Source organism: Papaver somniferum, chromosome 5 (genome assembly GCF_003573695.1).
Source record: "Papaver somniferum cultivar HN1 chromosome 5, ASM357369v1, whole genome shotgun sequence".
Lineage (NCBI taxonomy): Eukaryota > Viridiplantae > Streptophyta > Magnoliopsida > Ranunculales > Papaveraceae > Papaver > Papaver somniferum.
This window is the reverse complement of record NC_039362.1, coordinates 176693654-176764171: the sequence shown is the minus strand read 5'-3', so window position 1 is coordinate 176764171 and position 70518 is coordinate 176693654. Positions and strand designations below refer to the sequence as shown.

The 70518-nt window shown below is 36.5% G+C and overlaps 8 protein-coding genes across 15 annotated transcripts; 5 read left to right on the top strand and 3 right to left on the bottom strand.

Annotated features, from left to right (window-relative positions):
* The first annotated feature begins 15430 nt into the window (after positions 1–15430).
* On the top strand, positions 15431–16071 carry LOC113280148 (F-box/LRR-repeat protein 12-like). The gene is made up of 2 exons (XM_026528806.1): positions 15431–15631; positions 15775–16071. Exons 1-2 carry the CDS (start codon positions 15431–15433, stop codon positions 16069–16071), a joined length of 498 nt encoding a protein of 165 aa, XP_026384591.1.
* A 987-nt stretch (positions 16072–17058) lies between these two features.
* LOC113283769 (pentatricopeptide repeat-containing protein At3g22470, mitochondrial-like) lies at positions 17059–21290 on the bottom strand. Of its 6 annotated transcripts, none has more exons than XM_026533130.1 (4): positions 19358–21290; positions 18174–18305; positions 17497–17628; positions 17059–17341 (listed from the first exon to the last, which is right to left on the bottom strand). In XM_026533130.1, exon 1 carries the CDS (start codon positions 21253–21255, stop codon positions 19393–19395), a length of 1863 nt encoding a protein of 620 aa, XP_026388915.1. In that variant the 5' UTR covers positions 21256–21290; the 3' UTR covers positions 17059–17341; positions 17497–17628; positions 18174–18305; positions 19358–19392. The 6 variants fall into 6 exon arrangements, with proteins under 6 accessions (XP_026388915.1, XP_026388918.1, XP_026388914.1 ...); XM_026533133.1 differs by having other exon boundaries at positions 17059–17628; positions 19358–20269; positions 20366–21290; XM_026533129.1 differs by having other exon boundaries at positions 17059–17628; positions 18174–18312.
* Positions 21291–23719: 2429 nt separating this feature from the next.
* Positions 23720–27687, top strand: LOC113280147 (F-box/LRR-repeat protein 12-like). Its single transcript, XM_026528805.1, has 2 exons — positions 23720–23984; positions 26876–27687. The coding sequence occupies exons 1-2, from the start codon at positions 23720–23722 to the stop codon at positions 27685–27687; spliced, it is 1077 nt and encodes a 358-aa protein (XP_026384590.1).
* Positions 27688–33516: 5829 nt separating this feature from the next.
* LOC113280146 (gamma-secretase subunit APH1-like) lies at positions 33517–44027 on the top strand. The gene is made up of 6 exons (XM_026528804.1): positions 33517–33645; positions 33753–33817; positions 42031–42116; positions 42654–42779; positions 42967–43094; positions 43977–44027. The coding sequence occupies exons 1-6, from the start codon at positions 33517–33519 to the stop codon at positions 44025–44027; spliced, it is 585 nt and encodes a 194-aa protein (XP_026384589.1).
* Positions 44028–45833: 1806 nt separating this feature from the next.
* On the bottom strand, positions 45834–47392 carry LOC113280145 (F-box/LRR-repeat protein At4g14103-like). Its single transcript, XM_026528802.1, has 4 exons — positions 46673–47392; positions 46406–46555; positions 46031–46295; positions 45834–45898 (listed from the first exon to the last, which is right to left on the bottom strand). Exons 1-4 carry the CDS (start codon positions 47390–47392, stop codon positions 45834–45836), a joined length of 1200 nt encoding a protein of 399 aa, XP_026384587.1.
* Positions 47393–48513: 1121 nt separating this feature from the next.
* On the top strand, positions 48514–49401 carry LOC113280144 (F-box/LRR-repeat protein 12-like). Its single transcript, XM_026528801.1, has one exon. The coding sequence runs from the start codon at positions 48514–48516 to the stop codon at positions 49399–49401; it is 888 nt and encodes a 295-aa protein (XP_026384586.1).
* Positions 49402–63477: 14076 nt separating this feature from the next.
* On the top strand, positions 63478–65211 carry LOC113283767 (G-type lectin S-receptor-like serine/threonine-protein kinase SD2-5). 2 transcript variants are annotated; one of them, XM_026533124.1, is made up of 2 exons: positions 63478–64077; positions 64158–65211. In XM_026533124.1, exons 1-2 carry the CDS (start codon positions 63676–63678, stop codon positions 65181–65183), a joined length of 1428 nt encoding a protein of 475 aa, XP_026388909.1. In that variant the 5' UTR covers positions 63478–63675; the 3' UTR covers positions 65184–65211. The 2 variants fall into 2 exon arrangements, with proteins under 2 accessions (XP_026388909.1, XP_026388908.1); XM_026533123.1 differs by having other exon boundaries at positions 64149–65211.
* LOC113283768 (RNA-directed DNA methylation 4-like) lies at positions 65199–68902 on the bottom strand. Of its 2 annotated transcripts, none has more exons than XM_026533125.1 (10): positions 68749–68902; positions 68584–68667; positions 68420–68511; positions 68239–68310; positions 68086–68127; positions 67861–67997; positions 67632–67753; positions 67328–67418; positions 67168–67241; positions 65199–65780 (listed from the first exon to the last, which is right to left on the bottom strand). In XM_026533125.1, the coding sequence occupies exons 1-10, from the start codon at positions 68840–68842 to the stop codon at positions 65509–65511; spliced, it is 1080 nt and encodes a 359-aa protein (XP_026388910.1). In that variant the 5' UTR covers positions 68843–68902; the 3' UTR covers positions 65199–65508. The 2 variants fall into 2 exon arrangements, with proteins under 2 accessions (XP_026388910.1, XP_026388912.1); XM_026533127.1 differs by having other exon boundaries at positions 68420–68502.
* Between the last annotated feature and the right edge of the window lie 1616 nt (positions 68903–70518).

Below are 70518 nucleotides of genomic sequence, written 5' to 3'. Positions count from 1 at the left end.
TCAGCTTCCCATATGGCATAATGGGAAGACATCCTTTATCTTTTCTGAAAACGGATTTTCCTAATTACAAGGGAGAAAAAATAATCTTCTCCAACCGTCAGACATTTTTTCCTACTCACTTCCTAGGTGTCTCATATTTTCGAATTTAATAAAATATTTCAGAAACCGAAACAATAACAATTGTCTGCCGCTGAGAACTCCATTAAACTTGTATTTTGGAGGACTGAAATTGGTGAACATGGAAGAAACGTATATTTTATTTGCAAAGTTTCTGTAAAATCCATGAACGAACCAAAAGGCCCTGGGACGTACAATTATTGGCCATGTTTCATAAGTAGAATTTATCTTTATCTTCGCTTTGAATCTCATCATGCCAACTCCCAAGATTGCTCCATGCTCATGGAAATTCCAATGGTACTAGATTCATGTTATTTTTCAAATTCTTCATAGCTATTATATTCTTTGTAGGTTATTATGTAGCTTAAGGCTCAACGTTCACTTCAAACATTCCTTTCCTCAATACAGCTTTGATTGACACCAAGTGCACATCCATATAATTGCAGCTCAAAAATAAGTAGAAGACTATTTATTACGACGTCTTTAATATGACCGTATTATTTTTATCATGGTAATGTGGACTACATCTGTGCCGGAGTTTCTATGGACTATGACCTTTTTATAAATATACTTTTGGAGATTCATCTATAAGAGAAGAGTCATTTTGATATTAGAGAAGTATTACCCGATACATATTAGAGAAGTATTACCGGATACAAAAGTGGTGTACTGCTCCGACGTATGATTGATTTACAACAATAACGAGATGGTACGACGATGACTATGGATCAAAAGAAGGAATAAAGTGTTTTTGCTCTAAAAAGGAAAGAGAAAGGTTAAAGCGATATTTATTTTTAGGTTAAAAATTATTGAATTAAATCTAATTTTAATTTTGAAAAAGCTGACTAGGATGTCAACAAATCCTCTAGGTGAACCTCTGAAACAAGAGGTTGAGGAAGAGGATGTCTACCCAAAAACATGCCATGTCATATACAAATTAGTTGAAGAGGTTAGGATTGGAGAAAGAATTTAGTGGAATTGGTAGTGGATCCTACGTGGATGAAGACTTTTTCTTCACGCACGATCCATTGGAGAAGCTCTAATCGCTTTACTATCACCGCATGGTTTACTTCCTGCTTCAAACTTCCCTATCCTAAGCAATACCATACTTCTCCGTCCAAAGCAATAACTCAAAGGAGGAAAAAGCCGTAAACATTTCAAGTCGACCCTCACTGGACGACTAGTTCTTTATCACAAGTATTAAAAGAATCAAACTTAAACATGATTTTTAATGCAATCATGCAATCAAAAATTATATTACATTCAGTTTCACCTCATTTTGATTTCGGGTTTGTTTGAACATTCTCTACTTTTTCTTGGAGACATTTTTTGATATAAAATCAAAAATTAGATAAAAAATATTAAACGAAATACAAGGGAGGTGATGACCAGTGGGAGATACGGAGCAGAAGAAGATGCCAATGAGAGTAACTTAGGGTTCTTTTTATAAAAATTGTTATTTTATTTTTAGGTGTAAAACAAAAGTCAATGAGTAGTATTTAGGATCCATCCTGTTAAAGGGGCGGCATGTTTCATTGGAGGGGCGTCAAGGGTGATAGCAATGTCCCTCTTATTGGTTAGGGGGTGTCAATTGACCAGATTACCCTACTCCTATTTTTAACCTAATGGAATCAGAAAAATCAAAACAGTTTTTTTGATTTTTTTCATCTTCTCTTCTCTTCTCCTCCTCCATTAAAATTGAAATTTTCATCGTTCTCGATTAATCAGCGATTTGAAAAATTGATAATCGTTGAGTGAAAACTATATTTCCAAAAGACCCAATAAGGGTTTTGTTTATTGTGTTTGATTTAAGTTAGTTTTGTATCAAAAATTAGGGTTTTGGATCAAAATTGAAATTGAAATTTTTGTGTTGCATGTGAGTTACGGCTGGTAATAACTCCAATTGGAACCGTAACTATAGATTTGGTTGATGTTACGGTTCATTTAACTCAAATACCAACCGTAAGTTCTTGATTTTGAGATAAATATTCAGTTAGAAATTTTTTTTCCAACCGTAAATTACTTACGGTTGGTCTCGTTACTTCAGTTACGAACCGTAAGTTGTCCGGATGTTTCATTTTCTTTTTACGTGTGGTTTGTAATTGCATCACTGTTACCAACCGTATTTGAGTTACGACTTATAACTCAAATAACCTTACCAACCGTAGGTTAATTACGGTTGATCTCGATTCATTAGTTACCAATCGAAATTTGTTACGGTTGCTATATGTTGTCATTCTACCAACCGTAACTGGTATTACGATTGGGTTTTCCCCAAATTGAACCAGTTACGGTTGGTATTCGATACTTTTGGAACCGTAACTGAGAGTTACGGTTGGTAACGAGCTAAATTGCAACCGTAAGTTCTTCTGAAATTTTAACAGTTTCGATTTTTTTACGTACTTTAGATAATTTTGAGCGACAAAAAGCTAATGGGAACTAATTTAGAGATTCACCCATCTCAAATTTGTCACTGGAATCACTCATTTTGGTTGAGTGAATCAAAATCTAGGGTTTCACAAAAATGTCTTTTTTCTTCTCCTCACAACTTTTTTTTTCAACTCTAAAAATCTGATTTTAGAGTTATTATAAGTGAAAATTAATTATCAACACTAATCTTGATTACAACACTAATCTTGATTATCATCACTAATCTTGATTATTAATAATAAGGGTTAATTGGTCATTTCCATATTTTTTTGATAAGGGGTGGCATGAATAACCATGTAATGACCCTTTTTGTCTTATTAGGTTGTCGCCCCTCTAATGGATCATGTCGTCCCTTTAACAGGATTGTTTAGGATATATAAAAATCTATATAGGTGGAAAATATGATAAATGAAGGTAGCAATTAATGAAGGTGGCAAACAGGAAAAATGTAGGTGGCAAATAGGTAAAACCTTTTTATATTATTTATCTTTTTGCTTTTTGACCAAAGGAAAAGCACTTTGGGAGTTTGGGACGATGGGAGAGTATAAGTCGAGGGAGCATAAAGGTGGGTGACTAAACTGAAAAAGGATCGAACAAGTAGGAACCGAAAGGCCAGGAGAGAGTACATAAGTGACGTTGTATTATTATTTACACAACGGTCCGCGAGTTATAACCTCAAAGGTGTCACTGTCCATCCACAAAAAATTCATGAAAACAAAAGTAACATAAAAACTCCAAAAAAACAAAAGTAACACAAAAACCCCAAATTTCAATATTGGTTTCATCATAAAATTTGATGAAACCAAAATAAAATTTGATAAAACCAATATTAAAATTTGGGGTTTTTGTACCAATTTTTAAAAATTTGGGGTTTTTGTATCAAATTTTTTTACGATGGAGTTTTAATGGATCCCAACATTTGAGTGGGGTTTTTGCACCACAAGTATGGTCACCTTGGGTTTTTATGACTAGTTTTGTTTACACAAAAATTTGATATTTAAGTAATCTTTTTAAAAACCGGCTTGTAGATCAGCTGGTTTCGTGCCCTCCACAGAGGTTTCATGTGCTCCAGAAGGTCCCAGGTTCGGGTCCCAGATGGCGCAATATTACAGAGTTTAACATGGACGGTAGAGTTAGTTTGCCCCCTTGCGAAGACATTAGTCACACTATCCGCTTCGGCTCCTCGACTTTGTTCCTCATGAGGCTCGCTGGTAGGCTGGTACGAGAACCTGTTCAACTTATGTAGTAATACGCTGCTTGGAGCTTAGTTTGTTAGGTTTCCAATTATTAGTTAATTGTATCAAAGTACTGAAGTCTAAAGCTCATAAAAAAGAAGATTTTTGTTAAAGGAAAGAACAAAAACGGATCCAAGAAAAGCAAAAATCGTAGTCGACTCGCATATTCGGACCAATTCAATTTTTTGTTGCAGTTTGGACCAGACTACCCTCTTCATGCTTGTGTTACCGATTTCTAAAACAAATACCGTGTAACCGCCACCGCCGCTGTCATCATCATCGATCATCCAAACCAACAATCAAAATCAAGTACAAAAAAGAAACTTCGAGAAATAAATCACAAATAATTCTTTCTTTAGGTTCTTAACCATCACCTTCCCTTTATGTTGGTCGCACTAAGGTTTAGGGTTTCATTAATGAATCCCATCACTTTTAGGCTATTAACGCGTTGTATTCATACGACTAATGAAACATATTCATACCTTCGGTAATAAAAATAGATTTAAACTTATTATTAATGGTGTTATCATAGATACGTAAGATTAATGTAAGAAAACCCAGAACCATTCATACATCGTCTTTTTATTTTGTGATTTTTGATCTAAACCAAAAAGTTTCTATTACTGGTGAAAACTTTGAGACCTTTGAGATTTGGGTTTGTGACCGATTAAACTTCAGTTTTAGGATTTTTGATCTTAATAATAAAGGACTATGATATTCGACTACCGATAAATCATTTTGTTCAAGGAAGTGAAGATAATGGCGAACTTTTGTTTTCCCGATCATCATCAGTGGCGCTGTGGTGGAGATGTTAGGTTTACAATTTTGTATCTAGAGTAAGGGCAGTCTGGTCCGAGTTTGAAAATTAGATCGAATAGGTTCTAGTCACTGAGTCGATCACGATTTTTGCGCTCCTCGAAACGCATTTTGCTCTCTCTTTAACAAAAATCAAAAAGAAATGTCCATTGGCAGGAAAAATTGTATCCAAGTACTAAAGTCTAAAGCTCAAATGTCTTGACACGCATAGAATAACATTATCTTGATATTTTGGCATTATTTTTATTTATCAAACTCAACCAGGAATGAATTTAAAGTTAATTTTTTGGTGACATGTTCTTTATATAAAACTCTACACTCCAACCAAAAATCATCGTATTTCGAAATGTATGAGATCACCGTCTATCATTTCTTTGAATATCAACAGTTGAAACTAAAATTTGTGGATGGTGAAGCTTCGTATTTCGGAATACTCTTATTTTTGGTAGGAATATAGAGATTTATAAGAGAAATATGTCACCAAAAAATTAGTTTCAAATTCATTGGTATTTGCATTTTTTAGAAAAAATGGCGTCACCATGTCATGATAATGTCATTCTAACTATATCATCGGATCCTTATCATCCTTCCTATCAGTTTTAATTTCAATTTTCAACTGTTGATTGTGAAAGTGGTGTTGGTCCTCTCAGATTATAAATAGGAGAACTTAAAAAACATATTACAAAAAACACTGAATTCAAATTTATTGTTGTTTGAGTTTGATACAAATTTTTATTTTATGAAAATGGCCAGATTGTACGAGACTAACCAAATCAACTTATTCTTTCACATTAAGTGATAAGTAGATTTTCTTTATTGAATGTGTAGCAAGGGACATTAAACTTTAAAAAATATTTTTTTTTTCATTGGGAAAAACCCACAAACACATTTAGAAAGTTATATTCCACGATGACAACATCATAAAGCCCGTGCCGTAACGTATCAAAATTATGAGACAACAGTTTTTTGGATTTTAGTACACCCCACGCTCACGGTAAACTAACAAAAAAGTTTAACGTACCGTCGAGAAAAACAGTTTCTATACTGTACAGACGCACGCTGTGGGCCCAAAACCGGTTCCCATATTTTTCCTTGTGGTGGGGCCCATTTTCTGTGCGAGTGCACGATATATACCTTATATAAAGTGGAAATATTATATATGCCCCTGCTATCCATGGGCTTAGCACAACTACCTTGAAATACCCCTAATTTTCCATAAGTAAATAAAAAAATATTTTTATTTCAGTTTTACCCATTAAACCAGATTAAGTTTATTTTGGTTTCCATTTCAGATCTCAAAACTCCGTCTCTTCGATCGAACAAAATTCCACCACCATCATCTCCATTGCCGCCACCAGCACAAAACCATTTCGAAGAGAACAACCAGTTCAATTATCTTCTTTCGTCTTATTTTTTCCTTCTGTTCTTTCATTCCTTTAATCGAATGATCTGTGAATCATGGATGTTAAACAACATAATCGAATCAAGATTGGTGTTAAGGAGATTGTAGAGATAAATTGGTTAGGGTTCGGTGTTAATTGAGAAAAGAGAAATTAGAGGAAATTACAGTTATAACTTCTAGAATCGAATGAAGATTTCGAGTGAAATTGGAGGTGAAATCAAGCAAAGAATCATGGGTATTTTGTGTTACGAACAAGAGAAAAGAGGTAGCAACTGATTCTCCATTATCAAGAATGAATCAGTGAATTAGGGTTTTCAAAGTTTATTAGGTACTCAAGTAGGGATGGATAATAAGAAAGTAAAGGATTGGTTTGCTTGATTTGAAGACCATGATTGAGAATTTGAGCTCGAGTAAGGGAAAAGAGGATCTTGGGATGTATTTTATTTGATGTTGGTTGATTTGAATTGGAGGATTGTTGATAGTCCTTAGGTGAGTTGCTGAATCAACTCAAAATAAAGAAGAAATCGATCTCCATTGATTGTGTGAAAAAAAGCAAATATTGGGTAAGTCTTTATGTTGCTTAGCTTTAGTATTTTGGAACTACGTTGTGTAAAATTGATGAGTTATGAGATTTTTAATAAGCTAAGATATGTGATGGATGTAATGAGTATGGATTAAAGCTATAGATATATATTAGGTATTTCTTGAATTACAGGGAGTTGGGATGATGGAGGATTTGAGTTTTTTTTTTAGAATTGGTAGTTAAGGTGAGTTGCAGGGATGAGTATTGGTTTTTAGTGAAGTGAACAAGGAAATGATGTTGGTGAAATGAATTGTTGGGTTGTTGTTGTGTTTCAAGTTGTAGTAACGAATAAGAAGAAGTTGTTGGTGATTTATGGAGGAATTGATGGTTATCTCAATGTCAGGGATGAGAGATGAGCTGGGTCTAAGGATGCAGAGCTGTATTCACAGTGTTGGTGAGGAACTTGGTGATTGTTTTCTGGAGATTTAGGAGATGGATTGTGATGGAGATGTTCTTGATTATTCGGATGAAGCTGTAGTTGTTGAGATGGGTTTGGGGTTGTGTACAAAACAAAGAAGATGAAATTGGAGAACTAAATCTATGGTTTCCGTTTTGAAGTTTGTTTGAATGAAAATCTCAGGTGAAGAAAAAGTATTGGTCGACTGCAGTTTTAAAAAGTATTGGGTTTGTACTTTAATGAGTTGTGGTTGATTTTGGAGCTTCCAATCGGTGAAAAATGAATTGGAGCTGTTGATTGCAACAACTTGGTATGGTGGTTATGAATTTAGGATGGGTCTGATCGAATTTGAGATAGAGATGGGCAGAATTGCAGTATGAATTTTGAGAGGGTTCAAATTGTGAAAAATGGAGACCTTGCTGTCTGAGTTGCATAAGTGATGGTTTGAGAACGTAAGAAACTGAGTATGAAATGAAGAAATCGGGGTAAGAGTTAAGATGGTTTTGTTGTTACTTATTCATGCTAGTGATGGGTATTTTTGACATGAATGATTACATGGTGTGATCGTTACTTCCTGTATGAATGATTACAGGGTAAGAATGGTGCTGAGAGCTAGTTCTGTAGGTGATTCAATGGGTTCGTTATGAAGCTACAAGATTGCAACAGAAGAGTGGACTGAAATGAGTTTAGATGTTGGTTTTGGTGGTTACTAATGAAGCTGCAAAGTGGAGTCAGCGATGAGACATGGAAGTAGCTGAGCTATATAAGTTGTGTCATGTGGTGTTGTATGAAGCTGGTGATTGATGTTGCTGTAGTAGGAGGTGTTGTTGCTTTACAAGAGCTGATGAGACTGAAATTAATCTTGAACTGAAACTGGCGATGTAGTGTCCAGGTCATTGTATAAACTATGGTGTTATCGATGACGCATGTGATAATGTAAACTGTGGTGGTGGTCAAACGGAATGTTGCAGCGGAGTGCCATGGGTTTGTTTGGTTGTCTATGTTGTATCTTGTGTTGCAGTATGGATTTGGGGATGTTGTGGTTGCTGGTAGTAACTGAAAGGCAATGGTCAATTGGTTGAGGATATGTAAATGCTAGATGTATGCTTAGGAATGAATTGCATATAAGGATGAAATTGCATAGAATGGGAGATGATATTGCAGGTGATTATAGTGATGATACTGCTAAGATGGTGGTTATGGTAGAGCTGAGATGATATTGCAGGTTATTATAGTGATGAATCTTTGGTGCAATGATGGAATGCTTGCTACTGATGGGTTTGTTGAGGTTATAGTGCAACTGCAGTTAGGAGATGTGGTTGATGGCCTTGCATTCGTGAGGTTGATGTTAACAGGCTGAGAAGATGATATTGTAGGTTTGTTGAGCTAGATTTTGGGGACAACTTGATTCCAGATTGGAGGCAACTTGAGATAGTTTCCTCCATATTTGAAGGCAACTTGAGCTAGTTGATTCCATATTTGAAGGTAACTTGAACTAGTTGCTTTTATATTTGTAGACAACTTGAACAAGTTGCTTTCAAATATGGAAACCCACTCGAGCTAGTTGGCTCGAGATTCAAAGACAACTTTGTACTAGTTGCTTTCAGTTTTGAATACAAGTTGAGCTAGTTGTCTCAGATTCGGAGACAACTTGAGCTAGTTGGCTCCATTTTTTATTTTTCAACTTGTTCCTACACACTATTTATTGGAGACAGCTTGAGCTAGTTGCCTCCACTTTTGGAAACAACTTCAGCAAGTTGACTCCACATGATGGTGGTGGAATTGGTGGTTGCTGGTGGTGATTGGCAGCGGTGGTGGGTGGTGGGGGTTGTCGGTGGTAGTTGGCGGCGGCGATAATTGGTGGTGGTGGTGATTGGCGGCGGAAAGTGGTGGTGGTTGGCGGCGGTTGGCTGTGGTGGACATTGGTGGTGGTGGTTAGTGGTGATGGTGGCGGCGAAAAGTGGTGGTGGTTGGCGGCGGTGGTGGAAAGTGGTGGTGGTTGGCGACGGTGGACAGTGGTGATGGTTGGCGGAGGCGGTGGTGGATGGCGGTGGCGGTTGGTGGACGGCGGCGGCGGTGGACAGTGGTGGTGGTTGGTGGCGGTGGTGGACAGTAATGGTGGGCAGTAGAGTGTTTTTTTTTTTTTTGAATAGTGTAGTGGTAGTGGTTTTGTATATACACTATATAAAAGAGGATATTTTAGTAATGTATTAAGTTGGAAAGAATATTTTTCAAGGGGTCTCATACTAGGGGTTCAAAGATAATATTCCCCGCAATATGTGTAGAATTGCTGATAAACTAATACCCATCAGCATTCATGAACTTTTGGGTTATTAAACAACTTTAACATCAAATCATTGATTTCTAGGTCACTGTCCAAATTTTGACACCAGAGTCGACTTTGGTCACTTGAATAATTTTAAGGAACAGGTTTTAGTGAAAGAATTACTAGAATATTATGGGTAACAGGACAATAGCGAAATAATGATAAAGTAAATGTTGATTTTATCGGATTAATTTTGATTGCTAATCAAAGAACATTTTGGATGTTTCAAGTTGAGTGGGAATCTAAGTTGATAAAAGGAGATACCATATATAATAAAATAATTTTAACCACTGGATTTCCAAAACGGGCATACTCTATCAAATATTGGTATCCCTTTATCAATCCTGATTGCATGGTTTGGACCTCCCATCAAACAAAACTGGACTTATATACAGGGCGGACCCAAAATCATTTATAAGGTAGGGCTAATGAATGGGCTGGATTCTCATAACATACAGATTACTCACCCTAAAAATAAAATTTATATCAATCTCCCCCGGGCTATAGCCCCTTTAGCCCAGTGATGTGTCCGTCAGTGCTTATATACACATTGTTGACCACTTTGGGCCTATACTCTTACTTTCGCCCACTTCCTACGGGAACACTACAAGCTTGACTGCTGGAAAATTTACGTCCATAAAACTGTCTGAGGTGCACTTGAATTTTGCTTATGCATCAGTTGTTCCATCTGCACCAACAACGCAGCTTATTTCCTTGCCCGAACACAACATAAGAAGAATATCTGGCTGAAAAAGGACTTCAAACCTCTGAACAAATACCTGTAATACTAACTTACATTTTGAGACTCACTTGGTTTTAGAGAACTAAGCAAGTTAGCGTGTACACCAGGAATGACTCTTTTTGAGGGGATGAAAATCTTTTGTCAAAACCTCCCTTACAGTGTTGCATCCAGAGATGTAGTTCAAGGATTGCAATTCCATTTCACCATTTTCCTGTGATGCGTCTTTACACATATAAGGTGTTGGAGAAAGATTATTTTCCTGTGACGCGTCTTTTCGAGGCAGCTGACACAAAGGTCCACGGATTACGACTTACTTTTATCATTTATGTTATGCAACTATTTTATAGCATTTCCAGTGTTTTTGCACGAGCTGATATTGTCACTTGTGCATCTTCTATTGATGCAAAATATATAATATAAGATTAACGGCGCACGTAAGAGTGATTATAATGCTATGCAATTTTTTTCTTTACCAGGGTTAAACTCAATCAATAATGAGCCATGAACAATGTTCCTACGTTGGCATCAATCCTATCTAGGTTTCAAAATATAAATAACATGAATTTCTTTTAATAGGAGTGAAATACTAATATATTTGAGGAGGGAAGGATAATTTAGGAGGAGGGATTGACTTTTCAGAAAAATGCGGAAATGTCAATTATATCCTTTAATCTAGCGTAAAATCAATCAAACCCTTCATGTTTATTATGAACCCTAATTTTTACCGGCCATGGAGGAGCAAATAAAAAAAAGCAATTTGCAAAACCGACGTCAAAACTATAAGCACTTTTATTATGCTGACACCTCCAGCATAACCATCATGTTTTAAGATCCCAATTGCTAAACTCTTTATACTCATAACTAGTTCAATATCAATTCAAACTTAATCATGCTGGTGTCCATTGAATTATGTGTTTTCTCCCCACTGCAACAAAATCATTCAAGTGATACATAAATCAACATTAATATTTATTAAGATTCTTATATACAAAATATCACATATACATCTTGTTGTAATATATTAGTCATCCTATTCTTCTGTTATATCAACTGTAATTTAACTATTCTACATCTTATTAGGTCTAGTCTAGCTATTCTTCAGCTGCACCTATTCCTTTGCAGTTCTGTTGTATTTCCTTATCTCTGTACGTATGTGATACTATAAATACAACTCAATGAAAAAATCTCTACACAATTGTGAGAGATACGAAATTAAACCTTAAACCCAATATTTCTACATGGTAGTCGAGAGCTAGGTTAGTTTTTTTTTCTTGTCTCTGCAACTGCATCATCATGATAATTGAAGATGAAACTCCAGTAACTCCATCTTCAAGTGATCCTCCACCTAATAGGGACACTAGTACATTTTTGTCCTTTAGATACGCCAGTTTCAAATTTCCTAGACACGCTTTTTTGCTTTTGCCGTGTTAATATAAGTGCTTTCAGCCACGTTAGGGCTAGTAGTGTATCCAAATATCAACCGTTTAGTCACGTTAACTTTTAATTTTTGATTCAGCGTGTTAATAGATCAGTCTATGGCCACGTTAACCATTTGTGGTGTGTCCATAAAAATATTCACGCCACTTGAGGCGTGGTTAAAAAGTTGGTTTAAATAGTCACCCCACTTGAGGCGTGGTTAAATAGTTGGTTTTATTAGACACGCTAGTATGCGTGTCCATAGTGTACGATTTGCAGACACGCATGTTAATATGCGTGGTTATAAAGTTGGTTTTATTAAACACGCTATTATGCGTGTCCATAGTGGAGGTTTTATGGACACGCTGGTTTTATTGGGTGGTTAAAAAATTCGGTTTACTGGACACGCTAGTATGAGTGTCCATATGTGCGTTTTATAGACACACTGTTTTATATGCGTGGTAAAAAAGTTGGTGCGCAACCATGGCCAAAGAAATTATGTCATTGGAATCCAACAATATTTGGATATTAGTAGATTTACTACCTGGTAAAACAACCATTGGCTGCAGATGGGTTTTTAAAATAAAGTTCAATGATGGTGGCACCGTTGAACGTTATAATGCGCGACTAGTGGCCAAAGGATACACTTAACAAGAAAGAATTGAATACTATGATACCTTCGCACCAGTAGCTAAGTTGGTTATTTTTCGTGTCTTGTTATCTATTGCAGCTATTAAGGGATGGTATCTTCATCAACTTGATTCTTCAAGGCGATCTTGATGAAGAGATTTATATGAAGATTCCTCCAGGTCTAGCACGTCCAGATGATTCTAAAGTTTTCAAGCTCAAAAAATCTCTATATGGTCTAAAGCAAGCCTCTCGTCAATGGTTTGCGAAGCTTTCTTCAGTTTTACTATCTGAAGGTTTTAAAAAATCATTATGTGATTCTCTTTTCACATATCATCGAGGTACAACCTCTATTGTGGTTATTGTCTTTTTTTTATGATATTATCATCACTGGCACAAATGATAACTTCATTAATTCTCTAAAATGCGTCTTGCTTCTTATTTTTCAATTAAAGATCTTGGTTGTTTGAAGTATTTTTAGGAATTGAGGTTTCTCGCTCTCCCAAGCGTATATTTCTCTCTCAATGAAAATATATTCATGATATCCGTAAGGATTCTGGCCTCACAGGGGATCGTATATCAACATTTCAAATGGATGCAAAACTCAAGTTACTTCCTAAAGATGGTACGAAATTAATTGATCCAAGCTGCTTTCGTCATTTAGTAGGTCGTCTATATATCACTCTAACTCGACAAGATATTACATACTCAGTTAATTATCTGAGTCAATTCTTGCAACATCCAAGATCATCTCATATGGATGCTACTCATTGTATTCTACGATATCTCAAGGGAACGATTGGACATGGCATATTCCTGTTCTCATTCAGTTCTCCTTCTATCCATGGTTACACAAACTCTGATTAGACAGGATGTCCAATGAATCGACGTTCAACCACTGAATATATTTTTACTTTAGGTAACAGTCATATTTCATGGAAATCTAAGAAACATCCTACTGTGGCTCGTTCATCAGGTGAAGCTGAATATCGGGCTTTGGCCAATATGACAACCGCAGTTCAATGGTTAGTTTATCTCTTATAGACATGGATTTTTCATGCCCTTTTTCTATCATTGTTTCCAGTGATAATCAAGCAGCAATTCACATTGACCAAAATCTTGTGTTTCACCAACATACTAAACACATTGAAATTGACTGTTATTTCGTGCGTGGAAAGCTTTTGAGTGGATTTATTCTACCAAGTCATCTTCCAGCCTATGATCAGCTAGCTGATATTTCACTAAGTCATGGGGAGCTCCACAGTTTGGTCGTCTAGTAGGCAAGTTAGGCATTTGTTCAGGCTCTCCCACTCCAAATTGAGGGGGTATTAAGATTCTCATGTACAACATGTCACATATACATCCTGTTGTATTATATTAGTCATCTTATTATTCTGTTGTATCAACTGTAATTTACCCACTCTACAACTTATTAGGTCTAGTCTAGCTTCTTCAGCTGCACCTATTCCTTTGCAGTTCTGTTGTATTTCCTTATCTCTGTACGTATGTAATACTATAAATACAACTCAATGAACAAATCACTACACATTTGTGAGAGATACCAAAACCTTAAACCCAATATTTCTACAATATTAAGACCCACCAGATTGCTATCTTTAATAAAGAGATTTCTATGACCCATTAGAGCTTAGAAGTAACCATCGCAATTTCAATTGAGTTCCATCAGGTGCTTGGAAATCATGAACTAAAAAATGGAAGTTGTGATTTTAGAATTAAAAGGGGGTTAGTTAATTCCTTTGTTGTTTTGATCGCTCTTGAACCAACGTGAGTTCGTGTAAATTTGGTAAAGATAAATAAAGAAGATTGAAAAATGGATCTGAATCTTCTCACAACAATGGAAGCAAACATTTTGCAATTGTAGGTAGATCTGGTAGTTTGAAAATAATTTATTTCCTTTCGTATTGTTTGATTTGGACTTGATATGGACCATAATTGGGCTTTTTTCTTTCCCTCCTCAAATCCATTATTTCCCTCCTATAAAAAGGACTCAATAACATGGTTTGGATTATTATTCAAAATATTTGAACAATTAAAGTACTATGTGCGGCTAATATTTGGACATCCATTATTAGCCGAAGTTAAAATCAACAACTTTATGAAAGTGAAGTATTAAGTTCAAATGAAAGTTAGCAAATTCGAATGGTCCGAACCTAAATATATTCTAAATGTTATGTTATTGGTAAAGGGAGATCAATTATTAGCCGAATGTGTGAATAGCAATTTTAAGCAACTTAAGTCAAAAGTTCGGCTAAAAATATAGCAAAATCGAATCAGACGAAGCTAATGATTTTTTAAACTATACACTAGGTTCAACTCAAAATTGATATTTGTGAATCCGCCGAACCGTTCTTCTAAAACACAAAAAATTGAGAACGAAGGTAGGTTCAACTAGGGATTTTGCGACAATTTGATATCTCTAGAGAAACCTTTCGTTTTACTGATGAATCTATCATTGTGACTTTAACCAACGATCAAAGCTTTATGAACGAACGATTAATCGACGTTGAAAAAAAAACTAACGGTATGAAGAGGGAGAATAATAGAAGAATACTTGAACTGATTTTGAGTTGTTTAGGTTTATGTTTTTAGTTTTGTTGAATGGTATTTAAAATAATTAAGGATAACTTAGTAATTTACCGATTGCTAGGACGCCCCTTATAAAAAATACCCTAAGACAGCATCATCCTAGTATGCCTAAAAAAAAGGAGTATGCCTCAAAACAGGTTTCACGGGAATTGATGATTGGGCTTTCCTTATTACTAATGGGCTCCTCCAAAATTTAACCTGGGCTAAACATTTTTTTCTTCTGCAGAAATTCCAATGGTTAATTAGGTTAATTAAGCTTTTGTCCGATTTAGGTTGGCTGTTGCACCAGTAAGCCACCTGTTTCCGTCCTCGATTCGAAGTGGACTTTTGTTATATACATACTATACGAAGGTAGGAAGGTATTTTTACGATTCGATTCCCTTTCAATTAAGCGGGACGCGAAAGGTATTATTATACATAAACCTATTTTTTTTTTTTTTGATCGGCATAAACCTAATTCTTTTATCACTTTATATGTTGTTCTTCATGTTGATGTAAATACAGTAGGACTTAGTCATGCAGTTATAAGTTTCCCTTGAACAGAATAAAGAGTAGTGTGGGTTTATAATATGCATGCATGTCGTGTTAATATATACAATGTTGATGGTTTTACCTAATAATCTAGTGTTGCAGTCTGAATGTACATGCAGGAAACATGCATTAACTAGTGTGACTAATATTTTCGGTTCGGATTGGTGAAACGAACAAGTACTATCTCATCATATCTTCATAATGAGTTTATCATCCAGCAACACCGACAAAAAAGGGATGGATAAGTTCCAGCTAATTTCAAAAACAGTACAAGAACAAAGATCGACGGCTGATGCGTATCCTTGCAGTAAAACCTTAACAATTACAGATCTCCCAGATGACTGTCTACGCCATGTACATAAGAGACTAGAAGCCCGTACTGTCTATAGTTCCTTTGGTTTGGTTTGTCGTCGTTGGCTTCATATTCAGAACAACAATCATGAGTCCTTATGGAATTTAGCTAAAAATATAGCTTACGTAATTCACCAAAGATTAATCCGCAAAGATTTTCCTTAATTCTTTGCAAGTTGTTGATTCGATTCCAGCACCTTAAAAGTTTGTGTCTAGGCGGTCTCCCTGAGGTAACAGATTATGCTATATCACAGATACAATTGTTTGGGTCAGAAGTTCGGTTTCTATGGTTGAAGGATCTTATTAAATATCCAGATAAGAAGTTGTGTTTGATATTTTCTTCGTTGCCTCATTTGGAAGTTGTATGTTTGAGCGGTACTCGTATTACTGATAAAGGTTTAGAAGTTCTGGCAAAATGTTGTGCATCCTTAGAGAGAGTCGACCTCGGAAATTGTCAACAGATTACTGATGAGGGTTTAAAAGTCCTGTGAAAATGTTGTGTATCCTTGGGGAAAGTCGATTTAACAAACTGTCAAAGGATTACTGATTCAGGAATAAGTTTTCTTATACAAAACTGCTCAAAACTCCATTCAACTGTAATTTCACATTGCAACAATATTACTGGTATTGGCTTTCTTGGTTGTCAAAAGACCTTGACTGGGGTTTCGGCACTACGCGTGCCTAAACTTACAACAGAGGGCATTAAAGCCACTGTGAGTGGAGGTGGAATCCAATCTCTAGGTGTATCAGGAAATGCAACTAATAACAAAGCAATTATAAATGTTTCAAAAAGTTGTCATGAGGAGGTAGAGCTTGAAGGATGGAAAGCTATTGGTCTGTATTGCAGAAACTTAGAAAAGCTTTACGTGTATGATTGTCCGACGATATGTGATCAAGGGTTGGAAGCTTTGTGTTATGGGTGCAACAATCTTTCCTATATAGACGCGACCGACGTCCGATGGAGATTTTATGCTCGTGAGTATCTCAAGCGAGAATGATCTAACGTTTATCTCAGATGTTGAATGATCAATAATGACTAATGTCGCTGTTGAAGTTGTAAATGAACGAAAGTTAGCTATTTTCTTTGGTCTTTTTTGTAATGGTTATATGTTTGTTTATTCAGTTCGTTTACGAGAAGATTCACGTCCTGGGATTGAGATTTCAACTATTTACATTTTCTATAATAACGATAATAGTTATTATAGTGCCTCCTCCGCACGTTAAATAGTTTAATCTTTTTTTGTTTTTGGCTCAGTTTTTGTGAGTTTGTAACTTCTAGTGCCTCCTTGGCTTCTATTTTAATCATGTTCATTTTAAGCTGCAAGTTTTTTTCTTTTTGTACTTCAAAGGTTGAAAGCTTTATTAATAGAAAAAAAAAAGGAGAACAGAAGGAAAGGGCACTATAACCCACACCTCAAAGCTAAAAGGGAGAAAAAAAGGCAACAGCCTATAACAATTCGACTAAAACAAAGGCGACAACCTACAAGTATCCAACTAATCCACTGTCTCTATACCCACTACCACTTCATCTTCGAATCATTGCATTCAACTCAACAACAATTGACTCAAATAATGGAGCTTAATCTTCCCTGCCTTGCTCTTCACTGAATTCAGTTAAGCCATTCAAGTTCACTTATAACATCTTCAGAAAATGATTCTAAAGATGCAACTTTATTAAGTTTACCTGTAAATGTTTCTGGAGCACTGTAGATTAATTCCGGCGGTACTGTACCGAAAATCCTAGTCTTTTTCATTAAATTCCTGCATAATGACAAGGATTTCCGGTAAAGATGAATTAAAAAGACTAGGATTTTCAGTTCGCACACATTGGTCGAACATGTGTTCTCGAGTGTCTTTATAATGAGTTTATCATCCAGCAACAGTGGCAGCAACAGATTGGGTAAGCTGCAGCTTACCTCTAACAGAAGTTTTTTCTTACTTCTGCTTCTTTACAACTGTACCGGCTGTAATATTCTTCATTGCCAGGACTACACATATGAAATCCACGCATTCCAGTTACAGGTGTTGTCTTTGATCCAAAACCATTCCTGCCATCAAATTGGTAATATTAAGATATAGACATTTAGATTCCACAAAATTAAAAGAATGTGAAGGTGGTAAATGGATCTGAAATTCATAATAATGAAGATTAGGTTGAGTTCTTTGTTCAACAAAACTGCTATATGCCACAATAACATTTCGGATCGTATGGGATTCAGCTTAGATATCAACATATGTAGATGATTGGTTGCAAATGAAATCATTAGTTTCATTGTAGTGACCTTGTAAGTTAGTGCCGTAACTGCAACATTCTCCTCTTTGGTGAAGAATCTAAGAATGGGTCAAAAATACTAAGCAATCAATAACCTTTTATTGTATACTCTGCTATGGGTTTTGTATCAGCTTCATGCTTTCACACACAAAATGATACTAATTTAGCCAGTATGGTCAAGAAAACAAAAATGAAACTACAGTAGAAACTTTGTACGATTGAAGGTAGTACATATGTTGGTGTAATAAAATGTAAGGTGGAAGAAGTTTGGTACGTAAATCAATTGGCACCTACCTATAAATAAATAAACATATAACATACCTCCACCAAGGCACTGTATCATCTATGGAGTTTTGAGGAATGGCCTCAAAGCGGAATGAAAAGTTTTCACCTACAAAAATGAGTATCTGACACTGTCGGTCCTTGAGTCTTTCACTAATGCCGTCATATCTCCTGCATACTGAAACATATATTAGAAACTTGATCATAGATAGTGAGTAGTGACAGGTTGCAAGCACTTATCCACTAACAAAAAAATGTATTGATAGCCAAAGTTTCTCACTTTACAACCAAAGATTGTCCAGAGGACAAAAGAATCCCAAAGGAGTAAACTCTATCAGGACACCAATACTAACCAGTAAGCTGGGCCTATAATATATACACATTTTTGCCCACTTCCTAGGGGAACACCCTTTTTTTTACAAGCTTGTCAGCAGGAAAATTTACTTCCATACAACTGTCTGAAATGCACTTGAATCTCGCTTCTGCATCTGTTGTTCCATCCGGACCAACAAGGCAGCTTATTGCCCGAACAACAGAAGAAGAATATCTGACTGAACAAGGACTCTAAACCAATGTTCTGAACAAATGCCTGTAAGTATGTGTAAGTACTCACTTACATTCAGAAACTCATTTGGTTTTAGACTATGCATGTTAGACTGTACGCCATGGAATGACTCTTTTTGAGGGCCTGGAAATCTTCTGTCAAAACCGGATAAATTTTTGACGTGGGCGTTCTTTGATGGGGGCATGAGGGACAAATCAGGAGTTGACATGTGTTTTTTCATATTAATTGATTCCAACAAATTTTGTTTCCAAAAAAACAAGACAAGTTTATTTTTTAAGAAAATATTGGTTATCTTAAATTGCTTATATTTTATCTTTGATATTTTTGGAAGCAAAATTAGTTGAATCAATTAATATGAAAAACACATGTCAACTCCTGATTTGTTCCTCATGCCCCCATCAAAGAACGCCCACATCAAAAATTTATCCGTCAAAACCTCCCTTGCAGTGTTGCATTCAGAGATATGGTCAATAGTAGTCCAAGGATTGCAATTCCATTTCACCATTTTCCTGTGATGCATCTTTACAAGTGTAAGGTGTTGATGCAACTGACAAAAAGATACATGGGTTATGAAAATTTATGTTGGAAAAAGCTTGAGAAATATATGTAAATTTATGGGTTATGAAAATACAGGTGTTCCTAAGTTGGATCTACATACCTTACAATTCCCCTTACAAGTTACATCGATCTCATCTAGGTTTCAAGTAAATCCAAGTTTTTGAGTTGATCTGCGGACAAGGAACTTATTAATAGAGATTTTGTGGCATTGTTCAGTGACAATTTCCTTCCGCGCAGTTCTTCCAGAAACTCTAATGCTTTTGCAACATAATTTTCCTCAAGATAACCCTTAATAATGGCATTATAAGTGATGGCATCAGGCTCGCAACCTATATTTTTCATTTCATTGATCACCTTTTCGGCTTCAATAAACATCCCTTCTTTGCACAAGCCATTGATCATGGTGTTATATGTTACAACGTTCGCAGCTAATCCTTTGATAGGAATTTCAAAGAAGAGTTGTCTTGCCTTCTCAATGTTTCCAGCTTTGCACAACCCATTCACAAGTGTATTATATGTAATTATATCCGGAGATACCCCATAAGCTTGCATCTCAATTAACATACTCTGCACCATTCTAAATTTTCCAGTCTTGCATAATCCATCTATTAGTGTAGTGTAGGTAACTTGGTTAGGTTTCAATCCCTTGTTTTGCATTTTTCTGAACAGTTGAATAGCTTCATCCAACCTACACCTCTTGCAATACCCATTAATCAACACACCGAAGCTATAAACATTTTGTTCAAGACCCTTATCCGTAATGGAGTCAAACAATCTGTGTGCCTCCTCTAGATTATCCGTCGAACACAGACCAAGTATCATGGAATTATAAGTATATAGATCAGGTTCTCTGCGTAACTTAATCATCACATCAAATATATTGGAAGCTTCTTCCATCCTTCCTTCTTTAGCCAGAGAATTTATTAATACGTTAAAGGTAACTACATCTGGCGAAATCCCACTCCCCACCATTTCATCAAAATATCTTATTGTTTCCTTCCATAACCCACGCCTGCATAGACCATGAATTAGAGAATTGTAAGTATATGAATCCGCAGAAACTCCTCGACTAGACATGCTATTGAAGACATTAACTGCTTCACTTAACCTATCAGAATTGCAAAGTCCTTTGATCAGAGAACTGTAAGTATATGAATCTGCGGAAACTCCTTGACTAGACATGTCATCGAAGACTTTAACTGCTTCGATTAACCTGTTAGAATTGCACAGTCCGTCAATCAGAGTATTAAACACAACAACATTTGGTGCAATTTTCGAAACATCTATCGTTTCAGAAAAGAGATTCAGAGCCTCATCAACTGATCCTCTTTTGCATAAAGCATCAATAACCAGACTAAACGAAATAATATCAGCTTCGCAATTCCATTTCCTCAGAAACTCAATAGCATCATCCAATTCACAAATTCCACAAATCCCAGTTATTATTGTACTACATGTGATGGCATTTGGTTGAACTCCACATTCAATCATTTTATCAAACAGTTTAAGTGCATCAAAAATCTTCCCTTCCATGCACAACCCCTTGATCAAAATACTAAACACAATCACATTCGGACCATAACCCCTCTTTAGAATCCCACCAAACAAACTGAACCCATAATAAATTTCATTCAATTCACAACAACAATTAATCAAAATGCTCAATGTAAAGAAACAAGGTTCAATTCCGACGTCATTCATCTTCTTATACATTGTGATTACATCTAAATAACATCCGATTTTGGAAACTGAACTAAGTATATGATTAAATGAAGCAATAGATGGCAATGGAATCATCGAAATCATTTTGTTAAAGTAATCCAAAGCATCATCTATTTTCTCGATTTTTCCGGACTTACAGTGATTAATCACTACATTTTCGAAATGATTTGTTTGTAGAGATGATATCAAGGAATGAATATGATTATGCAGAGGGATAAGTAGTGATGATGATGGTGAAGGGCGTTTGGAGATTACCTTTCCCAGGAGGAGAATCATTGTATTGTTTTTCAGCTCTGATCTAACCAGTTTAGTTTTGCCCTCTGAAGTCTGAAGGAATTTGAGGCCTGCACATTAGTAGTGATGTTAAAAGGCACACTGGTATGCTGCTAAGGGCACATTAGTATAGCGTTTGAGCGTTCGAACAATTTGAGCCCTGAGGCTACCGAATGTCTTGCTGCCGGGAATAAACTTCATAAATTAATAAAAAATTATGGTCCCAATTTATCTTAATCTTTGTAAAATTTACCTCTATATAAGAATAAACTTTATATAAGAATAATTTTATATGGCCCCAAAAATATTCTGAAACGGAGGTTTTATTGTAATAATATAAATTTTGGGCAACAAGGCATGCCAAAAGATTTTCAGTCACCGAACGAATTTGCCATTGTTCACTTAAATAAATCAGGCAACTAACAAATCGAGGTATGTATATATAGGGAACATTAGTACTTTCTTGGGTTCCAACTAGTACTTTTTTGGATAATGAAAATGAGTTATAATGCTATGCATTTTTTTTCTTTACGAGGGTTAAACTCAATCAATAATGAGCCATGAACAATGCTCCTAAGTTGGCATCAATCCTATCTAGGTTTCAAGATATAAATAACATGAATTTCTTTTAATAGGAGTGAAATACTAATATATTTGAGGAGGGAAGGATAATTTAGGAGGAGGGATTGACTTTTCAAAAAAATGCGGAAATGTCAATTATATCCTTTAATCTAACCTAAAATCAATCAAACCCTTCATGTTTATTATGAACCCTAATTTTTACCGGCCATGTTTATTATGAACCCTAATTATGTGTTTTCTGCCAACTGCAACAGAATCATTCAAGTGATACATAAATCAACATTAATATTTATTAAGATTCTTATATACAAAATGTCACATATACATCTTGTTGTAATATATTAGTCATCCTATTCTTCTGTTATATCAACTGTAATTTAACTATTCTACAACTTATTAGGTCTAGTCTAGCTATTTTTCAGCTGCACCTATTCCTTTGCAGTTCTGTTGTATTTCCTTATCTCCCTACGTATGTGATATTATAAATACAACTCAATGAAAAAATCTCTACACAGTTGTGAGAGATAGGTAATTAAACCTTAAACCCAATATTTCTACATGGTAATCGAGAGCTAAGTTAGTTTTTTTTTTCTTGTCTCTGCAACTGCATCATCATGATAATTGAAGATGAAACTCCAGTAACTCCATTTTCAAGTGATCCTCCACCTAATAGGGACACTAGTACATTTTTTGCCTTTAGATACGCCAGTTTCAAATTTCCTAGACACGCTTTTTTGCTTTTGGCGTGTCTATAGGGTAGACTTCTACCCTATAAACACGCCATGTTCTATGGGCGTGTTAATATAAGTGCTTTCAGCCACGTCAGGGCTAGTAGTGTATCCAAATATCAACCGTTTAGTCATGTTAACTTTTAATTTTTGATTCGGCATGTTAATAGACCAGTCTATGGCCACGTTAACCAGTTGTGGTGTGTCCATAAAAATATTCACGCCACGTGAGGCGTGGTTAAAAAGTTGGTTTAAATAGTCACCCCACTTGAGGCGTGGTTAAATAGTTGGTTTTATTAGACACGCTAGTATGCGTGTCCATAATGTACGATTTGCAGACACGCCTATTAATATGCGTGGTTATAAAGTTGGTTTTATTAAACACGCTATTATGCTGTCCATAATGGGGGTTTTATGGACACGCTGATTTTATTGCGTGGCTAAAAACTTCGGTTTACTACTAGCGTGTTCATATGTGCGTTTTATAGACACACTTTTTGATATGCGTGGTTAAAAAGTTGGCGCCCAACCATGGCCAAAGAAATTATTGCTTTGGAAGCCAACAATATAAGTTTACGGTTTCAAACTCAGGAATAAGTTCTCTCATACAAAACTGTTTCAAACTCCATTCACTTAGAATTTCATATTGCCACATGGTAACAAGGTGAACACATGGGCTGAAGAGGAAACCAATGGATTAATACAAAATCTTATTCCTGATGGATCAATCAACGAAAACACAAAGTTTATATTGGCGAATGCAATCTATAAAAAGGATGTTGGTCGAGCCCAGATCAATTTGATCCAATCCTAACCAAGAAATCCAAGTTTTATCTCCTGGACGGGACAAAAATACGAGTTCCCTTCATGTCTTCAACAGAAGAATTTCAATACATTACTTGTTATGATACCTTCAGAGTACTTCGACTCCCATACAAATGTTCAGAATCAAGACGAAGGTTTTCTATGTATATTATTTTACCTGAGAAACGGGATGGCTTGGTGAACTTATTACAACAGTGAGTTCCGATCCCGCTGGTTTTCTGCGCAGACATGTCCCGGAATATCAAAGTTGTGTTCTAAAGGGAGAATTCTAGGTTCCCAAGTTTAAAGTTCTTTTTGATTTTGAAACGTCGAGAGTGCTCAAGGAAGTAGGAATGGAATTTCCTTTTGATGAACACAAAGCAGAGCTGACGGAGATGTTGAATATTGGCGGTGCTACTAAAAACAAGCTTCATGTTTCAGGTGTTTTTCACAAGTGTTTTGTTGAAGTTGATGAACAAGGAACTGAAGCTGCTGCTTCTACTGCTATTTGGGGGGATTGTGAGGAGGATTGCATTATAGACGATTCGCCTCCTCCTCCTCGGATCGATTTTGTGGCCGATCATCCATTCATGTTCATTATAAGAGAAGAGAAGAGTGGTGTGGTGTTGTTCATGGGGCATGTCCTAAATCCTTTGTAAAATTCATGTGATAACGACATCTCACTATCTCCCTAGCTAGCTCTCTTTTTAGTATAATTCTGTTCAAGTATATGTTCTGGGACTTTTTTTTTTTTAGTTTGATTGAAATTCTTTAGAGAAGACAATGGCTTTTAGCCATCAATTGAAATTTTAGTTTGAAGAAATTCTTGAATATATTTTCTAGGCAATGCCTTCTGTTTCAAACTTAGACATCTTGAAATAGCCATTTATCAACACACTGAAGCTGTAAACATTTTGTTCAAGACCCTAGTCTGCAATCGAGTCGAACTATTTGTGCACCTAGCAGCTTATCCGTCGAACACATACCAAGCTGTTATGGAAGCACTGTGCAATCGCTCCTGCAAGCATTTAATCTTGAAATGAAGATTAAAACCATCCTAAATGTAGCGATGAGTACTAGTAATCCATCAGAGCCACTCCCGACTGAAGTAAATAAGCCAATGATACCAGAAGAAGAACGCATAAAATAAAGGCTAAAAGAAACTCTGCGGGCATCATAACTTGGTATGCAAGATTAATATTTGTAAATCAATCCATACTAAAAATATCAAATACTAAATATAACCCTAAATACTAAATCTTTCCATATAATATTTGCATACTCTAACACCCTCCCTCAATCTCATGGGGATTGAAAAGTCGCTTGAGATTGGCCTTGAAAGTTGTTGATGAACTGTGGTGCCAATAAACGCCTGAGAAGTATAAGAATAAGCGCGTCGTAATTAAAGAGAATATCGATTAGGAGAACCGCTAAAGCAGCGAAATTCACAGAACCGTTGATGGAGCATACAAGAACCATCATAAAGAAGAGATAAAAAAATACCCAAGAAAATAGGGATTAGATAAGTTGACGAATAATCGCGATGCCGTAGAGAAAAAAAGTACGTAGATGCTCTGATACCATCTTGGATTTGATGATAATTTTTCTTGAGAAGAAATGTTCCTCTTGGCTAGAATATATATAAAACCATAGAATATCTTTTGTGTTTACAACCCAAATAAATGGAGATAATCTCCTAAAGGTAAATAAGGCAAGAAGATAATATAAAGTCTATTAGAAACATATTAGAAGCATATGAAGAAGCAGAGAAAATAGCTAACATGACATTTGAGGACCATCTTACAATCAAGCACAAACACTTTTACCACATTTCAAATCTCTGGAAGAAGCTTAGTGCAAGGCTTTAGAATCTCGTCTACCCGGGGATTCAAGTATTTCATTATTTGCTTCATCAACCGAGAATGTAGAAAAATCTTCAAACCGGAAATTCGCTGAGCAAGAAGATCATGGTTGGTTATGAGTCGTCAAAATCTTTCACATCTTCCCACTGAAGAAATGTAATGTCGGGAAACGCATCAGTTTGAGAAAGCTTCTAAGTTATGAGTCCATTTGAGTCTGCCTTTCGAAAGGTCGTGAATCCTCAATTTCCTTTTTCTTAAGTTGTGTGATATACCAACTTGCTAAACCGTCCAAGAGTTCTTTCATAGCACTGTCACTGCCTTGGTCTGTATTGACGGTTTTTCCAGAACTATTGTTTCAAAATAGAGTAAATAGGTTTTATTCTTGTCTTAAAACCGTATTAAGAATACGTCAAGAGAAACCCCATTTACATGTTGTCCACCAAATTAGTCACAGTCGTAGGCTTTTGACTGATCTTATATATTAGGGATCGGAGTCACACATGATCCTGTATTGTCTCTAACCACCGAAGACTGAGAAGTTTTCAATTTCAAATCCCAAAACTAGTTAACCGGGTCACTAGAGAAAAAAGCCTTTATATATAATCGAGCAAAAAAACTCCTTATATATACGAAAGTCCCCAGGGTTATTAGGGTTTAATTGATTTCCTTTGCAGATACTGAGATACGTGAGACGCCAAAGGTATCGTAACAAAAACCTAAGTTCTTTTTATCGATTTACACATTGTTCTTCATGTTTCGGTAATTACAATCGAGTGAGTTTGTTCTTTGGTGGAACACATCATGCAAACGCAGTTACAAGGTTGATTTTTATTTTATTCTTTTAATGTTAGATGGAGACGAGTTTCAAACGAAGTCATTGGTATCATCACCTCTGCTCCCTTAAACTATTGATATGCATGTGAATAAAGAATGTGGAATATGCATGATCGTAACTAATACTATATACTTTGCAATCTTGATTTTATTACCTAATAATCTAACATTGCAATCTGATGAATGTATGTGCAGGATATCATAAATTCATAAGACTAGAATTTTCGGTTGGCAATAATTATTTTCTCTGTGCCTTTACAATAATGAGTTTATCATCCAGAGACACAGACATTAACAAACGGAAGCGTAAATTCCAGTTTACTTCAAAAGCAGTAGAAGAAGAAAAACTGATAGATGATGCACATACTTGCGATAATACCTCGTCAGTTACGAATCTCCCGGATGAATGTTTAGAGCTTGTATATCAGAGCATAACATTCGGTGCGGACCATAGTTCCTTTGGTTTGGTTTGCCGTCAGTGGCTCCATATTCAGAACAACAATCATGACTCGTTATGGGATCTATATAAGTCTAAATGTAGCTTCCGTAAATCATCGAAGACTAGTCCGGAGATCTTTTCCAAAATACTTTGCAAGTTGTTAATTCGATTCCAAAATCTCAAAAGGTTGTGACTGAGTGGTCTCCTTGAGGTAACAGATTATGTTAAATCACAGTCACAACTCTTTGGATCAAAAGTTCAACATTTATGCTTAAAGTTCTCGGAGTATTCAGATAAGAACTTGTCTTTTATATTTTCTTGGTTCCCTCGATTAACATCGGTATGTTTGAGTAGTTCTTTTATTGATGATAAAGGTTTAGAAGTCTTCGCAAAGTGTTGTGCATCCTTAGAGAAAGTCGACCTCAGAAACTGTGGGAAGATTACTGACAAAGGTTTAGAAGTTCTGGCTAAAAGTTGTGTATACTTAGTGGAAATCGACCTCGGAGAATGTCAACGGGTTACTGATAAAGGCTTAGAAGGCCTGTCAAAATATTGTGCATCCCTAGAAAAAGCCGACATCAGATGCTGTAAGAAGATTACTGATAAAGGTTTAGAAGTGCTCGCCAAAAGTTGTGCATCCTTAGAGAATGTTGATTTAACAGACTGTCAAGGGATAACTGATTCAGGAATAAGTTTTCTCATACAAAACTGTTCCAGTATTCATTCACTTGGAGTTTCAGATTGCGGCTATGTAACTGGTACTGGTTTTGTTGGGTGTCCAAAGACCTTGACTAAAGTTGATGCAACAAACATGTTTAAACTTACAACAGAGGGAATTAAAGCAATAGTAAGTGGAGGTGGGATTCAATCTCTAAGTCTATCAGGAAACGCAATTAATAATGAAGCAGTTATAACTATTTCAAAAAGTTGCCCTCTATTAAAATCATTGCAGCTGAAATCTTGTCATGAGGTACAACTTGAAGGATGGAAAGCTATTGGTCTGTATTGCCGAAACTTGGTAGACCTTCACGTGGTTGAGTGCCGGAATTTATGTGACCAAGGGTTGAAAGCTTTGTGTTATGGATGTAACAAGCTTTGTTATTTATTTGTGGACAGATGGAGTTATTTTACTGTTAAGCTTTTCAAGCGAGAAAGACCCGATGTGTATCTCCTAGGGCTTGATTAAATGCAGTATATTGTTGAAGTTTTAGTGAACGAAGCCTGGCATTTTGTGGTGCCTATTTCTTGTTAGTATTAAACAAGTTTGTTAAGTTTACCATGCGACCAGTGTTCGTAGTTGGATCTACATGCTAGCAGTCTAAATGTTTAAGAATATCTTCTACTTTATACAACTGCAAAAAGAAAAATACAGCTAGAAGTTAGCCATCATGATGACCTTACAAGTTACATCAAGCTTATCTAGGTTGCAGGAAAATTCCAAGTTTTTGAGTTGATCTGCAGAGAAGAAAAAAATGATTAACAGTTATGTAATTATATTAGGAGATATGGTGAAGGCCAATGCTAATCAAGCTAATAAAATCTCTGAATTTTCTACTTTAGTTGTTCAAAATGGTACATCCATTTGTTTCTGGTCGGACGTTATAGTGCATGCTTTTCACCACAATAAACCTGTGTCACCACTTAGATAAAAGAACAAGATTCATGAATTCCATTGCATTAATCTTACCCTTTGCTTACAAAGGTCTCTCTTATATGACTCTCGAATATCTTGCCGGTGTAGCCTGTTCACTCTTTGGGATATGTATAACACACAAATTTACTACTGAATATAGTTTCCAAGTTAAGATGCAGCTATAGATAGCTAAATCCCTTACTCGTTTATGCGCTATTGTCCTCCTAATTATTTCTCCCCGTAACAGCCAACAAATATCAGCCATAGAATAAAACTAGGCAGAGTTTCCTACCTGTCAATTGATTAAGAGCCTTGTTTGGTTTAATAATCATGTCCCAAGGCATTCCTTCATCACTTGGTTGTGCTTACATGGTAGATTGAAAACCAGAGATAAAATGGTGAAATGGGGTTTATTATCAGTTGCTACTTGTGCTTTATGTGAAGAAGGCCCTGAAACTGAAGAGCACCTTTTTCATTCTTGTTCTTTTTTCTGCTCGAATCTGGCTGGGGTTATTGCTCAAACTGGGAATTTTTAGAACCATGTGTGGGAGTTGGAGTGAGGAACTTAACTGGTGTGTTCAAGCTTTAATTTGGTGGTCAGACTCTAATTGCCAGAGTACAGAAATCGGTGTTTAATAGTTGTATTTATCACTTGTGGAAGAGAGGAATAGTAGAATATTTGCTGGAAAATTCTCTTCTGCTGATGAAGTGGGTGATTCTGGAGGATGTTAAAGTTAGAGTTAGTTCTATTCATTGCAAGGCTGAGGAAAACTCTCATTCTAAAAGCTTTATGGATAGACTTAAAATTAGCTGCCAGTTTGTACCTCCTTCTATTACTGCTTACTGCACTTGGCTGTTTCCAGAATCCAGACCCAGACTTAATCATGGTGAATACAGATGGGTCGAGAAAGGACCATTCAGGTGGATGGGGAGCTATTTTAAGGAACTGCTCAGGTACAGTCTTAGCTGTTGCAAAAGGAGGTGGTCCTCCTATGTCTGTTAATGCTCATGAGCTTCAGGGAGTGGAGTTAGGTTTAAATCTTGCCGCGAGAGGTCTAAGGAGAATTCGCTTGGCTATGGATTCAAGGTACATCTACAATCTGATGATTCGGAAAAACTGCAAACATCCATGAAGTTTGATCCAGATCTGGCGCAGGGTGGAAAAGCTGAGAGGTTTTTTTTGAGGTTTTAAATTTCGCATGTTTTTCGTGAAGCTAATAGAGCGGCTGACACTCTAGCTAGCAATCACCCTTAAAAATTAATCCTTAAAAATTAAAAAGATTAATCAATACAACATCATGCATTTAATTATAAGCTTCCCTAGAAATATGAATTTTCGTAATACTGTAGCGTTACAATCTGCAGGAAACATAAATAAGACTAGGGTTTTCGGTTTGCATTGGTGGAACAAGTATTTCCTCGTGTCTTCATAATGAGTTTACCATCCGGTAATACTGACAACAACGGGTTAGGTAAGCATAAGCTCCTGCTTACCTATTCAAAAGCCGTACAAGAAGAAAGATCGACAGATGATGCAAATCCTTGGCTGAAAACCTGTAAGCATTGTCAATTACAAACAGGGGCGGAGCCAAGGGTTGACTAACCCAATTGGTGATGATTGAATCAAGATTAATACCCTTCATAACTTCGTCATTGCGAACCCAGCAGTAAGCTTGAATCTTCACCTGCTTAATGACCTTAGTCACATTAAAGTTGATGTTTTCAAAGACTAAAGCATTCCTGGACTTCCTCTTGGAATACTATAGGCCATTGAGCAGATTCAACTAAGACGCCCCAGCAGATTCAACCCAGCAGTAAGCATTCCTATATATATATACTATAGGCCATTGAGAAGATTCAACTAAGACGCCCCTGGAGTCAACCGAGGTCAGTAGATATAAGATCCCGTAAGAAAAGCCGCAAAACCCTATTATACATGATGGTCTGAAGGCTTATTTAGGTTTTGATTCCCTTTAAATTACCTGAGACGGCAAAACAAACTCATGCAGTTGTAAGTTTCCGTTAATTTATTTTTTTGTATCGCTCAGTAGGATTCAGGTATTGACGAGTTAGATCTTTCGTATCATAGATATGACATCTGCTCCTTTAAAATATTAATATGCATGTCATGGTGTACACTTTGTACAGATACAATCATGATTTTACCAGATGATATGTAACGTTGCAATCTGAATATATATGCAGGAAGCGCATTGGTAAACGAACAAGTATTGATAATGAATTTATCATCCAGCAACACTGACAACAAAGGTTTGGGTATGCTTATGATCAAAAATAAGAAAAGAAAAAGAAAAAGAACGTGTAAAAGGTTGCCGTCTACAGATCTCCCAGGTGACCGTCTAAACCTTATATAGCAGAGCCTAAAATCAAGTGTTGACTATTATTCCTTTAGGAACATTATCTATATACCCCTACTACGAGATTCATAGCAAATATACCCTTTTAAACTTTATAAATACCCCTAAGCATAATACATTACTAAAATACTCTCTTTTGTGTAATGTATATACAAAACCATTACCACTAAACACTATTCAACAAAAAAAAAAAAAACCACCGCCAACAACCACCACCACCCACCACCAATGACCACCACAACCACCACCATCGACGACCACCATCACTGCCAACCGCCACCACTGTCCACCACCGCCAACCACCACCGCCACCACTTTCCACCACTACCGCCGCCAACCAGCACCACCGTCCACCACCTTTACCGCCAACCACCACCGCCGCCACCACTGTCCACCATCGCCGCCAACTAGCACCGTCAGTTTTCTCCACCACCGCCGCCAACCACCACCGACAACCATCACCACTGTACACCACCGACAACCACCACCACTACCCACCACCGCCACCAACCACCACTACTTTCATCCACCGCCACCAATCACCACCAGCAACCACCAATTCCACCACCATCATCTAGAGGCAACTTGCTGAAAGTTGTCTCCAAATCTGAAGGCAACTTGCTGAAGTTGTCTTCAATAATGAAGGCAACTAGCTCAAGTTGTCTCCACATATGGAAGCAATTAGGACAAGTTGTCTCCACATTATGAAAAGTATACACAAAAAATGAACCCGGCGTGAATCGAACACACATCATCTGACATGGAGTCAGTCGTGCTACCGTTGCACCACATGTTTGTTAATGCAAAATGACATACAAAATCACATCCAAATAGATATAATACAACTACTGATAAATAAAACTACACGGATGTTCATGATCTGTAACATATACATACCTAGTAGTTTGAGCGCATCTAACACAAGTTCATATTGTCTCTCGCAATTACCCCCAGCAAAACTTCAACATCCACTACCATCACCACTACTGCTAACACAAGAAACCACATCTACTGCGACATCCACTACCTTAGCATTGCTGCAAACAAAGAAAATTGGAAGCTCAACTACTGATGTATAAAACTACACAGATGTTCATGGTCTGTAACATATACATATCAAAATCACATACCAGCATCTCCCTTTTCATATCTCTTTACTGCATTAGCACATTTTCAATTCAAACCACCACCATACAACACCATATCCTCCATCTCTGCTATGGAAACTCATATTGAGTTCCTGCTGAACTTCCTAAGCATTCATTTATCCTCTTGACTTTAAAGCATGAGCATCAGCAGCACAACCATCATCAACAACTCTACAACAGCTACTCTAAGATATATGTATAAGATAATTTTAGATGAATGAATGGATCCAAAAACATAACCAAGTTGCCTCCAAACTGGAATCAACTAGCTCAAGTTTCCTCCAATCTGGAACAAACTAGCTCAAGTTGCCTCCAAAAGTGAAAGAAACTTTCTCAAGTTGTCTCCAAAAAAAGGAAGCAACTAGCTCAAGTTGTCTCCAATAGAGGAAGCAACTTGGTCAAGTTGTCTCCAATAGTTTGACGCATCCAACACAAGTCCACTGCAACAAACCACTACTTCTAACACAACAAACCACCTCCACTGCAACATCCACTACCACCACCATTGGTGCAAACAAATCAAATTGGAAGCTCAACAAACCTGCAATATCATCTTCTCGGCCTCTTAACATCAACATCACCAATGCACGGCCATCAACTACACCTCCTAACTACAGCTGCACTATAACCTCAACAAACCCAGTAATAACAAGCATTCCATCATTCATTCATTAGCTCACTACTCCATTTCCACTCACCAGCTCAGTCTCTTCAATTGCAACTCAACAACACCTCAGCTCAATTCAACAACCACCAACAACAACCGCATCAGATATTCGTCTTCATTGCCAACTGAAATAACCAATCCCATGAGCTCACACTATTACAAAGAACCTCAATCTCCATCACAACTTCTTACTAACTTGTTCATTCACTTGCAATTGCAGCTACAAATCACACACATCAACTGACTCCTCCTTTATGTGTAACTGCGTGCAATGTGTTATCATCTACAAGACCAGTTGCATTTCAATACACTAACCCTGCAAGCCACACATTTCATTTCAGCTTCATATCTGTCTCACAGTACCATCATCACTTTTTGCAAACCTCATATTCAGTTCATTACTATAACAACCAAACCGAGGCATACACTCATTCCTTGTTCTTGCTGAGTTATACCTGCAATTCAAACTGCACAAGCACTGTATAGCAACAAATGTTGCAACTTTACTTCCCCATTCTCAGCTTCGTCTCCAATACCACCATCTTCAATTGTTAAACCTATGAACACATCCAACAAAAACAATTCCAATTTCGAGTCATCTATCTGGCAAACACAAATTCATCTCAAACCCATTTTCAAAAAATCTTGAGATCCATCTCAGAAACACCACCAGAACATCAATCTTTTCTATCAGTTCATTCTCTTCTTAAAATCATTGAACCCCATCAAACTTAGAATAAACCCATCAAATTCAACTGCAACCTGCTTCTCAACTCTTCCTAAATCTCGTAAATCCATCAACAACATCAATCGCAGTAACTTCCCCACTCTGAACTGGATCCAAACCCTAACCTCAAATTCATCAACAATAGTATTTTCATTCATCATGGTTCATCACTAGAGACAACACTAGTAGCTCAGTTTCATCCCTGTTTTAACAAAACATAAGATCCCATCTATAATTATTCAACCATTATTAATCAACGTCTCCATCGTCAAAATCAAAATCTATACTTACCATAAACCGAAACCAAAATCGAAAACCTAAAACTCTATCTCAATCGCTTTAATCTTCATTTGATGTAGAAATTAAAAGAATAAGAAGATCTCCTGATGATGTTGATGAAGTTCCATTTCGTGATTTGGTTGAAGTCGAAAACCTAAATCTCGATTTCTATATCTGTTGAAAATGAAACATACAAGATGTAAAAAATCTGCTGATAGTAGTGGCGGTGATGGAGATGGTGACGGTGGTGGGAGAGATGGAGATGGTGACGGTGGTGGGAGATATGCAGATGGTGGTGGTAGGAGAGATGAAGCATTTTCTGAGATATTGAGTTGAGGAAGAATGAACGAAGGTGGAAGGTTAAAAAAGGAAGTCAACGAATTGTGATTTTGCTTTGGACTTCTTTTTTACCCCTCGAGGGTGTTTGTGAAAAGCCCATGGACAGTAGGGGTAATAATAACATTCCTATCATTCCTTTGGTTTGGTATGTCGTCACTGGCTCCATGTTCACTGGCTCCATGTTCAGAACAACATGCATGAGTCGTTATGGGATACCTCTAGCTTACGTAGAAAAACTTATATTGGTCCGGAAAACTTTTCTTCAACCCTTTCTAAGTTGTTGATTCGATTTAAAAACCACAAAATTTTGTGTCTAAGCGGCGTCCCTCAGGTAGTAACAGATGAACGGATTATAGGTCTAGGTAGAAAAGTCTTTGCAAAACGTTGTACATCCCTTGAGAAAATGGACCTCAGAAACTGTGAATTGATTATCGATAAAGGTTTAGAAGTCCTGGAAAAATTTTGTACTTCCCTAAAGAAAATCGACCTCAGATACTATCAATTGGTAACTGAAAGGTTTAGAAGTCCTAGCAAAATGTTGTGCGTCCTTAAATACAGTTGACCTCGGATACTGTAAACGGATTACAGATAAAGGTCTTGAAGTCCTGGAGAAAAGTTGTGCAACTTTAGAGAAAGTCGATCTGACAAACTCTTATTCGATCACTGATTCAGGAATAAGTTTTCTCATACAAAACTGTTCCAAATTCCATACACTTAATATTGTGGATTGCAGCAGCGTAACTGGTATTGGCTTTCTCGGGTGTCCGAAGACCTAAACTCATGTTGATGCAGTCGACGTGCATAAACTTACAATAGAAGGGATTAAATCAATTGCAAGTGGAGGTGGGATTCAAGCATTGCATCTATCAGGAAATGCAGTTAATAATGACCGGAAAATGGGTCATTTGTCCAAATATTTTTAAAACATGGTTCAAATGGACGAGTAAAAATTAGTATGGGTGAAATGGACACCAAAAGAATAGCAAGGATGAAACTGGATTCATCCTGACTTAAACTTAAAAAACAGCAAGGATGAAACTGGATGCATCCTGATGTAAATTAAAAATCAAAAAATGTATTTGAAAATGGGTAGGATGAAACTGTTTACATCCTGGCTATTTTTACATTTTTGTCCATTTAAACAGTATCAAAATCTAAATGTCTTTTTCACCCAGGAATTGTTGATTTTGGTCTTTTTAACCAAGTTTGTGAATATAATGAAGCAGTCATGACCATTTCGAAAGGTTGTCCACTACTAGAGTTATTGCAGCTAAAATGTTGTAATGAGATACAACTTGAAGTAGGCCTGCACACGGTGCGGTTCGGTGCGGTTATAGCTAAAACCGTTCACCTAACCGTATATGGTGCGGCTATCAATTTCAAAACCGTAACCGAACTGTACCAAAATCGGTTCGGTTTCAAACCAGTGTTAGTCAGTTTCGATTTTTTCGGTTTTTTGACGGTTAACCGATAGATTGTAAATAATTAATTAAAAAAAAAAACAGTAAAGTACAGAAAATCCATTCAGTTTCTAACATTACAAACAAGTTTAACCATTCATCCACAATCAACAGTTCAAGCTAACTTCCAATTAATTAGTACATGAATAAAGAGAATTGTTGACAATTTACAATTCATCCATATCCTTCGACACCCCAATTATGTATCCAATTCTTCGTATTCTCATTGCAAGTTAAATATGACTTGGTAGAATCCTATTATTCTTGTAATGTCTTGCTGAATTTCCATCCACTTCCAAGATCTGAACAGAAATTAACAAAAATATTCTTCCTATCAAACATTTTATCAAACACCTCAACGACAATAAAAGCTCAAAAAAAATCGTTCAAATAAAGAAAACTATAGAAAACCAAAAACCCATTTCAGAAACCATTTCAAAATCAAGGTTCAAGAAAGTAGAACGTTACCTCAACTCAACATCGAGATATACAAGTTTGACGGCGAGATAAACAGGGCACCATCACCAACACAGTTCAGCAATTTACTAGTTGTTATTATGAATCTTATTAATCATGTTAAGAATGAGGTGGTGGTGGTATTCATGGTGAATCGGTGATGGAAGGGGTTAATGGTGGCCGTGTTGTTGTGTGGGGAGTGGAATAGAGAAGGAGGAAAGAAGAAGATTAAGATTGCTGTAAGATTAGGGTTTTGATATATATAGTCTATGTTTAATCTAGACGGCTAGGATTGATCAGGATAAAAACTAATCGACGGTCCCTATTAATCGGTTGTTCGGTGCGGTTAGTGTGCGGTTATGGATGGAACCGTTCACCGAACCGTAGATCTAACGGTTATTAAAATGAAAACCGTGACCGACCGTTGGATCATCGGTTCGATGCGGTTTGCGGTGCGGTTAGTGCGGTGCGGTTTGCGGTCTCGGTGTGGTTAGTGTGCAGCCCTAACTTGAAGGATGGGAAGCTATTGGTCTTTATTGCAGAAACTTGAAAGCCCTTTACGTGGTTGGGTGCCAGAAGTTAAGTAACCAAGGATTGAGAGCTTTGTGTTACGGAAGTAACAAGCTTTCTCATTTATTTGTAAACAGTTGTAGGGATTTTGCTATTGAGATTTTCAAGCGAGAAAGACCCAATGTGCATCTCCTACTAAAGGGACTTTATTAATATGAGAATTTGCTTCGGTTTGGTAATTTCGTTTGCCTGTTTTCCTTCTATCTACTTGATAATGGTTACTAAGGTGTTTATAATTTTGTTTTGTTAATGAGATGATTCAGTTACGGCAATTTGGACACATTTTCTAAAGTAACAACTTTAGTTTGCTATATCTTGTTCATATCAAACAATTAATATGTCAAGTTTTCTAGTAAATGTTGTAGGTAGATATCTCTTGAGCAGTGTAGGGTACAAGTTCGTCGAGATATCTGTCACTAATTTCTAATTATGCTAAATGACAGTTTTCTGATCACAGCAATAATTTTAGGGTCACAATGCCAATTTCTGTGATGCTCAAACTTTTTAATATATTTGTACTATACATACACGCTGCATGCAACAAGCTTTGTTTGGCTAAGTTCGTAGATCTTTTCAACAGTGGTTATTTAGGTGTTTATATGAAGATTTATGGAGGTGGTATTTCTAATCAATTCCCAACAATACGAAAAACATTAACTGGAAGAAAATAACAACTAACTATAATAATTCAGCATATAAAACGAAGTATGGCTTAGCATGCAACAGCAGGTCCATGGTGCCGGGAAAAAACCTGCACCAGATCCTTTTCTGAATTTTTTAAATCTTCCAATGTAGAATTATAAGCAGCAAGATAACTGAATAACTCTTTCTGGATTTTTTCCTCGAGAGAGATTTGTTTCTTAACTAGCTTGAACTCATTTTTCCTGTCAACAATGTAACTAGCACGAAATTTGTTTACAATGACCGGAAAACTCTTCAGATGCTCCAGTTGTTTTTTTGTTCGTTTTTCAATCTCACTCTGAATATTTTGGTCATACCTTCTTCTCACGCAGTCATATGTGCATAGGGCTGTCAATGGATAAATATCCGTCGGATATTTGACGAACCGATAAGGTTAAGGTTAAGGGTTATCGGATATCCGATAACATCCGGCGGATATCAAAAAATGCAATTCGATAAGGTTAAGGTTAAGCTATCGGATATCGGATTTTTATTCGTTAAAATCCGATTTTGTTACCACAGAAACAAATGCTGAAAATTTAAGCTTTTTAAGTTTCTTAATAGAGTATTTTTTGTTCAGTGTAAGAAAAGCAAACCACACAAACACCTCAGTCACATCACACATGAAAAAACAAACAAAAGAATCTGCAACTACAAACAAAAACAAACTACACTCAAACAGGCTGGATCTTCTTTGCTGGTTGCATGTTGCATCAACTTCAGTCGACGACTTCCATATATGCATTCACAAAAACCTGGTTTCATAGAGCAGTACAATTGATTTATTCATCTGTCAAGACCTGGTTTCAGAGAGCAGTACAATATAATTGTGGCTCTGTTCTAAGAGATGCAATGGACCTAGGTTAATATCATCATGGTCAGTGCACAGAAGACCTAACAAGGTTAATAATCTGTCAGATTGATACCCTTGAGTGCACAAGAGAACTCATGAAACTGGTCATATAGTACTAATGAAGTTTACAATAGATAAGATTTTGGTACCTAAAAAGGCAAAGGAAAAGAAACAAATATTTACCTGCATCAAAGAAGTCTGGCAGCCAATCACTTAAGCATAGCAATGCTTATCAAATATTTATCTGAGATACATACTTATCAAATTAACTCTTTCCATCTGTTTTCAGCAAACTGAAGATAATTGTTTTAACATATGGCAGGGTATATAAGACAGCAGTAGCATCAATCACTAAGCTATTAGCCATCAGCTGCACTATCATTACTAAATTATACCAAATATCACTATGAAAACCATAAAAACATATTCATTATATTCATTATCCAATGAACAATGTCTCTAGCCCTCAAGAATTTCATGACTGAAATATCCAATAATTGAGCAAGAGAACTACTTATCAGAAGCAAGAATGATGGCTAACTGCAGACTCATGTTAATGATTTACTCTTCTTACCCTCTTACAAACACTCACAACGACACTGACACTGCTACTACTGTTCAAAATATAGCTGAGATTGACTGTACACAACAAGAGGAGTTCTAGACTTGTCACGTACAAACAACTTAAACAACCAGATATAACTTCAGAATTCTAAGTTCAAGACAGGCCACAATGCACTAGTGGAAACTAGGCCGAGCCATTGGAATTCAGTGTGCTACAATTCTCAAATATCAACCAGACAATGAACAGACACACAATCTAGATAATTGTACAGAAATTGAATGCACAGAGAAGAAACAAGTACCAGTTTATAAAATGAGCTTAAACAAGTACCAATTAAATAGCACTGGGATATAACTTCACCAAATACTGATAAGAATGTTCACAAAATTTCCTTAACCAATTGTTACCGAGTCTAACCAACCACAATATAAAAGATAGATTCTGTAGAATAACTTTTAAAGATTGAGTTCTGAATCAGGTGAATCCTGAACTCAATGACAGAAAAGGGACCAATTCAAAGCAGAATAGGTTTGGATAGTATGCAGAGACACCCAAAGCAGAAAAGCAGAACTGCAGAACTAATTTTATAAAATAAGATAAGTAGATAAGTTACAACTAGCTATTTAGGCCTCACATCGCTAAAAACATGCATACATGACAGACTAAACAAAATAATATCTCCACCAATGCAATGAATGATACGACAACGACTACAACAAAACCAAACAACAATTCAGCAGGATTGACAAAGAGAGATACCTTTTAAATCTCTTGAACGTCTCATTGTCTTCCAGGACTATTCTTCTGCAACTAGAAAAATAATATCATGTTAGGTACATATGCGTCTCAAAGACTAATTCACCAAATATTTTCACATTCGGGTGAGCAATTTTATCAAACACTACATCGCAAATATAACAAAATCATGATAGACATCATCAAAATTTATCAGACATTAAAATACCATAAATACTTAGAAACAGCAAAACCACAATAACAATCACAGAAATTGCAACCCCGTGACCATTTTTCTCATATAAACCAGCTTTAGTGAATTCGGAAACCAATTTCCTATAATCTTTATAAACTTCAAAACTTGATAATTTTTTAAATGCATTAGTAACCCTAATTTTCTCTGGAAAAAAATGATTTTCAGAATCTCAAAATTAAACATAAAAACATTCATGACTTCCTTAGGGTTTCGATTAGATTAGAAGAACATCAAAATTAAACATCAAAATATGCAATCGATTTAGGGGGAAAATGAAACCTGACTTTGAAACAATAGATTAGGTTCATGACTTACTTCTCTGAGAGTCTCTGATCATCACACTCTTCATCAAATAGATGTAGTTAACTCGGTCACTCAGTTCCTCTCTATCAATCTTCTCAAAATTCTCGAATCTCTTCTCTAAGTCTTCTGTGTTGGGGTGAAAAACGCTTAGAGAGACTAGAGAATAGAGAAGATTAGGTTCTACGACAGTCGATAGATAATACCTAGGGGTAGGAAATTACAAGTACACCCCTAGGTTATCGGATATCGGATATTAACCTAACGGAAGCAGCCTATTCCGATATCGTTATCGTTAAGAGGAAATATCCGATAGAATATCCGATTCCGATATCCGATATGTCGGATTAAATTCTATAGGATGTCGGATTTCGGAAATGGATATCGGATATCGGTTATCCGTTGCCAGCCCTCTTGCAATCTGCAAAAGCTCCTTGGGATGATCAGAAATTTTCTTTAACTGTTTCCGAATCCATGTTTTATGGACCTCCGAAACTGTGCCATGAGACAACATCATGGAAAAACTATAAAGCATCTTGGCCAATTTCTTCACTGCGTTGACACGCATAATCTCAGAACCATATATCGAGATAGGATAATAATTTTTTTCAGACTCCAAGTTGTTACGAAGAGCTCCCAAGTTGCAAATATCGTCATACACTTGTTGTCTCTGGCTTCTATAATCTGCATCATGATTCATCTTGAAAACCACATGGTTAACATAGTTTACAACTATGTGTTGCATCTCTCGAAAACTTGTCCATTCTCTCAAAGCATTCTTCATCGTCTCACACTCCTTGGTTTCAAATTCTAGGGTTTTAAGATTGGCTCTTCGTTTTCCTTTTTCTGTCTTTTGACTCTTTTCTCCGCTTATTTTCCGTCTCCGATTACTTGGACAAGGGGTTTTCGCCATTATAAACAAGAAAACTATGACCATTCTCAATCTACCACAACAGTAGATAACCTAAATCTGTTTTACTAAGCTTGTTTTTTGTAGGAATTACCTATAGATCCTACTATAGTGTTCTCACTTAGTGGCAGGTCCACCCACTAAAGCCCAGTAATCGGAGGTCCATAATAAAAAGAAAACAGAAAAATGGACCTAACTTTTTAAGCCCTGGTCCATATAAAAGCAGTAACCAAATCCATTTCTTCTTCATTTTCTCGATCTATTCTTCTTCTTCTTCTTCATTTTCTCATCTGTGGTTCGGTGAAGAGCTCCGGCTATGAAGATCTTCTGAGGTGTTGATCAATTCGTGAACTCAAACTAAGATTAATCGGTAGGTTCACTTCCTTACTGTTGGTATAGTTTAGGTTTTCATTTTTCCTTTCTTCTTCAAAAGCTTATTTTAATTTAGGTTTTTTTCTTCTCGGATTAGAGAAATTTTCATGTTTATAGCAAAATCTAATGTTTAGGTATTAGATCTGATGTTGATAGTAAACTGGAAGAGTTTACTTTCGTCGATTTGGTATGATCTCTGAGTGTGTTTGTGTTGCACCGCGCTTTTTAATTGATTTTTGGGTTCGATCCATGAGTAGGTATATGTAATACTGAAATATCTTCTTTGATTCGGTTATATTCAGAGTTTTGTCATTGTTTTTGGGTTCGATCCATGAGTACGTATGTGTAATACTGAAATATCTGCTTTGATTCGGTTATATTCAGAGTTTTGTCATTGTTTTTGGATTCGATCCATGAGTGTATTTGTGTTGCACCGCGTTTTTTAATTGATTTTTGGGTTCGATCCATGAGTACGTATATGTAATACTGAAATATCTGCTTTGATTCGGTTATATTCAGAGTTTTGTCATTGTTTTTGGGTTCGATCCATGAGTACATATGTGTAATACTGAAATATGTGCTTTGATTCGGTTATATTCAGAGTTTTGTCATTGTTTTTGGGTTCGATCCATGAGTACGAAGATTTTTAGAACATCTTGATCGATTCAAGAACCCAAATCGATTCTAGCCTTTGGTAAGTTGATTTTCCTTATTAATACTTGGATTTTCCAAATAAGGATACATGTAAGTTTGACTTAGGGAGGTGTTCTACCTAGATTGTAGAGTTAGCTGTTTGATGCTTCCCAACCAATAGGTTGACATGTATAGTTTCCAATAAACATTAAACAGCATAGTGGCCGTTTGCGATCCTCTTAGTCACGTCTGCCGGTTTTCAAGAAATTCTGAGGGTTTTCTTCTGAGTGTGTTGAAATTTATCCAATTTTGTACTAGTTAATGTTTATTAGAAAAAGTCGTTTTTATCAGTAAACCTCAGGATGTCTTTTCAAATTCCTTTTAGGCAGACTTCAGTTTTTCAATTAAGGAGACATGTAGGGAGGTGTTCTACGTAGAAATTATTGTAGAGTTAGCCGGTCAATGCTTACCAACCAATAACTTGAAATAATAAATTTTTTCTGTTCTTCTCTTGTTACTTGCAGTATGAAATACTAAGAATGTCACTGCTAACTTTATTCTGTACAGGAAGTTGGAAGATATCCTGGATACTTTTGCTGACAGAGTTTCTAAACCACGCCTTTATCTGACTGATAAGATGCAAATCGCCCTTGGTAAGATCTGTAGATAGTTTTGTTTTGATCTCCTATTTCCCCATGAGAAGCTTTATCGCTATCGCTAATCTGAGAACTTACTACCTATTTCGGTATTAGTACCAAACATTTGTTAGCTTTTTGGTGTTTGACTTGGCGAGTCTGAAATATACGAAGCAGACTATCCACATCACATTGCACTTCATTCTTGAATGATTTGCCCTATTCAAATCATATTGTAGTTTTATTTACAATTTTCCATCTAGTTTAATGCAAATTTGAGGATGTTTTTATAATGAGTCATAGGAAATCTCCAAAGTTCAAAATGCAGTTTTGGGCACATCTCTTCGATAGGGCAAATTATTTGGTCATTTCACTTGTTCAGCTTGTGCCATTATAACTAGCTCTGCAATGTTGGGCATTCCAAAGTTCTGATGTCCTGTGCCCCGGCTTGTGCTCTGTAAGAGTTATCCAATTACTCTGCAATGCTCTCATACTCTTGAACCTCAGTTTTTTTCTTGTTATTTGTGTGCTTACTTCATTGAATTTGCTTTGCAGCTGGTGGTTTGGGTCATGGTGTGGCCCATGCTGTCTTTTTCTGTCTAAGCCTGTTGACACCTGCGTTTGGCAAGGCAACATTTTACGTTGAGAGGTGCTCATCGATGCCATTTTTTCTCGTCTCTGGTGAGTCACTTCCTTACCAGTTTTTTATTTCTTTTCCTGGTTTTCTTACATAATTGTTGATTCCTAAAACTTCATCGATAAAGAGAATAGTCATGGACAAAAGGTAAATTTGTAAAAATGGACTTTTGAAACATACAAGGAGTCCACATGAATTTTGTATCTTATTGTTCTACATTTCACTTTGCAGCTATCATTTGTCTAGCATTTGTTACCATCCACACGTTATCCATGGTTATAGCTTTCAATGGGTACGCAGAAGGGAACAAATCAGACCAAATATTCGTCCCAGCAGTTCATCTAATTGCAGCATCAATGGTTAGTATAATACCTTGATATGACCAGTTGGTCAAGATATAAGCCTGAATTGATTAATGCTGTGAAAATGACATGAAGACCAACTGTCTGTACGATTCTGTAGTGCCTCTTTCTTAGTAGTTATTAGGTGTCTCAATTATCAATATAGATGGAAATATGTGCTTTGATTCGGTTATATTCAGAGTTTTGTCATTGTTTTTGGGTTCGATCCATGAATAATTACGTTTTTTTATTCATTTTGTTACTAGATATGATTATAATAGTTTTATTTTGCTGGTTTTAGGTTTTTTTCGGTTGTTTGTGTATGAACCATCACTACATATATGCTATACTGACAAAAAACCTAGTTAATTGTTTAGTTTTTGTTTAAATAATGATTTTTGTTGTTCGATCCAATAGTACATATATCGCATACTGGAAATAAGATGCTTTGATTTTATTTTTTTATTCATAGACTTATCACTTCTTTTGATTTTGTTATATTCATAGATTCCTTACTTATATGTTGATTTTTAGGTTACTATGAATCAATAGTACATATATTGAACACCGAAAAAACTGCTTTGATTATGTTTTATTCATAAATTTTATTCACTTAATTCATATGATATGCCAGGGCGTACTGATAGAAACTTCTGATTCTATTTTATTCAGAGTTTTGTCACTTTTTTTTGTTTGATCCATGAGTACTTATGCTCAATACTGAAATATGTGCTACTTTTGTATAAATTTTTCTGTGTTTACTGTGGATTTGTAGGTTTTACTTTTTTTTTTCCTATGATTTAATATTGTACTGAAGAAATATTATAGATTTATTTGTATGATCCTACAATATATGTGATGTAATACGTTTTCTAATTTATTTATCATTGGTTCTTACAGATTTGTACTCTATCTGGAAGCAGTGCAACAAATATGTACTCGAATTTGTAAGCATTCAGATATATAATCGGATTTGTAAGCAGTACGACAGATATGTACTCAGATTTCTAAGCAGTGCGACAGATATGTACTCAAATTTGTGAACAGTGTAGCAAATATGTAATCGAATTTTTAAGCAGTGTACCAGATATGTACTCAAATTTGTAAGCAGTGTAAACACACACGTTTGGTAGTAATGGGTATTATGAACATTTCCATGTTTTCATTAATTTTGGACCTCCGGATAAAAAAAGATCCGGTTGGACCCTACTATAAATAACTATATGGGCCTAGGACCAAACAAGAAATTTTCCGTCTCCGATTACTTGGACAAGGGGTTTTCGCCATTATAAACAAGAAAACTATGACCATTCTCAATCTACCACAACAGTAGATAACCTAAATCTGTTTTACTAAGCTTGTTTTTTACGATACCTCTAGAAATTGTCTCACAAGCTGCTATGATCAGCTAATCATCACTATTTATAATAGCCTTGGGTTGAACTAGCTAGGTCGACATAGGATTTCTATTTTGTTTCGGTTTTCCCGAAACTTCTAGGAAAACTATCATGAAGGTACCTCGCCTGAAATTTTTCTTATAGTCGGCCGTTTCCCGAAAAATTTTCTGGGACGGCTAACTATAAGAAAAATATCAGGCGAGGTACCTTCATGATAGTTTTCCTAGAGGTTTGTAAATCATCAAATGAGACGAAACAAGTCATACAACAGAAATCAAAACAAACAAAAATGATTTGAACTTGCACATAAATGAAATTCTTTGACAAAAGAAATTTTCAATACTAATCTAAATTTTTATTTTCATTACAGCACAACATGAGGCAGAGAACATGGAGCAATAGTTTCGCACGATTAGTTCACAATACTTCTTATTAGCATACAAGGACGGATACTTCTTATATTTCTAGGATTAGTACTTCTTATACTTCTTAAAGGACGCTTCATACTTCATACTTCATACTTCAAGAAAAGATACTTCATATATACTTCTCAAAGCTTCGGAACTTCACAAAAGAATAAGGGAAAGTACGTACTTTTCAAGTTTAGTATTCTTTCGCATAGTTCCTTCAATAACGAAGATCAAAGGCTACACCAACACCACGCGTCTCGCTCCAAGAACTACACCAACACGGATTTTTCCTTAATGATCGCTCTTCAAGCAATATTCAAGAAAAAAGAGGCAAAATGTAGATACAAAAAATGGCACTCACCGCGTGACGATATTCTAGAGTCGAAGCAAGTTAGAAAAATAGGATCGCATACATATTATCTTAGCCAAGTTTCCTTCATTTATAAGAAAAGGCTATATTTGTAATTTACTATTCAAGTTACCCTAGTATATAAGAATAGAGAGCAGGAGAGAGAAAAGGGGGGACACATATTGTAAAAGAGAGGCACACTATCATCTTCTTCCTCCATTACCTAAAACTAGATCTTGAGCTCTACAAAACTCTTCAATGAAGTCTTATGTAACACAAATCAATCATAGTGAAGAACTATGGATGTAGATCACATTGATCGAACCATGTAAAAAATCCTTATGTCTCTTTACTTTTTAGCACTTTAATCTTCCTTTTTATGTTCAATATGTTTAGATCTATCGAAATTATTAAGAGGTGTTAGTTGTGGGATTGTGGGATTTCCTACGACTACAGACATTCTTCAAGATCATGCATTCTTATACCGGAGATCCATGTACGCAGAGAGAACTTCTGCAAATTCATTGTCATGACTCATGAATATGCATCCACAAAAATTCCATGAATTAATTTTCATAACCATAATAGCATGTACTCTGCATTAGGCACTTGACAACTTAGCATTCAAAAGCTCATCAATTATACATAAATCGTGAGGGTCAAAAACTGTATTACAATTTATTTTAAAAAAAAAAACAAAAACTAGCCGTATGTTTCTCAAAAAATAAAGCTAAAAAGAAAAAACAAATACTGCTAGATGTTTCTCAAAAACTCAGTATCCTTCAAGCTCAAACTCACATCTGTCAGAGGCTCTAGGAAGACTTAGTAACTCTGCCATATGTACTTCTCTATTTATTGCATCAACGCTATTTAGATCTAGTATAACTGCTTTCAAAGTTTTTGCATTCTTCAAAATTAGTTTCACCCATCTCATCTCCCTTGCAGTCCCACGAAAACGCCCAATGGAAACTGAATCTAGGTGTTGGAACATCCATCCAGCAGTTAACATATGACCAGCCCATTCGTGTTCTTCTTCTTTATTTTCGTCAATGCAAATACAGCTCTGTGTTGGGATTGGAAAACAAAGAAATAGATAAATATCAAAACCCGAGACTTCTTTTGCTATTTCTTATAAAGACGGGTAATAAACAGAAAAAGTTTTGTTGCACTTGCCTCTTCGAAGTCGAGCCACCTCAAATTAGGTACTGCTTTGAGCAAAGATATTAATGAATTATCAGTGGTTAATCCTTCTTTCAGGATCAACCTTTCGAGATTATGATACACAGGTAGGGCATGTACGAGGTCATCTACGGTGGGGAGAGCCTATTCAATAAAAAGTTTAAAGACAGAACAAACATCATAGAAAGAAGGACAACAATTGACCATATATAATACAATACAAAAAAAACATATAAAAAGAGCACAGAGAAAGAAATTCACCTGTAAAGATTCAACATGCATTTCTAAACATTGTACGTGTGAAAGCGCTTGAAAAATTTTGCTTGCAGCTGCACCGTAACCTATCTTTTTCACTCTTCGTACACCATAACTACAAAGAAGAACTTCTGCAGACTCTAATTTTGGAAAGCTGGAAAGAACATAATCCTTTGACACGCGACCAAAATAGGTAAGTGACACTAGATTTGGTGCATTAATTTGGAGAGCACAGTCTTGTAAACTATTATCATATTCATCCCAAGCGTAAAATTTCAAGACTTTCAGTGCAGGAGTTGAGATACAGAAATTGCCCACATTAGCCCAAGTGCAGTCTTCCAACGTTAAATCTTCAAGGAGAGGGCAATTAGAAAAGTGTTGGTCATTCCAGCACTTATCTTCAGTAAATTGGATTTGATGGAGTGTAAGGCTCTTGAGTTTTGGACAAGAGAAACTATTTGGAAGATGGATAGGCATAGAGCATGAATCGCATGATGGCGCACTTAGCTCCAATTTAATCAATGATTCAGATGTAAATAGAGATGGAGGAACAAAAAAATCTTCGTCTAGATCTAAATAGAGACTGAGGTCTTCGACATTGCACCTTCCTAAATTTTCAATCCATGAGCAAACCCTAGACGCATTCATGTGTCTATCCGTGTAAAGACAGAACTTCTGAATATTTGATGCATGATGACGTTGCAGTGTTGTATCCACGAAATCCATGAATTTATTGATCTCAGATAATGGAGGGGGTTTGTTATAACTCCAGGATGGAAAAACAAGAGTGGGGATAGAGGTCCATATTTGGTTCCATCGTTAGATAGTAGACAAGTCCAAGCCACGCACTTAGTTTCAAGGAAAGAGAGGATATGACGAAGAAGCGAGTCAGGTAATTCACCAATCCTATCCTCTGCCTCACCCATGTTGTTTTGTCCGTCACGTAATAACTTTTGTTTCTTCACCATGGGATCCTTGTACAGAAAGAGAGAAAGTGCCAAAGGAATTAATCTCAGTAAATATATAGCAAAGTAGACAACCTAAAACACGAGTTAAATAAATCATATAGAAGAAGATTAATCTCAACTGTGACAATCCCAAATTCTCAAGTTAACAAACTCTTTCTGTTTTGCATTGGACTAGAAAAATTGTGTATTGAACTAGAAAAGAGAAGAAAAATACTTCACTTATATACTTGCGCAGAAATTCTTTACAAATATATCCAGAGAGATTCCCATAATTGCATCTCGTTTAACATTCTTTGTGCCATTCTAACTTTTCTGGCCTTGCATAGTCCGTCTGTCAGTGTAGGGTAACTAGGTTGGATTTCGATCCCTTCTTTTGCAATATTTTTCATTTTTCTTTTTTGAACAGCTAAAACCATCATCCAACGATTCCAACCCAGACCTCTTGTATCCATTAACCAACAGACTAAGACACCCCTGGACTTAACCGAGGTCGCTAGATATAACCAAAAACCCTGTTATATATACATAATGATGAAAAAGGTCTAAACTCTGAAGGTTTATTTAGGATTTGATTCCCTTTTTTATAATTACGTGAACGGCAAAGGTATTACTCCCTTCAATTTTATTTTTTTTTTATTTTTTTTTTTTTGATCTTTCGGTAGGATTAGGTATTAACGAACTCATTGGTATCACCACTCGATGACTTTTGGCATTTAATATATACTTTGTACACATATGGACTCATGATTATACAAAATAATCTAACGTTGCAGTCTGAACTTATATGCAGGAAACATCAATAAGACCGGGATTTTATTAGTTTGCACTGGTGGAACTAGTATTTTCTCGTGTCTGACTATGAGGTTATCATCCAGAAAAATGGGGGTGGGCAGGCTTCTGATCAAAGAAAAAAGAACTAGGAAAACAGGATTGGGTAAGCGTAAGCTCCGGCTGATTGATGATGATGCGAACCAAAAAACCTGTAAAAGATTGTCAATTACAGATCTCCCAGATGACTGTCTAAGCCATGTATATAAGAGACTAAAATTGGGTACTGACATTAGTTCCTTTGGTTTGGTTTTCCGTCATTGGCTTCGTATTCAGAACACTAATCATGAATCCTTATGGGATCTAGCTAATTTTAAATGTAGCTTACGTAAATCCCCAAATATTGGTCAGGAAAGCTTTTCTATAATTCTTTGCAAGTTGTTGATTCGATTCCGACACCTCAAAAGTTTGTCTCTAAGCCGTCTCCCTGAGGTAACAGAATATGTTATATCACATTTACAATTGTTTGGAATAGAAGTTATGTTTGATATTTCTAATTATTCACATAAGAAGTTATGTTTGATATTTTCTTCTTTGCCTCATTTGACATTTGTACGTTTGAGCGGTACTCTAATTACTGATAAAGGTTTAGAAGTCCTATCAAAATGTTGTGTATCCTTGGGGAACGTCGACTTCACAGACTGTCAAAGGATTACTGATTCAGGAATAAGTTTTCTAATACAAAACTGCTCAAAACTCCATTCAACTGTAGTTTCAGATTGCAGCAGTATTACTGGTATTGGTTTTCTTGGTTGTCCAAAGACCTTGACAAAGGTTTGGGCACTACGCGTGCCTAAACTTACAACAGAGGGGATTAAAGCCATTCTGAGTGGAGGTGGGATTCAAACTCTAGGTCTATTAGGAAATGCAATTATTGTTGGCGCAATGCGGAAATGTGATGGGTTTATGGAAATGAAGTTAGGAAGAGAGTTTGGTTAATTGAAAGGTGAGGCTTATATTAATATGAAAATGAAAATATTACAAGAGGCTTGTGTAGCAATTTTGGCTTACACTAGTTGTTTACAAAGAGGCACTTTGGTTCTTACTCTAAACTCTAGCTCTCACTCTAACTCTTGTTTACTCACTTGAGTTTTTGATTGTTGTTGGATGATCCCAAATGAATCCATCCTATGCCTATTTATAGGCTTCATGACCAACTACTTACTTCTCTAGATAGTTCTATCTAGACTCTTCTTTACACTCTCAACTTAGATGTTACAAGAAAATTCTAGAGAAAAGAATTCTCTAGATAACACTTGATGTAAAGAAGGCCTAGAAGATTCTAGTATTGGGCTTTACTTAGTGTAGATGATTATTTGGGCTTTACTTATTGGGTTTTCACAAATTATGTTTTTAACACCCCCTCTTAATTTGTGATGTTAAGTTTTTCTCTAAAATGATTGAATGTGTCCATTGTGACTGCTTTTGTGAAGATGTCAGCATTTTGTTCTTGTGTTGGACAAAATTGGAGCTCAATTTCCTTGTTTTCGACTAGCTCTCTGATAAAGTGATGTCGTAGCTCTATGTGCTTCGTCCGTCCATGAAAGACTGGATTTTTTGTCATTGCAATTGTAGACATATTGTCACAGTAGATAGTCGTCGGCTGCTTTTGCCTTTGTTGTAGGTCGGTCATTATTCTTCTCAACCATACTGCTTCACATGCTGCACTTGTTGATGTTATGTACTCTGCTTCGGCTGACGATAGTGTCACTGTACTTTGCTTTTTAGAACTCCAAGAGATAACTTTTGTTCCCATATAGAAAACATAGCCTGATGTGCTCTTTCGGTCTTCAATAGAACCTGCCCAATCGCTATCTGTGAAGCCAATTAAATCATTATCTTTTTCTTGTATACTTGATGCCAAAATTTTTGTTCCCTTGATATATCGAAGAATTCTTTGCGGGCATAGTGTAACTTGCTTGGCTCGCTCATAAACCGAGAAACAATGCTGGTTGCATTGACGATGTCTGGCCTTGTATTTGTTAAGTAGATCAGTGAGCCGACTAGACTTCTGAATAAGGTTGGATCAACTTTTGTCGCTCCATCATTTTTTACCAATTTCTCATTGGTACCCATTGGAGTTGCAATTGGTTTGCAATCCATCATGTTGAACCTTTTCAGTAAGTCTTCTGCATATTTTTCTTGGGAAATGAATATTTCTTCTGGAGATTGTTTTACTTGAATCCCAAGAAAATATCGCATAAGTCCTAAGTCTGTCATCTCATATTCTTTCATCATCTCCTTCTTAAATTTTTCTGCCATCTCTTGTTTTGTACTGGCATAAATTAAATCATCATAGAGACAGACAATTAGGAAGTCCGTACCTTGTTTTTGATGTAGAGTGATGGCTCACTTGGACTTTTCTCAAATCCATTATCTCGGAAATACTTGTCGATTTTGTGTTCCATGCACGCGGTGCTTGCTTAGACCATAGTGCTTTGCGGAGACGATATACCATTTTTTCTTTTCCTTTTCGGACATATCCTTGAGGTTGTTCAACGTACACCTCTTCTTCAAGTTCTCCGTTTAGGAACGCCGACTTTACGTCCAATTGGTAGACTTCATTTTGAGTTGAGCTGCCAAAGCTAACACCATCCGATTGTTTCCATGCGAGCGACTGGGGCGAATGTCTCGTTGTAGTCAATTCCTGGTTGCTGGGAATATCCTTTTGCAACTAGCCTTGCTTTGTGCTTTTGAATTGACCCATCTTCATTATATTTGTCTTGTAGACCCATTTCAGACCAATTATTTCTTTATCAATGGCTGATTGACAGCTCCCATGTCTTATTTTTCTCGATTACTCGCATTTCTTCGTCCATGGCGTCTCCATTTTTCTTCTTTTGCCGCTTCCTCATATTTTTGAGGTTCTAGTGCTATAAAAGCACAATTAGATATCATAAATATCTCTTAGGGAACGCACCTTTCTAGGTGGGGCACTTGCTTCAGATGAACTTGGACTTTGTTGTGTTGGACTAGGAGATCTCGGGCTTGCTGGTGGAGTACTTTCTTCTTGTGGCTGATCTGGCTCTCTTCGATGAGTAGTGGAACTCGTGGTTATCTGGTTCATCATTCCAATCCCAAGATTTGAATTCATCAAAGATAACATCTCTTGAATTACCAGTTCCTTTGTATCTGGATTTAGAAGTCTATAGGCTTTAGACTCTCGCTGTATCCGATGAATATAGCTTTTCTCCTTTTTCATCGAACTTTTCTCTATGTTGGGATGGAATATGTGAGTATGCTACACAACCAAAAATTCTGAAAGAAGTTACCTCGGCTTTTTTTATGCCAAGCTTATGGAGTTTTGTTGAACTTTTGTTGGCGAGCGATTAAGGATGTAGACCGCGTGTTGACTGCTTCCGCCCAGTATGTTGGGTAGCTTCCTTGCTTTCAACATGCTGCGAGCCATTTCCACGATCGTACGATTTTTCTTTCCGCGACGCCGTTTTGTTGTGGAGTGTATCGGACGGTAGCTCCTTTTAATTCCATTTTCTTTGCAGTAGTTGATAAACTCTTTGAAGTAAATTCTCCACCACGGTCTGTACGGAAAACTTTCAATTGATGGCCACTTTGCTTCTCTGCCAGCGCCTTGAATTCTAGGAATTTAGTGAATGCCTCGGACTTTTGCTCAGAATGTACACCCACATCATCCTGGTATAATCGTCCACGAATAGAGAAAATATCTTCTGTTGTTGAGTGAAGTTGTTCTTGTCGGACCGCAAATATCGCGTGCACCAATTCGAGGGGCCTTCTTGCTCTCCACGATGTTTGTAAATGGAAGTCTATGAACTTCCCAGAATACAACCTTCACATATTTATCTCCACCGTCGATATTGGGAAGACCAATTACCATGTTTTGATTTTAGAACCTTTAAGGATCTGTAGTTGAGATGCCCGTATCTCAAATGCCATAGCTTTCCTTCGTCAATATGGTGGTACTCATTGCACAATTTTCAATTGATGGCATAGATAGGGAAAGACAAAATTTCCTGACATTTTTACTTTTGCCACCAATTGATTATTAATTTTATCATAAATTGTGCATTCTCCGTCTTCGAAATGTAGTGAGTACCCTTTTCTTATAAGTTGTCCAACACTTAATAAATTTTGAGCTAGGCCAGGAACATAAAGAACATCAGATATGTATCGAGTTTTACCTGACCTTGTACGTACGGATATGACTCCTCTTCCTTCAACATTCTGGAACTTTCCATCTCCAGTTGACCGGTGGAATCTCTTGTTCCTCCAATTTTACGAAATATTCTTTGTTTCCTGTCATATGGCTGCTGCATCCGCTGTCGACGTACCATATACCTTGCGCTTCTTGTTGCGAGGTGAGGCAGGAATAAATACTTGATTTGAGAATTGTTTTTCTCGGAATAGTTTGCTTCATTTAAGCCAACAATCTTTTCCATGTGATTTAATTTATCACATTGGTGCACTTATACTTGCAATTTCAGTTGCATGTCCAAACTTTTTGCAAACATTGCATCGGAGATTTGAGGAGTTATTTTTTCCGTACCTTTGATTGTTGTTTCTATAACCTCCTTTTCCTTTCCACGTCCGCGGTAGAAATTTTGGGTCCTTGATTTGACGTCGACCCTTTCTCGTAGGAGTTGGATGACGATCCCCCTCTGGAGCTTTCTTTTTGGCTTCTGTATTTTTCTTTCACTGAAATTTATTTTTGATTGAAATGCCTGCTCCAATGGTTGCTCCGCGAACCTATTTATCTTTTCTCGTGCGCCTCGAGTGAACCCATTAATTCATGTACCGAGAGAGTCGATAAATTTTTTGATTCTTCAATGGCAGCGACGATATGATCAAATTTGAATGGTAAGCTTCTTAATATCTTTCTACCACTCTTTTATTTTCATGGTATCTCCATAACTACTGATTTGATTTACTATGCCAGTAACTCTTGAGAAAGAATTCTGGATAGTTTCATTTTCTTTCATAAGTAATTATCAAAATCTCGCCATAAATTTTGTAGTTTAATGGAGATTACCTTTTCTGATCCTTGGAATGCTACTTTGAGAATATTCCAGGCCTCCTTGAAGTTTTTGCCACCGAAATTCGAGGAAAAATAGCTTTGCTTACGCCCTGTTGTAGAAACAGTAGTGCTTTAGCATCTTTCTTCTTATTTTCCTTATACTCCTTTTTTCTGCGTCCGTCCATGACGACAGAGTTTCTGCCGACTCTGGTACTTTATAACCTTCTTCTAAAATCCCATAGGTCTTGTGAAATGAATAGTCTTCATTTGTAGACTCCAATAATCGTAACTCTCACCATCAAAAATTGGAATTAGACTTTGGGCATAATTGAAACCTTGAATATTTGGTTAATTGCCATGGTAGAGTTTTAGGATTACTGGGTTAGGTTTGCTCTGATACCAAATTTGTTGGCGCAATGCGGAAATGTGATGGGTTTATGGAAATGAATTTAGGAAGAGAGGTTGGTTAATTGAAAGGTGAGGCTTATATTAATATGAAAATGAAAATATTACAAGAGGCTTGTGTAGCAACTTTGGCTTACACTAGTTGTTTACAAAGAGGCACTTTGGCTCTCACTCTAAACTCTAGCTCTCACTCTAACTCTTGTTTACTCACTTGAGTTTTTGATTGTTGTTGGATGATCCCAAATGAATCCATCCTATGCCTATTTATAGGCTTCATGACCAACTACTTACTTCTCTAGATAGTTCTTTCTAGACTCTTCTTTACACTCTCAACTTAGATATTACAAGAAAATTCTAGAGAAAAGAATTCTCTAGATAATACTTGATGTAAAGAAGGCCTAGAAGATTCTAGTATTGGGCTTTACTTAGTGTAGATGATTATTTGGGCTTTACTTATTGGGTTTTCACAAATTATGTTTTTAACAATTATAACTGTTTTAAAAAGTTGCCCTTTTTTGAAGACACTGTGGTTACAATCTTTTCATGAGGAAGTACAGCTTAAAGCATGGAAAGCTATTGGTCTGTATTGCAGAAACTTGGAATCCCTTTACGTGCATGGTTGTCGGACGATATGTGATCAAGGTTTGAAAGATTTGTGTTATGGGTGCGGAAATCTTTCTTTCATACATGCGGAGGACGTCGGATGGAGTTTTTATGCTAGTGATCTTTTCAAGCGAGAAAGATCCAACGTCTATCGATCACTAATGAGTTATACTGTTGAAGCTGTAATGAGCGGAAGCTAGCAATTTGGATTGCGACATTCACACCGCAACAAGCTTCAGTTTGCTGCTATCGTTTAGCTATTTAGCCTATTTTCTTAGATCTTTTTTGAAATGCATGGTTATATATTTACAACTATTTATCTTCAGTTCTGTTTATGAGAAGGTTTACGTCCTGGGATTCGAATTTCAATTATTTACATTTTCTAAAATTATTCCAGAAGAGAAGCTAGCTAATAGACAACATAATACACGAGTTACATAAATTCTTTTGGTTTCGCACTCGCACTGACCCAAAAATAAATAAACAAAAAATAACTCGCTCGAAAAAACAACTTATGGTCCTGATATCTAAACTTCTTGTACAACAAATATGCTTGCTAAACAGAGTTATCTCTGACATCTAAATTACTTGAGATATAATCAAACAACTTTTTGTCTTGAGGATTTCCTTTTCTTAATTCTAATAAGTTTCTTAATTTAATTTGATTTCCTTTTGTTAATCTTAGTACTAATATTAGGAATCATTGAAGCCTATATAAAGGAGTCATTGAAGCCTATATAACAAGGCCTAATATTGTTATTTTCTTAGCTACCGGTTGCAGTCTGAATGTATGTGCAGGAAACATTAATAAGACTTTGGATTTTCGGTTCGCATTGGTGGAACAAGTATTTTCTAGTTTCATGATAATGAGTTTATCATCCAGCAACTCTGACAACAAAGGGTTGGGAAGGCTTCTGATCAAACAAGAAAAAAGATTGATTAGTGATGTGCGTCCTCTTAAAAGAAACTGTAAGAGATTGTCAATTGCAGATCTCCCAGATGAATGTCTAAGCCTTATATATCGGAGGCTAGAATCCAAGACTGACCAAAGTTCCTTCGGTTTGGTTTGTCGGCACTGGTTCCGTATTCAGAAGAATACCCATGAGACATTATGGGATATCGATAATTCTAAATGTAGCTTACGTAAATCACCAAGAATTAGTCCTGAAAGATTTCTATGATTCTTTTCATGTTGTTTATTCGATTCCGACACCTGAAATCTTTGACTCTAAGCGGTCTCCCTAAGGTAACAGATTATATTGCATTGCGGTCACAATTCTACGGATCGAAAGTTCAGTTTCTATACTTAAAGTATTGCTATCAGTATTCAAATACGGAGCTGTCTTTGATATTTTCTTTCTTCCCACGTTTGACAACGGTACTTCTGAGCGGTTCTTTTATCAATGATAAAGGTTTAGAAAACCTGGGAAAATATTGTGTGCATTTTTAGAGAAAATTGACCTCGGAAACTGTCGGGAGATTACTGACAGAGGTCTAGATGTCTTGGCAAAAAGTTGTGCATCCTTAAAAGATCGTTAATCTCACAGGTTGCCAAGAGATTACTGATAAAGGTTTAGAAGTTCTGGAAAAATGTTGTGCATCCTTAGAAAATGTTGAGCTCGGATACTGTCGACACATTACTGACAAAATTATAGAAGTCCTAGCAAAATATTGTTCATCCATAGAGAATGTCGATCTCACATTCTGTCAAGGGATTACTGATTCAGGACTAAGTTCTCTCATACGAAATTGTACCAAACTCCATTCACTTAAAATTTCATATTGCAACAACGTAACTGGTATTTGCTTTCTTGGGTGTCCGAAGACCTTGACTACAGTTGATGCAACCGACATGCGTAAACTTACGATGGAGGGGGTTAAAGCAATTGCAAGTGGTGGTTGTAACTACGGAAAATCCATAGATACACCCAAACCTCCATTTGTATACCAAATCCTAGATTTAAACTTTTATTCACAATCAAAATGAACTATAAGTACTAAATGTGTTAGAAATGTAAATGAGACTCATAATTTTTACATGGTTCGATCCATAACGGGATTTACATTCATGGTTCTTCACTATAATATTTGGTGTTTACATGAAACTCCATTAATGAATTTTGGAGCTCTAGATTTAGTTTTGGGGAAGAAGAAGATGATATAGAAAATAAAATCTGATCCCTTTCTCTCTCTTAGATATTTTCTTAAGTACTAGAGAGTAGAAATGAATTTACAAAAATGTCCTATTACTTACAAATTAAAGAAACTAAGCTAGGATACTATGTACACAATCCTATATTACTAAGTTACTCCTGCCCTTGAATTACGCCACGCGTCGAGTGTGGTTTTGGTATCTACATTTTTCCCTTTTTTCCTTGAGTATTGCTTGAAGAGCGATCCTTAAGGAAAAATCCTTTTTGGTGTAGTTGCTGAAGCGAGTCGTGCGGTGTTGAAGTAGTTGTTGATCTTTGTTGACGAAGGAACGAGCGAAAGAATATTAACTTGAAAATTATATACTTGCCTCTTATTCTTTTGCGAAGTTCCGAAGCCTTGTTGTGTGAAGTATACATTATTCCTTGAAATATACGAAGTATGAAATATGAAGTACGAAGTATGAAGTATATACTTGCCTCTTATTCTTTTGCAAAGTTTCGAAGCCTTGTTGTGTGAAGTATACATTATTCCTTAAAATGTACGAAGTATGAAGTATGCAAAATATAAGAAGTACGAAGTATAAGAAATACGAAGTATGAAGTATGTGAAGTATCCTTTAAGAAGTATAAGAAGTATATACTTTCCTCTGCCCTTGTTGTAGTTGATTGTCTTACATCTTTATGAAGTACGAAGTATCCATACGAAGTATGAGAAGTATTTCTTATTAATTATCTTCAAGAAGTATTCGTGGCGATAAATATAATATTCAAGAAGTATAAATAAGAACTCCAAAGTACGAGAAGTAACCATTCTTGATCATTTTCCCTTGTCCTTTTGCGAAATATATACGCGAAGTAAGAAGAATCATTCCTTAAAGTAGACGAAGTATGTAGTGTGCGAGATGAATATATATAATGAATGGATGTGCTGAAAATACTTATGCAATGCTTATACGATGAATGAACATAAATAATATGCTTACCTATAGTTGATAAAATGAAATGTATGGATGATGTGTATGTTACTTAACTCATTAAGTCTTGAAAGCGTTGATCTAGCTTCGTGTTGTTTTGATTCCTCCTCGCATGGTTTTGGTTCTTCGCTCATCCATTCATCTTTGCTCGCTCATGGCCCTTTGTATGCTCGCTTTCTTTGCCTCATCGATTTCTCCTTTGCTCCAAGTTCGCCCCATGTATGTCTTCGTTCAACTTTACCTCGTGCATTGCCTCTCTTTATTGCCTCAGAGCTTAATCCTACATTGTTAGCATGTATAGCATAGCAATAGTATAATCATAGCAATATAAATATTTATTCAAGTTATAATAACATGATATATTGCCTCTTTCTTCTTGCCTCATTGATATCTTTATGCCTTCTTTTTTCTTCTTTTCATAATCTTTTCTTCTTTTGTTCAATGATTTCTTCACTTCATTTTCTTTTTTTCTTTTCTTTTGCTTTTGCTTTCTTTCTTTCTTTCTTTTTGCATCTTATACATATTTTGGGTGTTGAAAATTATTACGGGTAAGGTCTTTGCTCCAATATTCTACTTGTATGTGGCCTTACGGGGTTCTTACTTATGCCTCCTACGTAAGGTTCTTACCTTGCCCCACCCTCTCATTAAGGGTCTTTATTCGACGAAGTCTCAGGCGCTCATTATTCTTGCGAGTAACCATCAACCTTGCCTTAACATTCTTTACTGAGGTCTTACTTTGCGACAATACCACAGGACTAATTATTCCCATGAATAAAAGCCCCGTTGTGTTGCCGACTATTATGTCACCAGCTCCCTAATATGGATGGTGACGTCCCTTCCCACTGTAATTCCCCTTCAAGGAAGCTACCTCTGACATGCATGCCTAGCTCTTCCCATCCGGTTATTTCGACATTCAGCTTTCTTCGTGACTTCTTATCCCTTTCGTCAATATGGCTATTGGTTACGAAGTCACACCCTAGGTGGGGTTCTTTGGGACCGAGTGTTTCCACAGCCAAGACTTGCCAGACGGACATGGCCGGTAATGCTCCAGAATACGTCTGCGCCTTGGCCATACTCCACAACCCTTACCGAAGGCCATCACATTCAATGGGACCATCGGCGGATAGGACTTACCCCTAGCTATCTGTCCAGGAGTTGTTCACTACGCGCATTTTAGACTAGGGTGCACGCCGTGGATTCCCAGCTTTCCTAGCGAAGGTTTTGCCTCCTAATCTGAGGTTTTTCCTTTGCTCTTTTCTTCTTTTTGAGGAGTATTTCTTATAGAGACAATATATCATGTTATATTTCATGTATGAAAAGTTTATAGTTTTAATGGTACTTAGCTCATTGTGACGGAGGGTTGATGTTGGCATGCGAGGTGAAATCATTGTTATTGATTTGTATGGAAGAGCTTGGTCATCACTGATGTTATTGACTTGTTGTTGTATATGAGCTTTGGCGAGCTGGACTTGTTGCTGCGAAGTAATAGGTGTCTTGGCGAGCTGGGCTTGTTGCTGCGAAGTAATAAGTGTGGAAAGCTGGGCTTGAGCGAGAAGTAATCTTCGCAGAAATTCGTCTTCTTTTACTCTCCTGCTCACGGGTCGTTGGTTAAGCTGGGCTTACTCGCTGGTTTAACTGCGTCATCTTTGCCGGAACTGTGTATGTGGTTGACGAAGTATTCTTACTCGTGGTTGTCCTTTTCTTTGCTCGTGGTTCCTCTTAAGTTCGACTAAGTGCTGTGAGAGGCTCAATTCATTGTTGGTTAGTTAGCTGACTGGCTTTCACCGGGATTCGTCATTGGTTCACTGTCCTTCTGACTGCCATGAGTTGGTTGTTCTATCTTTGCAAGTTGATATTTCTCCGAAGTTGAATTGGCTGGTGGTTGGAGATACGAATACTAAGTTATACCTTTGCTCTGGGGTTTCTTCGTGAACTCCTTCTACCTTGACGAGCGTCTTCCAGGATCTCAGGTGCTTTGATGTTTCACGAAGTTTTCTTCAAAGTCATCTCAGCTATACTGTTGCTCGCAGTAGTATGCATTCCGGTAGTGCCTCCTCGAATCTTTATGATGGTCTTGCTTGCTGCGATATCTGTACGTGCTCCTGTGAGTTTCACTTATCGGTTAATAACTTTCCAGCTAAGCTAAAATTAAATCACGATCGTCTATGATTATGATACAGTCCATTGCTATTGTACTCAGGGGTATGAACACTCTTTTGAATGAATCCCTTTAATCCAGCTCGTCTAAGGATCCTACTGATTGATACTACTTCATGTAACTATATTTAAAGTCAAAGATGAAAAGAAAAGAATACTCCATTTTCTGAATTGGTTCATCTGTGCTAAAGTGATTGTACGGAACTACTGATAATCTCCAAGTCTTGTCCGGTTCGTCGTCTGCTTTGCTTTGACAAAGTATCTTGTCTTGTCTTCTGTCTGCTTACTACATGCAGTTGTCTCGAGATAGTTGGGTAACTGGGGTTGTTGCTCGTAGGTCTGTCCGTCCCGAAGTGATTGTTGACGAAGTAAATATTGTTGACGAAGTAAAGATTGTTGACCCTTAGTTTTGCTTCGTGAGTTGGTTTAGCTTCATGGAGTAAGCATCCTCCCTAACTGTGACTATGCCCTTGATCTCTGCTGGTCGCGAAGTAAGCCTTGCCTATGTCCCTCACTTCGTGGTTGCACTTCGCTTGATATTTCTTTTGCGTGATCTAATTTCTTCATCATGTTTAGACGAAGTGGTATTTCGCCTTCCTCTTTTGCTCGCTGGTTTTGCTCAAGTTGTTGGGAGTCTTCGCCGGTGTTTGCTAACGAAATAGCTGTTACTACTGTGTCTTCGCAGGTGGATGGTTGGTGACGAAGAAAACTTCGCAGAATTTCTCCTTCCCTTTCACGAACTGCCTGTGGCTCACAACCCAAGTAAATAATGGCTCACAAAAGTTATTACTTCAAGTGTATTGGTGTACATGAGCAAATCAGGATACAATTCTAACTATTATAATTTAAGAGACGACAGTTGAGGATATTCCCTTTTAATGTGTTGTCTGTGGTATTTGGAACTAATTGATTCCACGAGGAACTGAGCTTTTGATGACGATCCGAATTCGAATCGTGATTGACGAAGTACTGCCCTTCTCTTTGCTCGTGGCTAATCTTCGCTGGTGGTTGGCGAAGTATTCTCACCTCGTCGTCTGTCATTTCGTTGCAAAATGATTCCTATCATAGTATTCGTGGAGTATCTTTCTTCGTTGATGTTGACGAGGTTCACTTCACTTGCTCACTGCATCTTTCTCTTTGCTGAGAATTACGAGTTGTTCCGCTTCATTGATTTGGTATGCTTCGTTGATTAATCTCCATTCAGCTACTGTAACTTCGCATAATTTATTATCCCTTCGTTCATCGTCAACAATTTGCGCTGGAAAAGATGTTTTCGTTCATTGCTGCAAACAACAGATCAAGTCAGTGAACAATCTGTATAGATTTGAGATAGTTGTTATCATATGAAGAATTAAATTTATCATTATAACTTCAGGTGAGATTGAATCTAAGTAATCGAAGATAAAATCAGAGATAAGGAAGAGGTTTGTTCTTTTAGAGCTATTGGTTAATGCAGCCTCGTCTAATCTTGTTTCTTTTATATCTTTCTTCATCACCATCACTCCCCTACCAGCACGTCTCTTTGTATGTTTTGACGCCGAATGCTATTTATTTCCATACTTCGCAAGAACGTAAATGTCCTTCGTAGCTTCCATTCTGCCGTTGGGAACCATGAAACCAATAGTGTGACGAGATAACTTCGTTGCTTGCTAGTAGTATTTCACTTCGTGTTACTTGCCCCTCTCACTTGGCTGCATCCATTTTGTCTTAAAATTTCCAGACTGAACATTAGTACACAGGATAAAAGAATATATGAAGAGATTCGCCTCTTTTAAAACAATTTATTGACGTTAAATCATTCCGGATTCAATTTCTTCATCTCTGTAACTCTGTTGCTTGATTTCTGTAAACTTCTCATGTGGTTCGTTGTAGAGTGGATGAAACTTTGGTGAAACCTCCATATTTGCTCTTATAACTTTAAGATCCATAAAGTAAGATATAGACAGAAACTAACATCATTGAATTTTCTTGAATCCACAAGGTTTTTCAATGCTCCCGTTCCCTGTTTCTAGCGCCAAAATGTAACTACGGAAAATCCATAGCTACGCCCAAACCTCCATTTGTATACCAAATCCTAGATCTAAACTTTTATTCACAATCAAAATGAACTATAAGTACTAAATGTGCTAGAAATGTAAATTAGACTCATAATTTTTACATGGTTCGATCCATAACGGGATCTACATTCATGGTTCTTCACTATAATATTTGGTGTTTACATGAAACTCCATTAATGAATTTTGGAGCTCTAGATTTAGTTATGGGGAAGAAGAAGATGATAGAGAAAATAAAATCTCATCCTTTTCTCTCTTAGATATTTTCTTAAGTACTATAGAGTAGATATGAATTTACAAAAATGTCCTTTACATATAAATTAAAGAAACTAAGCTAAGATATTATGTACATAATTCTAGAGATGTCAAGTTATTCCTTCTCTCATATGGCGCCACGCATCGAGTGTGGTTTTCGAATCCACACTCTATGTATGGTGACTTTATGTCATTATGAAGCATGACTTGATACATGATGAGGGTTTACAAGTCCTAGCAAAATATTGTGCATCCTTAGAGGAATTGGACCTCAAAGGCAGTGATTGGATTACTGATACAGGAATAAGTTTTCTAATACAAAACTGTCATAATCTCCATGCGCTTAATATTACATCATGTTTCAGTGCGAGTGGAGGAGGGCTTCGATCACTAGATTTATCAGGAGATTCAGTATTTACGAAGCAGTTATGACTGTTTCAAAAACTTGTCCTCTCCAAAAGCTATTGCAGCTAAAATCTTGTCTTGGGGATGGGGTTACACTTGAAGGCTATGGCAAGCTATTGGCCTCTACTCCAGAAACCTGAAATCCCTTTGCGTGGTTGATTGCCCGAAGTTGTGTCGTCCAGGAGTGCAAGCTTTGTGTAATGGGTGCAACAAGCTTTCCTATTTATTTACAGACAGTTGTATTAATTTTTAACAAAATTGGTTAGAAAGACCAAAATCAACAATTTCTGAGTGAAAAAGACATGTAAAATTTGATACTGTTTAAATAGACGAGAATGTAAAAATAGCCGTCCTACCCATTTTCAAATATTTTTTCTTATTTTTAATTTACATCAAGATGCATTTAGTTTCATTCTCGCTCTTTTTTAAGTTTAAGCCAGGATGAATCCAATTTCATTCTTGCTATTTTTTTGGTGAACCCATATTAATTTTTACTCGTCCAATATTAGAATCATGTTTTAAAAATATTTGAACAAATGACTCATTTTTCGATAATTTTTCTCTTGATCTTTTCAAGCGAAAAAGGCCAAATGTGCATCTTCTCATGTCCCGTACACGCTGAAGGCCTCAACCAAACTTCGATCATATTGTTAGGCAAATTTTGTAGGAGTTTATTACATTGTTCTAGTTACGAGGTCATTCACATTCTGCAGTTGGGATATTTACTAATTAATTTTTCTAGTAACAAAAATAGTTTGCTATTCTTGCTCACTTCCAACAAGTTGAATTAAATTTTCCGGATAGACGTGTGCTTGTGCAGTTTAAATTTGTTAATTAATCACGGTAATCTGCGAAAAATCAACGTCATCCACTCGTGAGATCTGTGTCATCTAGAACGTTTCCAGGCCACCATAAAAGGAGCCATCATAAAGGGAGGTCCTATAAATTGATATGAAATGTTTTTTGATGGACACTTTTCTTTATTTCTCTAGTGCATGCTTGCGTAGGACTGCACCAACACAATCATAATAAGATAGTCACACCAACAAAAACATTTTCATTCCAATCCTATTTCATAATTTTAGTACTTCTCAATGACTCCATCTTAAAGTCAGTACTAGAACTCGATTTAATAAAACACAGTAAAACCAGAACAAATCTGACAACAACAACAACTAGTTTCCGAGTTTTTGGCGGAAATTTGATCTCAGGCATACATGAGCAAATATTACTGGATTTTTTTTACAATATGTTTTCATTTCATTGCATACAAGGGTAACTGTAAATCTGATATTCCGCTTGGGTATAAGGTCACAATTCCAATACCATCAGATAATAACGCGGGTTTTACAGGAAGAGCTTTCCTAATGGAGCCTGAGCAAATAACAGTACCTAGTTTTAAGGTTGCATTGAGTGTTGAAGCTTCTTTTAATGGTAGTTTTTCGTGTTCACTTCAGATTTTTCTTGGAGAGTTCAAAGTTTGGGATTCTGGTCATGCTTCAAAATTTTATCCGCAGAATAAATGCATGTTGGAGTTTACAGAAGGTGGAGTGTTGTTGTTGAGGGGTTCAGAGCGACAAATTGGATGGACTAGTGGGACTTCCGGGCAAGGCGTAGAGGTAAATTTTCTAAAGGTTGTGTTTTAGAACGTCTATTTTGCGTGGTTACTGCATGTTCATGATGTTTGCAGCTTTTGCAGAGATTACAGTTGCTGCGTATAGGCAATCTTGTTCTACTGGATGCGATGGACCGTATAAAATGGCAGAGTTTTGAGTTCCCGACGAACGTAATTCTCTGGGGTCAAGAATTCAACTTCTCGACTCGACTGACTTCTTCTGTCTCTGGCAACTCAACTATGTTCTACTCTTTTGAGATTCAGAACAACAGGATAGGATTGTATTTGAACTCAGGTAAATTCAAGTATTCTTATTGGGAATTCAGTCCTACAGAAGGCAGAAATATCGTATCTGCCGAATTGGGTTCAACAGGACTAAAGCTTTTCGACCAAAACCATCGTAAATTTGCACAGATTTCATCAAGAAAACAAAAACTTGTGAGATTTCTAGCATTGTCTGAAACAAATGGGAATCTTGGATTGTATCATTATTCACTTCAAAAGAGAAAATTTGAAGCTTCCTTTAAAGCTATGAATGAAATATGTGATTTCCCTGTAGCCTGTGGACCTTACAGTATATGTACTCTGTCCAATACTTGCACATGCATCCAGTTTTCTGAGAAGTCCAACATAAAGCAATCTGATTGCAATGTGGGATTTTCCGGTGAGTTCTGTGGCAAAACTGAACCGGTCGAGATGATTGAGATAAAAGGTGTTGGAAGTATCCTGAAAAGCCCTCAAATTTTTAATGTCAGAAAAGAAGTTTGCCTGAGTATGTGCATTGATGATTGTGCCTGTGTTGCTCTGCTTTACTCCGATAAGGGAGTTTATGCCGGAGATGCTCGTCAGAGGTGTGTTCATTATGGTTTGGCCAGGGGTTTAAAACAAATGGAAGAAGAAGAGGTGACTGTAAATATGTTGAGTTACTGGGCTAAGGTTCCCAAGGGAATTGTTGGGGCCGAGGGTAAAATCTCAGTTTTAAAGAGATGGCTTCTGATCATGGGAGGGGTAGTTGATGTATTGATCATTCTTCTAGTTATGGGAGGGTCTGGGTATTATTATCTTGTAATTAGGAAGCGAAGGACAAGAAATGAAAATCCGGACACATGAATTTTTACCAAAAAATCAGTAAATTTGTGACACCTTCAGTAGAGTCGAGATCCTGACATCCTTTGTAATCTTCAACACAAATTTGTGCAGTCAAAAATTTAGAAACAAAAAAATCCATCAGCAAAATAGAGACTTAGGATGGAATAGAGTTTGCTAATTGCCGGAGTTTAGTAATATGTTCTTGGTTCTGACACTACTTACTATAAAAGCCTGAGTCTAAGCACTGAAATTCTATCCAGTAGACAATATTCACAAAAGTTGATAGACCCAGACCTCAAAATGTTATCTGAACATGTGGATAGGATGTTCTTGTTGAAGCAATGCCTCAGCGATGTTTCCATTTCCAGCTATCTTCATCTTCATCCTCTTCATCATCAGCTACTGTATCTTCATCTTCATACGAGTACTCCTCTTCAGAACTGTGGAGGATCTTAGTTTTACCGAACTCGTCAAGTTCTCTGAAGCCATTGACACAAGTCACACCCTCCTCATCCTCATCCTCATCCTCATCTTCATCCTCGTCGTCTTCCTCTTCCTCAGTTTCTTCTTCTGAGGACGATTCCTCGTCTGGGTATTCATTCAGTGGATTATCTTCAGCTGAACAGAGACAGATACAAAAATTAATGAGAAAAGAGCGAATACTGGTTTGACGAACAATGGTGGATAGGATCACCAAATCCAAGTAAGAAAAGGCACAAAATAATATAAAAAAAAAACTATTTGGATCACTGGTATCCCAATGAGATTCCTTTAGTCCATCACGGTGATCTATAGCATTTACATTATATATACATATTAGTAATAATTTTTGACCTTACTACTGGGTTGATTCAGCATCGATCGAAAAAAAATGACAAGATGTAGTTGTCTTTCGTTATGGGTTATGGCTTTTGAGTGAATAGTCACTAAGAGAAACTCCAATATAGTCGCGTCACTATAAACTAAATTCATTTTTTTTATGAAATAGAATAAATAAATTAGGTGGGAATGTGAAACCCTTCTCACACCAACTAGCACTTTAGGCAGACTTCACCACACACCAGGCTCAATTTTAAACTGAATCTGCTAAATTACTTGTTGTCAAGCACACTTTTAAAGTACTCGCGCTTTGCCAGGTTCACTTTAAATGTGTCTGGCGTGGAACATATTTTAAAAGTGTGCTTAGTCCAGTTCGACAGATGAATTTGGAAATCTTAGCATTTGTCACATTTACCTCCTTTTGTTGCACTTGCAAAATAAAGCCATATTAAATATTTTTTAGGGTTTTCTGTTGGCATCAATTGTTAACGCTATCAGAAGGTCTTTTTGTAGCCTTTCTAATAATTTTTATTGATACTTAAATCAAATTTTTATAATACTACACGTATTAGATAGATAGTAGTATAGTGGCTGAAAATTAGTCATAGAGTATCGAAAAGACAGGCTCAAGTCAAAACACCGACAGGGTCCTGCTAAATGAAATAATCAGCAATTCGTACGGGAGATAAATGGTGTTACTTGCGGAGTAAAGAAAAGAGAGAATGTAAACAAATATGCTACCACACCTCGGTTTTAACCATGGTTAGTGTTTTTGTATACATTCTTTGTCTCCACCACCTCGCAAGTAGCACCTACTATCTATCCTTCCAGCTACTATCTATCCTTCCAGCTACTATCTATCCAACGTCTATGTTCTGACGAAATATCATCGAGGTATTCATTCGGTTCAGCAGTAACAGTGAAAGACATAAAATAATGAGAAAAGAGAAGGTACTAGTCTATGCTTTTGTATACATTGTCTCTCTCCAAAACCTCGCAAGCAGCACTACTATCTATCTGACGTCTATATTCTGAAACCTTGTCGAGGTATTCATTCGAGGAATTATCTTCAGCAGAACAGAAACACATACAAAATAATGGAAAAGAGAAGGTCCTAGTCTAGCGATCAATGGAGGATACATCACCAAATTAAAGTAAGAAGGGTAACAAAATAAGCAGAACATACCATTTGAATCGCTGGTATCCCACTCAGATTCCTGTGGTCCATCATAGTAATCATCCTCTTCACCTACTTGAACTCTAAACCAGATAATACATGGTTAAATACAAGATAATCCTTTATCATTCAAATTTCAAACTCGAGCATGATAAGCAGCAATTCTTACAGGGGATATGCATCCAGATCATCATCTTCTTCAGCTGTGTTCATCTCGTCCTTCACAGCATACAAGTCATAAACGTAATCATCCATCATAGCTTCACATACAAGCGACACATAACAAATAATTCATAAGTTGGACAATCAAGATTTTAGGGTAGCTCGCATAACGCTAAAGGATCATGTAGTTATAACATATTTATGTCCAATGAATCAAGTTATTAGTCAGATAGACCACATTGAAAAACAAACATCAATCACATAAAATGAGGAGTGGCCAGGACAAGAAGAGTGAATCATATGGGGAGCACCTTCACCGTTGTTAATGTATGAGTACATATCAGATTGAATCTCTGAGGCAACCTCCGGAAGATACTCCCTAAGAAGAGGCAAAAAGTTGCACAAAATTTGACTATCCTCCAAAGACATGTCTCTGCAATACGACAAATATAATTAGTAAAATTCCCCAAAGGCAAAAAGATAGATCCATAGTGATAAAAAAAAAAAAAAAACCAAGAAAGGCAGATCAGAATCACATACTCTGTCTGTTCCACCTTCTTTGGTACTTCTTCCTCTTCATCAACACGAACAACATCATAAATATTGCACATTTCATGTATGCCCTTTCCCTTTCTCCTCTTCCATATTTGCTCAAACCGAGCATTTTTGGCCATGTCCTAACATTACCAAGTAAATATACTCCATTCAAGTATCACATTAACAAACAAAACAAAATCTGAACTCCGTTTCTTTAGAAAAACATACCTCATGCTTTTCTCTAGCTCTCAACAACAACCTATCTGTCTTCTGCAGACACCAACACAAAAATCCCAAATGTTAATTCAAACAATCTGAACCAACAAACAATCTAAAATCTCACATAATTGCAAACAAATTGAGAAAACAAAACCCACTTACATTCTCTTGTTTAAAAGTCTGTCTTCGTTCCTCAACTTTAGTTTTGAAATCAACAGCGTCATCAGAGTCAGGCTGCTCATAACAACAAAAAAGGAAGCTCGATTGCTTAATTACAAGTCCCCAAATCACAATTTCTCACTCAAAAAAGACGATTTCTCAAAGAAATTCACAGAACACTAACCACCACAATTGATTGCAAGACTTGGATCGAAGCCTTTGAACTAGCAACTGTCTCTACATGTTTTACCAATACTTTCTTTCTCTCTACAACCTCTGAAAAAAAACAAAAATCAGAAAAGAAAAAAAAAACCCTTAAATTGTGTGATTGATTGATTGATTTCTGACCTATGATGGATGAATCGGTTGTAATAGAGAGTTTATCAAAGTCCACTAATGGTCTTTTAAGTGGTCTTTCATTGATTTCTAACCCTAAAATTTGAAGAACAAAAATGTCAGTAGAAAAGAAATTAGGGATTTCAGAATGTTGATAATAGAAAAGTTTTTACTTACAGAGAGCTTCGAGTGGAGATTGTGAAGACTTTCGCTTGACTCTAACGATCAAAGGTTTTGATGATGATGAGCTTTCTCCTTCAGCGTCCGCCATGGATTTTGGGTTTTAGGGTTTTCGTCCCAAGAGGAAGAAAAAGTGGAGAGAGGAGGCTGTCACTGAAATGTGTGAAACTTGTTTCACGCTCAGGACTTTAGTACCAAAATGATGGGCCGAAAAGTGTTGAGCCACTCCAAATTTTGACCCAGTAAATATTTTGTTCTGCCTTCTTGATTTTTAGAGTTGACTCTACTGGTCAAGTTTTACTCCACATTGTTTTGTACCAATGACCTCCGTATCGTTTCATGAAAAATGATATTTTTATTTTCTTTTATTTTTGGCTAAAAATAGGCCATACCGAAAAAGTTTTTAGTTTCGGTTTTCTTACTTGATTTTTAGAGTTAATTCTACTAGTCAAGTTATTATTTTATTTTTTTATCATTCAACAGCGGGATCCTGGCCAATTGGACGAATCCCAATTGGTTCTAGTCAAGTTCTTAGAGTTGACTAACCTAGTCATGTTTTTTTACAACCCATATTGTTTTGTACCGTGTTGTTTCAAAAAAAAAGTGATACATTTATTCTTTTTTTACTTTAGTCTAAAAATGGGCTAAATTGGGAAAGCGTTTTAGTTTCAGTCTTGTTAGTTGATTTCGAAAAGCTATTTATCGACGAATTTTGCAGCATGTTTGGCAACTAGAAGTAGAACATATTTTCACTTAATTCTGCTCCAAAATCTCATTAGTCAAAATAAAAGAGAGTTCAAAATTTGGATCCAACCTATTTCTCAAATGAACTCCTAGTCAGATTTAGGTTCATGCCTTCACGGGATGGAATTTAAGTTCCGCTTTAGGACCAATTTAAACCAATTTTCGACTGCATAAGAGAATGCACTCTCTGACATTTCTTTTGGCTTGGAAGTTGGAACTGAGAAGCTCTTACATTTCGACATTCAAGGCTAGTGTCCGTCTGGAACCGATGGAACTGGAGTGTAGGGTGATTACACAGCAACCAACTAAACTGATCACAAATCACATTCAAGACTAGAACAACCTTCCCTGGTACCACAAGCTTCAAAGAAAATCTTTGTAAAATGTGCCTGCGTTTGGTCTTCTGACATTGTTGAACTCAATTTCAGCAGTGGAATTATGTTGAAAAACTAGCATCTCAAAGGGCTTAGACGCCTTATACAGTGTCATCTTGTAAAGAACATAAAAAACCATTAGGGAATGAAGTTACTTCTAAACAAAACCACCATCTCATTACTAACCAAAAAGTTACTATATACAAGAAACACAAACAACAAAAAGGAAAAGACCCCAAGTTCCCGCAAAAAAAAAAAAAAAAACAACTACCACTACCAGGGTTACAAGAAGCTCTAACCTAGTCAAGCGACTAGGTCTAGAACTAGATTTCAGAACCTGTCCCCTCTGCGAAAGGACCCTTTATTTCTTAAAGAAATCCGCAGAGGAGTTATCCCTGTAAACATGCTAAAAAAATGAATTGCTTGAGGCTTAGAGCAAATCCTACTCCATCTGGAAATGTAAACTACTAAAGATATGAAACTAAGTACTATGAATAATACCAGTTTCAATGTTATAGACTTTTCGACTCAAATTAAACACTCATTCCTCAATCTAGCAATCCAAGATAACATTTTCTCAAATACTATTTCATCAAGATCTTTCAACCAAACAGGGCTATTGAATCGCAAGTTGTGAGCCTTCACCATA

Excerpts from the sequence above, each read along its gene's own strand:
- LOC113283767 (XM_026533123.1), top strand. The coding sequence starts at position 63,676 with ATGAGCAAATATTACTGGATTTTTTTTACAATATGTTTTCATTTCATT. Across the intron at positions 64,078-64,148 it reads CTTCCGGGCAAGGCGTAGAG|CTTTTGCAGAGATTACAGTT; the intron begins GTAAATTTTCTA and ends TGATGTTTGCAG.
- LOC113280144 (XM_026528801.1), top strand. The coding sequence starts at position 48,514 with ATGGGGGTGGGCAGGCTTCTGATCAAAGAAAAAAGAACTAGGAAAACA.
- LOC113283769 (XM_026533129.1), bottom strand. The coding sequence starts at position 21,255 with ATGATTCTCCTCCTGGGAAAGGTAATCTCCAAACGCCCTTCACCATCA.
- LOC113280145 (XM_026528802.1), bottom strand. The coding sequence starts at position 47,392 with ATGGATTTCGTGGATACAACACTGCAACGTCATCATGCATCAAATATT. Across the intron at positions 46,556-46,672 it reads TGCATGTTGAATCTTTACAG|GCTCTCCCCACCGTAGATGA; the intron begins GTGAATTTCTTT and ends TTTATTGAATAG. Across the intron at positions 45,899-46,030 it reads TCCTAGAGCCTCTGACAGAT|TTTTTGACCCTCACGATTTA; the intron begins GTGAGTTTGAGC and ends ATTGTAATACAG.
- LOC113283768 (XM_026533125.1), bottom strand. The coding sequence starts at position 68,842 with ATGGCGGACGCTGAAGGAGAAAGCTCATCATCATCAAAACCTTTGATC. Across the intron at positions 67,242-67,327 it reads GATCTGGATGCATATCCCCT|AGTTCAAGTAGGTGAAGAGG; the intron begins GTAAGAATTGCT and ends TATCTGGTTTAG. Across the intron at positions 65,781-67,167 it reads GGATACCAGCGATTCAAATG|CTGAAGATAATCCACTGAAT; the intron begins GTATGTTCTGCT and ends GTCTCTGTTCAG.
- LOC113280146 (XM_026528804.1), top strand. The coding sequence starts at position 33,517 with ATGAAACATACAAGATGTAAAAAATCTGCTGATAGTAGTGGCGGTGAT. Across the intron at positions 33,646-33,752 it reads GTGGTGGTAGGAGAGATGAA|GGTGTTTGTGAAAAGCCCAT; the intron begins GCATTTTCTGAG and ends TTACCCCTCGAG. Across the intron at positions 42,117-42,653 it reads TAAGATGCAAATCGCCCTTG|CTGGTGGTTTGGGTCATGGT; the intron begins GTAAGATCTGTA and ends TTTGCTTTGCAG.
- LOC113280147 (XM_026528805.1), top strand. The coding sequence starts at position 23,720 with ATGGAATTTCCTTTTGATGAACACAAAGCAGAGCTGACGGAGATGTTG. Across the intron at positions 23,985-26,875 it reads TATAAGAGAAGAGAAGAGTG|GTTTAGAAGTCTTCGCAAAG; the intron begins GTGTGGTGTTGT and ends TTGATGATAAAG.
- LOC113280148 (XM_026528806.1), top strand. The coding sequence starts at position 15,431 with ATGAGTTTATCATCCAGCAACACCGACAAAAAAGGGATGGATAAGTTC. Across the intron at positions 15,632-15,774 it reads TCTATAGTTCCTTTGGTTTG|CACCTTAAAAGTTTGTGTCT; the intron begins GTTTGTCGTCGT and ends ATTCGATTCCAG.